We start from the raw sequence: 72,089 nt of genomic DNA on the forward strand, positions 1-72,089 counted from the left end.
GAATCTCAGACATGAATGCAAGGTTCACAAACATAATCAATGAGCTCAAGAGACTTGGAAAGATCTTCACTGAGGAAGAGCAAGTTAAGAAGATTCTTAGGAGTCTTCCTAAAAGCTGGCAAGCAAAGAAAACTGCTGTTGAGGAAGCTCAAGACTTAACCACCTACAAGTATGATGAACTCATTGGCTCACTGCTGACCTATGAGATCTCAATGAAGAATTTCGAGGTGAAGGAAAAGTCTGAAGACAGGAAGCAAAAGTCTCTTGTCATGAAAGCTGACTCCACTAATGGGAGCTCAACAGACGATGAAGAAATGGCTATGTTCACTAGAAAGATGAAAAGGCTGTTCAAAAAGAATGGCAAATATTCTAAGAAGCCTTACAAGAAGTTTGATAAGTACAAAGCTGACTCCAGCGACAGCAAGTACAAGAAGGACAGCTCAAAGCCCATTACATGCTTTGAATGTCACCAAACTGGCCATATCAAGTCAAGCTGTCCCACGCTGAGGAAAGAAAGGAAGAACGGCAAGAAGGCAATGGTGGCAACCTGGAGTGATAGTGATGATTCATCATCATCTGAAGCTGATGCCACTGAGTCATCAAAGATCTGCTTCATGGCAGATGAGCTTGCTGAGCCGTGTGTTTCTAAGCATGCTGACCCCTCCATTGCATCTGACGATGAGGAACACTCAACTGAGGTAATATCACTACCCTTGCTCAGAAATGAAATGGTTAATGCCCTGAGTGACCTCTACACACTTGTCAAAAAGTGTAATAAAAAGGTTAGAGCACTCAGCAGGCGATGTGACGAGGTTGAGGAGGTCAAACTGAGTGACCTTCGATATATTCTCCAGGACACTTCGATTTTGCATAGTAATGTAGAAATTATGCAAAAGTTTGTCACTGAGGTCCAATCAGATTCTAAGAAACTGAGAAATGACGTCACATCAATTCAGAACCAACTTAAGGTTCCGAATAAGAGAAATATTCCTCTGAACACTGAGTACCGAAGTACTAGTCAGCAGAGATGGAATCCTCAGCGGAATGTCCAGTGTGACTTCTATGGGAAGAAAGGACACACCACAAAGGTGTGCTGGCACGCTCAGCACTAGGGTGCTGACCAGTCAGTAAGACATCCTAAACGGAAGGTCAGCTGTGACTTCTGTGGAAAGAATGGACATACTGTCCAAGTATGTCGTCATAAAATGAAATATGATGCTTTACCTGTTGAACCTAACAAGCAATGACCTAAAAAGAATTGGGTACCTAAAAGCAACTAGCTATATTGCAGGTAAGCCTGAGGTGTGCTGAGAAGTCAAAGATGTGGTACATTGACAGCGCATGCTTGAGGCATATGACTGGTGATGAAACTCAGTTCATCACATTTGTGCGTAAACGAGGAGGAAGCGTAAGTTTTGGAGACAACAAAAAGGGTAAGATAGTAGGGCCAGGAACCGTTGGTGGTAATCCTACTATTGAGTCTGTCTCCCTAGTCAGCGGACTCAAATATAACTTACTCAGCGTAGCTCAGCTATGTGACAATGGGAGAAAAGTTATATTTGATGATACTGGATGTAAAATATTCGAGGGTAAAACAAACGAGTTGATTTTAACTGCCCCTCGTATTGATAATGTCTTTATGCTGAACTTAGAAAATAAGTTTTCAAAAACTGTATGCTTAGTGTCAAAGGAAGAAAATTCCTGGCTATGGCACAGGAGACTTGGTCATGTAAGCATGGACCTCCTGGCCAAATTAGCAAGAAAGCAATTGGTTGAGGGACTGCCTGAACTTAAGTTTGAAAAAGATCAATTATGCCACGCTTGCCAAGATGGAAAACAAACCAAACAATCTTTTCATAGTAAAAACATTGTCTCAACTAAGCGTCCATTAGAGTTGCTACACTTGGATCTCTTCGGTCCAGTCCAACCGCCGAGCTTGGGTGGAAGAAGATTTTCCTTGGTCATTGTAGATGACTTTTCTCGGTACACTTGGATCATCTTGCTGAGTAGCAAGGATGAAACCTTTGAGACATTTTCAAATTTGGTAAGAAAACTTGAAAATGATAAAGACCTTAAGTTAGCTCACATCCGAAGTGATAATGGTGGAGAATTCAAGAACCAACAGTTCGTTGAATTCTGTGAAACCAATGGCATTGACCATAATTTTTCTGCTCCTAGAACGCCTCAACAAAATGGGGTTGTTGAAAGGAAAAACAGAACCTTGGTTGAAATAGCCAGGACAATGCTGAGTGAGCATAGGCTTCCAAAGTACTTTTAACTCAAATTACTTTCACTGACCAATCTACACCTGCAGAGATTGTTGAAACACAACCAGCGCAAGACATCAATCTACCAAAGGAGATTAGGATACCAAGAGGTCACTCAGAGAGTTCCATTCTTGATGCCGCTGAGAATACCCTGATGACAAGAAATCAACTCAGGAGATACCTCAACAACGTAGCCTTCATCTCAGTTCAGGAACCAAAGAACTTCGCTGAAGCTGAGCACGATGAATTCTGGATGAGTGCAATGCAAGAAGAACTTGATCAATTCAGAAGGAATGAAGTATGGGACTTAGTGCCACATCCAAGAAGTCAGAAGACCATAGGAACAAGATGGGTCTTCCGCAACAAGCTGGATGAACAAGGGAACGTGGTCAGAAACAAAGCAAGACTCGTAGCTCAGGGCTACAGTCAGCAAGAAGGTATTGACTACGGTGAGACCTTTGCCCCAGTGGCAAGGCTAGAGGCTATTAGAATTTTATGTGCATATGCAAGTTATATGAACTTTAAATTGTTTCAAATGGATGTTAAGAGTGCATTCCTTAATGGAGTTATAAACGAGGAAGTTTATGTTAATCAGCCTCCAGGGTTTGAGGACCCCAAGTTCCCAAACCACGTTTATAAACTCAAAAAGGCTCTGTATGGCCTCAAGCAAGCACCACGTGCTTGGTATGAGAGGCTGACCAGTTTCCTGCTGACTAAAAATTATGTCAGAGGTAAAGCTGATACAACCTTATTCATTAAGAGGAAGGGTAAAGATACCCTGCTGGCTCAGATATATGTTGATGACATTATTTTTGGTGCCACTAACGAGTCAATGTGCAAGGAATTTAGGAAGCAGATGCAAACTGAGTTTGAAATGTCAATGATGGGAGAACTCAACTTCTTCCTTGGACTTCAAATCAAACAAGGGAAAAATGGCATCTTCATAAGTCAAACTAAGTATGCTAAGGAGATACTGAAGAAATATGAACTTGAAAATTGTAAGCCAATATCTACCCCAATGGGCACTGACACTGTCCTCTGCGCTGATGAGAATGGTAAGTCAGTAGACAGCAGATTGTACCGAGGTATGATTGGTTCTCTACTTTACTTAACTGCAAGTAGGCCGGACATTCAGTTCTCGGTATGTTATTGTGCTAGATATCAATCTAACCCTAAGGAATCTCATTACATAGCTGTAAAAAAGAATCCTTAGATATTTGTAAGGCTCAGTGAATGCAGGTTTGTGGTATCCCAATACTTCCGATTTCACACTTATTGGATACACTGACGCTGACTACGGAAGAGACAAGCTTGAACGAAAAAGCACCTCAGGAGGATCCCACTTCCTTGGGAGCTGTCTTGTGTCCTGGTTCAGCAAGAAGCAGGCGTCGGTAGCCCTGTCAACCATTGAAGCTGAGTACATTACTGCTGGAAGCTGTGTTGCTCAAGTCCTATGGATTAAGCAACAGCTTGAAGATTATGGCATTCAGACTAAAACAACTGAAGTCAAATGTGACAACAAAAGTGCAATTGATCTATCAAAGAACCCAATCCAGCACAGCAGGATGAAGCATGTCAGCATCAGACATCACTTCATTAGAGACCATGTACTCAAGGGTGAGATCAAGCTGACCTATGTCCCAACGGATGAGCAGCTTGCTGATATCTTCACAAAACCACTGGCTCGTGAGCAATTCAACATACTTAGAGAAGCCATTGGTATGTTTAATCCTCTTCAATAAATTCTAAGTATAGTATGCATTCTGAGTGAATTTGCATGCTGAATGACTTATGCTAAATCAATTACTATCACATGCTGAGTAAAATTACATGCTGAGTGTTTATCTTAAGCTGAGCAACTAAGCATAAGAATTATTCCCTTGCGTAACAACTGTCTAACTCAGAATCTTAAACGTTTGAGATCCCTCAAACTGAGTAAAGATCCGTTGGAACTTTAATGCAAAGCACACGAATTAAATAGCCACCTAGGATGACGTACAGGCTATAATTAGAGAATACACGCGTCGTATGTGTCATAAATGCCAAAATCTTTGTTGATTGAGAATCTCGAGGTAAAACGGACAACCAACGCCTTGGATTAACTCAACATCTCTATAAATAGTGGATGAATTCCCACTTTTTATTTCTTTACGCTTAGAAATCTTTGGCATTCATACTCTCTCTCGAAAAGTTCCCAAACTTTCTAAAAACTTCTCTGAGAAAATGACTAAAATTTCTCTGAACATCTCCGGTGCCGGTCTCTCCCATAACCGCTCCGATGACAATCCCACTTCTCCTACTCAGCGTGATCACGCTGGAGTTACTACGCCGAGCAAGAAAGCTCAAGCTGTCCAAGCCACCTCTTCCAAAGGGAAACAACAGCAAAAGGAAAGAAGGAAAGAAAGAGGAAAGCTGTGCAAAGCACCTCTAAAGGAGCTACCTCTACACAGAAGAAGCTCAAATTTGTATGCAGAGGAACTAAGTCTCAAACTGAGTAAGGTCAGGGTGGATCTAGGTCAGCAGAGAAAAGACCTAGGCAAGCTGAGCCTGAGGTAGAAGAAAGAGAGGATGTTGATGAGCAACCTCTAAGGAAGAAGAAGAAGCTCAATTTTGAGTTAAGGCCTATCGATGCACTTCCGACAGACATCGTCGTTCCTCCTAACTCACACTATACACAGAGTCAATGCATTGATGCTGAGCAACAGTTTGAGGAAGAACAAGACCAAGACCAATTGGGTGGTCAGTTTGACGAGGAAGAAATGGATGAACAGTTCGAAGAAGAAGAACTGGATGATGAGTTTGATGAAGAAGAAAGTGGTCAGGATGACACTGAGGAACCAGCAGATGATGAGCATCTTGAACCAATCAACACTGAGTTGGTTGATGAAGAAGAAACCGAGCACACAGTAAATGCTCCTGTTGTTCAAAGGGAAGCCTCACCTACTGACTCTATTGAGTCTATTCCTTGTGACCCCACTCCTCCAAAGCTTAAGCGACTGAGAAAGAAGAAAGCTTTTAGAGCACCCGTTATTGATCTTATGGGTGACTTCCCGCTGAGAGATGAGATCACTGACCTTACCGAGGTACATCTTAAATACTTCTCCAACCCACTTGTGCCTCAACCAGAGCTACCATAAAATCAAGCCTCTGTTTCTCAATCGAAGGAACATGCCGACTTAACCGCTTCTCCAAGCCATCTTAATTCCGAGCAAGTGCTTGAAGATTCCGCTCCTCAACATGTTGAGCAAGCCAAGGAATTACCTGCTCAGGTGAACACTGAACTTACTCAGCTTCCACAATCAAGTCAGCTTCTACCTGACCCTGAGCAAGTAACACTTTCTGCTGATCCTCCACTTCCCCAACTTAATGAGCAGAATCAAATTCAGTCAGTTTCTACTGACATTCCAAATTCCAGGACAGCCGCTGATAATGCTGGGCCCTCTAATGTTGAGCAGAACCAAACAACGCCTTTATTCGGTTCTACTCCTCCTCCGGCATCTGGGCCAACACAGGATGGATCCTTTAGCTACCTCAATGCCTCTGAGTCTGGTCGAAGAATCGTTGACTCAGCTCAAGCTCTTATCCAAGACCTCCATCAAACCAGTACCAATGTCGTTGGGTCTACTAATGTTGAGACAACTCCACTCTCGTCTGTCACTCAGCTTCTCACTGAGATCAAAGGTCTGAAGGATCTTCTGAGTGTCATGACCTCCTTACAATCTCAACAGCCCAGGTGATAGGGGTATTTTACCCCTATCTTTTAGCGTGATTTACGGGTTAATTTTAGAAGAAATAAATAAGTTTAATTACAAAAATAGAGTGTTTTAATAAAATAACGAAATAAAAATAAATTCCGTACTTTCGGTTAATTTTCCTTATGTTTGATTAATATTAGAAAATAAAACGTCAAGCTAACTCGGCTCTCGAGAATTGTATTTCAGGTACGAGCAATGAGTGGAAATCTACCAAAATACGCGGGGCGTATCACTCCTCACGCGGGGCGTGGAACACGTAGTCAGAAATAATTGCTTTATCCACAGACTCCACGTGAGATCCAACCATTGATACGCGGGGCGTACCCCAATCTACGCGGGGCGTAGATGCAATGATGAGCCTAATCATAAACATCAGACTGCATTGTCTCCTAAGTCAACCATCGGTACGCGAGGCGTGTTTCAGGATACGCAAGGCGTAAATGGCGTATTTCAAGCAATAAAACGCCAGGAGCTCAAACACGCGCGGCGTATATCACTATACGCGGGGCGTGGTTGAGACAACAAGACTCGGATTAAGTCCACATGCAAGAAATCATTGAAGGAATGGGAAATATGCAAAATAATGTTGCTCCATGCTTTGCTCCATGCTTGTAGGAATGGGAAATATGCAAAATAATGTTGCTCCATGCTTTGCTCCATGCTTGTACCTTGTGAAATTATGATTTTACCCCTAGCTTGATGTGTATAAATAAGAGTGACTAGCACTCATTTGATATACCTCTTTGTATAAACAAGTTTCATATTTTTAAGTTCTTGCTATTTTAGTTTTAGATTCAGATTTTAGTTTGCAAAACTCTCCCACCTTGAGAGCTTGTTCGTTTATTCCGGCATTCCGTCAAAGTTCCGTTCCACCTCCATCCACCAAGCTCAAGAGTTCCACCTCCAAGTCCTAAGAGACGGCCTTGAGTCCGGTTAGCTAGTTCCGAGGGTGAATTCTTCCCTTTTCACTTGCTAATTAGCTTGTACTCTTCCTATGTACTAGGCTTGGTTGTATTCTATATTTTCATTCTCCATATTTATAATTTATGATTCACAATCTCTATTTCTTATATGTGTTGATACTTGCTACTTGTTTTGATATTCGTAATTGATTATTGTGTAGGAGGACACGATTTCCGACGCCATTCGGGTTATCTTTAGAGGTTATATAGGTGTTGCCCTACCAGAAGTGACAAACCGGAAACTGTAGGAATTGACAAGCCACGGAACTTACGGGCCCTAATTTCTAATCCCAAGCATTAGACACGCCTTGACTAGGAACCACGTAGTCTAAGAACTTCACGGGTCGGTCACACTACACGTAGTCGTCATTGCAAGAGTAAATCATTAACCGTATATATTTAGAATCATTGTTTATCATATTTATATCTTATCACCATTCATATCACTTCGTAGAGTTTTTGTGACGTAAATCTGTCTCACCTATAGTTAGGAGTAGTTTGTAGTTGGTCACCACATCAACCCCAAAGTATTCACCGCTTAGATAACGTATAAAACCGAGTCGTCTAATACTTGTAGTTATAAATCCCGTGGATTCGATACCCGATCTTAACCGGATTATTACTTGATACGACGGGGTACACTTGCCCCTAAGTAGTCGTAGCGTCTAGTAGAGTTAAGAGCAATTTATAAAGACCACATCCATAGACATAGCACATTAACCGCAATACACATTTAATCTTCTTAAGAAGCTCTACCACTAGGCGCACGTCCACCAAGTTTTTGGCACCGTTGCCGGGGATTTATAATTTCTTGCAATATTAGACAAAAACGTTTTATTGTTAGTTTAAGCATTCCTTTTGTGCAAATTGTTTATATCGACTTCTTTTTCTCTTTTTGTGAATAATTTATTTTGTTGTTATTAATGATCTTTTTCATGGTATGATGCCTTATAGTCGTCATCTGTGGGATGACCACAAGGATGACGGATGTTCGCACCAACAATCACCCTCGCAACTCGATGTGGTAATCTCTATGCTTAAAGATATTCATGTGAGATTATCTAACACTGAGGTATTTTGTAGGGATTTGGGAAATCAAATCGCTAGATTGAAGTCTCGTATCGATTCAACCGCGGATGAATCAATTAGAGACATCAATCCGGGTGATCAAAATGTGGAGCTCGAGTTAATTGAGCTCTCTCAAGAGGAATCCCCAACTGATGTAGGTTGTCTCAACTGCGAGGAACCGGAGATCCTAATCGATGCACCGGTTGCGTGTGAACCCATGGAAAAGTATCCAAAGCTAGAAGAGTTTGAGGTTCATTCTAACTCGGAATATTTCACTCTTTTTGAACTACCAAAAGAGTCAAAAGGGGAGCAAACGAAACTCTTCAATAATTTCTGTAAATATAGTTTTTGGTTTTTGTTAAATTTTTTTGAAGCTAACAATTTGTTTTGTAGGTACGGATTGTTTATTCAAGAATTTACATTTCTAACGCGAATGGAAGCACACACCTAGGAGGAAATGCTAAGTCGAGCTCACCGACTATAACGTAGCGCTTCTTGGGAGGCAACCCAAGCTCGAATAAAGTTTAATTTTATGTCTTTAATTTACTTTTAAGTTTTTACATTTAAGTTATTATTGTGTGCTTAATTATTTTTATTTTTTTTTCTTTTTTTCTTACATTTTATTAGGTGTTTGTGTAATTTTGTGTCAATTCGGTGGGACGATTTGGAAGAGAATTGTAAGTATTGACCTTGGCAAAAATAAAACAAAAATGGAAAAAATGGAAAAAATGAAAAAATTATTTTATTTTATTTTTTATCTTATTTTATTTTTATTTTTTTATATATAATATATTTATGTTGATTTTATAAAATTAAAAAAAAAAGTGATGCTGGCCGCTGTGGCACGCGGGGCGCGCGCGGCAGCACGCCCCGCGCGCCAGCGCTGCCACGGCTCCAGGAGCTGTGGCACGCAGGGCGCGCGGCAGCACACCCCGCGCGCAGCGTTGCCACAGCTCCAGGAGCTGCGGCGCGCGAGGCAGCACGCCCCGCGCGCAACGCTGGGCACCGCCGCTGCGCGACTCCCGCCAGCCGCAACGGGTTGAAATGTTATTTTCTTTATTAATTTTTATTTTTAACACAAAAAAAAACATATTTATATATATAAATAAAAAAAATAAAAAAAATAAAAAAATAAAAATAAAAATAATAATAATAAAAATAATAATAATAAAAATATATATATATATATATATATATATATATATATATATATATACATACTTACATTAATAATCTTTCAATCCAATTTAAATTTTAAATTTTAAATTTTAATAAATGCCAACCGAGTTCGAGAATTGATACCTCGAACACCTCACACGTCATTACTATCGGGAGCGGAACATGTCATATCCACCACCATCGGAAGATGTTTGAGGGAGTCTTCTCTACCTTACTCTTTTTCTTTACACTTTGTGCTTCAAATTTATTTCGCAATGTTGGAACTTATTGCGTTTTTAAGTGTGAGGAGGGATAGGGTAGATACCCTTCTATCTTTCAATTTAAATTCTATCTTTCTTTTTGTTTTTGTTTTCTTTTCTTTTGCGACGTCCTTGGAATAGACGTCATTTTAATAACGCGGAGGGCCGTGCAACCCCGCACTCATCGTTTGTTTTGCACTAACAAAAACAAAAACAAAATAAACAACAAAATGATTAAACTAATTTATCGAGTCTTAAATTTTTCCCGACACACTCACCGCCCTCGGAATCAATTTAAATGTTCCGTTGTTTGTCCTTAAATGTAAATACCGTCGGAGCACAAAGGATCGGTTTTAATAAGAAATTTTAGTCTTAATTTTGAAGTTTTAGAATTTATGCAAAGCCTAGATTCGTACCAAACAAAAGCATTGAGTCCTAACCCACTTGTCATCTCCATAATGAAACTTGAAAAGGCAATAAAAACGGGATAGTTGAGAATTTAGCGAAGAATTGATAGTACACAATTTAAACCCGAATCTTTGTGAGGTATTTTTGAGCCTAAAAGAGTTCGTACGAGAACTCTAATTCTTTCACAATTTTTCGAGAGCTTTGACTTCACTCGACTCATAGAATTTGCATCCAATACCGGGTTAAGTACACTTATTTTTGGTAAAAAGGCAATAGATGATAAACCGAACCCACTTAGGCTAATTTTTCTTAATTTATTTTTCTCGTTTTCATTAAACATTAGGAAACTCCTTCAAGCCTATTAACCAACTTTTTTTGTTAATACCCTTTTAACATTTAACCCTTTTTCCTCTTGTTCAAATACCGACAAAATCAATTTGCACCCAAATCACTCGGAAAAAGTCACGGCCTTAACAAACAAGCACCATAAGCCTTCAAAATATTGTTTTTGTGCCTCTATCAAAACAAAGGATACAATAAAAATAAAAAGGCATTCTCAAGCTCCACCCGAGCAATTTTGAAGTATATTTTGTAAAATTCGCCAAGGCCGAAATAAACAAAAACACGGTGCAATCACAAAACAGTATTTTTTGAACTCGAGTTTCTTTAAACTAACCACTAAAAAGCCACCCACATTACAACCCCCCTCCGGGTTCATTTTTAATGTTGCCTAACCATATTTTAGGAGGAAAAACCCGGATGAAAATGCAAACTCAAAGTGACTTCGGGTAAGTGCAAAGAAGAGTGCTAAAACATCGACCCACCAAAGTTTGAGCGTAAGAGTGAAATCTCTTGGTGAGGTACTATCGGGTTCTCAAAAGATAATCGACCCCCGTTAATATTGCCTATTAATTTTGATCATGGAGGTTTCAAATAAGTTTTGGTCACTCGATTGTTTGCGTGGGTATTTACCGAAAACTTTGCATAAGACTTTAACTTTGAAATCACGCACTTGGTAAAACCGACCGACGGTTTGTTTCTTAATAATCTCAATCCCTTGTCTTTTGATTTCTTTTACTTGAGGACAAGTAAAACTTTAAAGTCCGAGGAGGTTTGATAGGGGTATTTTACCCCTATCTTTTAGCGTGATTTACGGGTTAATTTTAGAAGAAATAAATAAGTTTAATTACAAAAATAGAGTGTTTTAATAAAATAACGAAATAAAAATAAATTCCGTACTTTCGGTTAATTTTCCTTATATTTGATTAATATTAGAAAATAAAACGTCAAGCTAACTCGGCTCTCGAGAATTGTATTTCAGGTATGAGCAATGAGTGGAAATCTACCAAAATACGCGGGGCGTATCACTCCTCACGCGGGGCGTGGAACACTTAGTCAGAAATAATTGCCTTATCCGCAGACTCCACGTGGGATCCAACCATTGATACGCGGGGCGTACCCCAATCTACGCGGGGCGTAGATGCAATGATAAGCCTAATCATAAACGTCAGACTACATTGTCTCCTAAGTCAACCATCGGTACGCGAGGCGTGTTTCAGGATACGCAAGGCGTAAATGGCGTATTTCAAGCAATAAAACGCCAGGAGCTCAAACACGCACGGCGTATATCACTATACGCGGGGCGTGGTTGAGACAACAAGACCCGAATTAAGTCCACATGCAAGAAATCATTGAAGGAATGGGAAATATGCAAAATAATGTTGCTCCATGCTTTGCTCCATGCTTGTAGGAATGGGAAATATGCAAAATAATGTTGCTCCATGCTTTGCTCCATGCTTGTACCTTGTGAAATTATGATTTTACCCCTAGCTTGATGTGTATAAATAAGAGTGACTAGCACTCATTTGATATACCTCTTTGTATAAACAAGTTTCATATTTTTAAGTTCTTGCTATTTTAGTTTTAGATTCAGATTTTAGTTTGCAAAACTCTCCCACCTTGAGAGCTTGTTCGTTTATTCCGGCATTCCGTCAAAGTTCCGTTCCACCTCCATCCACCAAGCTCGAGAGTTCCACCTCCAAGTCCTAAGAGACGGCTTTGAGTCCGGTTAGCTAGTTCCGAGGGTGAATTCTTCCCTTTTCACTTGCTAATTAGCTTGTACTCTTCCTATGTACTAGGCTTGGTTGTATTCTATATTTTCATTCTCCATATTTATAATTTATGATTCACAATCTCTATTTCTTATATGTGTTTATACTTGCTACTTGTTTTGATATTCGTAATTGATTATTGTGTAGGAGGACACGATTTCCGACGCCATTCGGGCTATCTTTAGGGGTTATATAGGTGTTGCCCTACCGGAAGTGACAAACCGGAAACCGTAGGAATTAACAAGCCACGGAACTTATGGGCCCTAATTTCTAATCCCGAGCATTAGACACGCCTTGACTAGGAACCATGTAGTCTACGAACTTCACGGGTCGGTCACACTACACGTAGTCGTCATTGCAAGAGTAAATCATTAACCCTATATATTTAGAATCATTGTTTATTATATTTATATCTTATCACCATTCATATCACTTCGTAGAGTTTTTGTGACGTAAATCTGTCTCACCTATAGTTAGGAGTAGTTTCTAGTTGGTCACCACATCAACCCCAAAGTATTCACCGCTTAGATAACGTATAAAACCGAGTCGTCTAATACTTGTAGTTATAAATCCCGTGGATTCGATACCCGGTCTTAACCGGATTATTACTTGATACGACGGGGTACACTTGCCCCTAAGTAGTCGTAGCGTCTAGTAGAGTTAAGAGCAATTTATAAAGACCACATCCATAGACATAGCACATTCACCGCAATACACATTTAATCGTCTTAAGAAGCTCTACCACTAGGCGCACGTCCACCACCAGGCAGGACTCTATAACAAAGCTGGCCGAACTCCAGTTGACCATGGTAAACCACATGAACCAACTGCAAGGGCAGATTCATCAGTTGTCAGCTGCGAACTCGGCATATGTCACTTCTGCCGAAGTACAACATCTCTCCAGCCAGCTTCATACCGAGCAAGAGAAGACAAATCACCAACTCTCTTCCTACTCACAATGCTCCATTGAGCAACTCAGCGAAACTGTGTGCATGCTGAACTTGAGCAAACAAGAGATGGACACTGACCAGCTCAAGACAAACGAGATCTTGAAGTACTCTCGAGTCACTTTCAACCACCTTCGTCACTCCAACGCTCAACGTGAGTATTTTGATTCGTCTTTACTAAAGATGTTTCATCAAGCTTTTGCAATGGTATCTGAAACCTTATACTGGGTGGGAAAGTCTCAAGCATACGTGCTGAGTATGCTGAGTGTTGCATCTATCGGAATTCCTCGAGCCATTGTGGATGATGGTGTTCCAATCTTCGACGGAATGAGTGAAAGCACGAGAAAGCTAAAGGCATTTTCTAAACGCCTAACTCAAGCTGCCATTGAAGAAACCTTCATTCCCAAACGTGATGATGGCAAAACGGGGGAGAAAGAACAAGCCCCCAGAACTCAGCAAGCTTCAGTTAGTCAGTCGCAACACAAGGGCAAAGGCAAAGCTATAGATCATCCTGTTCAAATTAATTACTAGAAGAAGTAGCTTCACTTGTATTGATTAGGATAGCTAGCTTTTTGAACCTTTATATCTGTGTCTATTTTTGTGAACCCTGTTGTGCTGACTTTAAATTCAAAACAAATTATATGCATCTCCTTCATACTGACTACTCTTATGTGATGCTTACTTAAGTGATTATTATAATTTGTTAAAACGCATCTTCATTAAATCAATTGTGCTACACTGTCTATATTGATTTATGATATGTATGCTGTGTTGATCAAATATGTTGACCACTTCTTATATGTCCACTTAACTAAAACTCATTGAACAAAGTATACTCAGCGCTCTCTGATATTTAAACCTTCCGCGTAAAACTGAGTTAAATAGAATATGTTCCATGAGCTGACCTATCTCTGAAAACTGACCTTAGACTTACTCAATTAAACCTTGAAATGTTTAGAGTAAAACTAAGTCAGCAGCTCAACCCTTACGGGGGAGTTATTTGATAAAATAAGGTCAACTATCATGGGGGAGCTCAACACTGAGTTCTTCAACTGAATATTTTTGCCAACATCAAAATGGGGGAGTTTGTTGAAACACCTTTCCACATGATTTTGATTTGACAAAATTATTTATGTAATGATAAAAATATTCTAATACATTAAATTTAAATGCTTTGATTTAATTACACTAATGTGTTTGTTCAATGTTGAGTTTAATTGTGTATAAGACATTAAGATTAAAAAGCCCAAAGGCCCATGAGTAGAAGTCAACACATCAAGACCATTCAGCCCAAGAGTTCAAAATATTGCCGTATCAATCAAAACGACGACTCATCTTGAGAAGGATCCAGAAGCCTTCTAATCGAAAAGCTTCAAGAGGAAGCTGCTGAGTTGGACGACATCGCAGTCTGGACAGCGGCAGACAATGTTCAACTTCTAGACAAAGTATTTCTACTTTGGGAAAAGTTCAGAAGGCGCAGAAAGCTGTCCCGTGGACCTTTCCTTAAATGACGAAACATTCTGACAAAGACTGATGAAGACAGAAGATGCAAGAATTCTATTGGCCAACGACGCTGAGCACGCACAGAGTGACAACGACAGGAAGCTGTTTCCCTTCAACAGTTATTTCGAAATTCGAAATGACCAGGTGCCTCAAGTGTCACTATATAAAGGCCATCCATTTGCTTCAATCGATGCAGAACTTTAATTAGTCGATACGCTGACCAAATTCATACTCGTAGATTCTGTGAGAAAAGCAAAGCAAATACCTTACACCAATTTCCATATTATTGTGTAAAAGTCTAGAGTGATTTTCAATCGTCTAAAGTGTCTTAGCAATTGTTGTTTAGGGCAAACACTTTATCAATTCTAGAAGAATAGAAAGGAGAGGCTGAGTACTCGGTTATAGTACTCAGTGCTAGATATAGGAGTGAGTAGAGGTATAGAGGAAGGTACTCTTGTTATACTCAGCTTCTATTTGTAAAAGGTTTCGTGCTCTACCTTTAAAGAGCTCAGTAGAGAATTCAAAAAGCTCAGAACGAGTTCCGGGGACTGGACGTAGGCGGAGAGGCCGAACCAGGATAAGTTTGCTGAGTAATATCTTTCTAACCCTTAAACTCCTTTAATATATATTGCTTGCTATGAAAACTGACTAAGTAAAGAACTCACGCTGAGTTAAGTTTACTAAGAAGCTGAGTTCAGGAATAGACTCTAAGTGCTATTTCCTGACTCAAGTAAAGAAGCAGACTTAGTCACAAGTTGACTAAGCTTGTGTCTTGAATCTACTTAGTGACGTTGTGTAAAACTTTTCATAAGAAAAGAAGTCAGCCTCAACGGACAAAATTTTAAATAGTTCCTATCCCCCCTTGGAACTAACTTGTCACGTTATAAGGGACCAACATCATATTGTAGTGGTAGTAAATTGCAATGTTATGAAAACCGGACCAGATCGACTGGTTCGACCGCTTCAACCGTAAAATCGGTCAGGTCTCAGGTCCGATTGATGTTGGTTCTTAATATGTTCAACGAATCGGACTGAACCGCTTGAACTGGCCAGGTCAACCGTGAACCGGCCGGGTTGAGCGGTTTGGTCCGGTTAGCTAGTCACACATGTTTAACTTAAAAAATATATGTTGTAGGTGGAATTCGAACCTTGGCTCTTAGGGACCACTAAGCTAGCTTTCAACTTGTGAATAAAAACAACACTATATACTTATATATTATATTGATACTTAAAATTTAAAATTTTATTTAGTATTAATTTTTTATATATTTTGATAAATATTATTAAAAACTTAATTAATCTTTGAAATATAAACAAAGTAAATTTAGCATTTAAATTTTAAATATACATAAAATAAAATTTTAAACTCTTAATAAATTTTATAATTTAAATGAAATTAAAATATATATATATATTATTTATGATGTCATCCGGTCCGGTTTTTAAAACATTGGTAAATTGGGCTGCGGGGCTGATGTAGTGGCAATATTGCCATTACTTCTAGTATTGTTCAACTGTGTATTTATTGTGCAATTTGGGACAGACAGATCATAAGGGACAATTGCATTTGAGACAAACTGCTCACGTGGTGCAGATACATTATGAGGTTGAATTTGAGTTCCCAGAATCACTGTAATTGGGTCTTGGACTGTTGGAAAGATTATTGGGGACCCGAGCTAGACTGTGTGGTAATGGACTTGGACCGAGCTTCAGAATCTAATTGCTGATAAGGAAACACCTGTTCATTGAACACAACATGGCGTGAAATAAAAATCTTATTGGTAAGTAAATCAAAGCACTTATAACCTTTGTGGATTTTGCTATACCTAAGAAAAACACATTTTCTAGACCGAGGCAATAATTTATGAGAATTATAAGGGCGCAACAATGGATAGCATAAACAACCGAAGGGACGAAACATGGCATAATCAGGTGTGGATTAAACAACTTTTCATATGGTGTGCTGAAATTAATACTGGAAACAGGAAGACGATTAATGACATAAACAACACATTCAAAGGCATATGTCCAAAAGGAATTTGGTATGTTGGCTTGTTGTAAGAGTGAAAGACCCGTTTCAACCACATGTCGATGCTTCCATTCCGCACAACCATTTTGTTCTGGTGTATACGGACAAGAGACTCGATGATTTATACCATTAATAGACAATTATTCGATTAATGACTAAAATTCCCCACACCAATTAGATTGAAAGGTTTTTATAGGCCATTGAAAGTGCTTTTCCACCATTATTCTGAATTTCATGAATAAACTCTTAACTTCATATTTTTATTTAATAAAAAAACACCCATGTAAATTTGCTAAAGTGATCGTAGAAGAGAACATAGTATCGGTATTTATCATGTGAAGTGACAGGTGCAGGACCCCAAACATCTGAGCAAATTAAATCTAAGGGACCATCAATAATAAAATCAGATTTGGGGAAAGGTAATTTATGAGACTTGCTAACACAACATGAATCACATAATTTAGTATCTTTATTAGCAACAAACGAAATTTTATTCATTGATAAGACTTTCTTAACAATTTGCATATTTGAATGCCCTAATCTAGCATGCCATAAAGGGAGAGACACATGATGAGCTTGAACAGAGTGAGGCATGGACTTTGGAATTGACAATGTATATAGGCCATCCTTATTCGGTCCTCAATGAATTTCCCTCTTTGTCGCCAAATCCTTCAAAATAAAGTGATTAGCAAAAAATTCAATAGAAATAGGATTCGAATGGAGTTAGAGATGAAATTGATAAGAGATTATGAATAGTTTGAGGAACATGTAAAATATCAGAGAATTTAATTGGAGTATTAGAGACAGTGAAATTCGAATGGCCTGTATGAGAGATTGGGATAGTATTTCCATTACCTACTTTAACATTCTCAGGTTCGTCATATTCTGAATGAACAGACAAGTTTCCTACGTCAGCAGTAAGGTGATGAGTTGCTCTTGAGTCCATTAACCAGTTAGTTGAGCTCGAGTGAGAGGTCGTTGTGATATTGGATGCAGGTTTGAAATTGGTTCTGAAATTGCTATTCAATTTGGGTGAGGGACATTGCTTTGCTATATGACCAACCCCCTTACAGTTGTGGCGTGTCAATGTACTGATATCAACAGGAGCATTAGTTGAATAATTATTGTGATTGTAAGTAGGACCAGAAAAATTGCCCCGACCACGATTAGAGTAAAAACGTCCTCTCCCATTATAATTGTGTGATGCTAAATTGATTGATGGTATGAAAGATGGAAGGGGAACATCATGAGCAAGCTTTCTTTCTTCACTTAGCAAAAGTCCAGTGAGATCATCAAAATTAACAAACTCCATCCGAGCCTCCAAAGCGCGAATGAATGGTCTGTATGTGACACCAAGACCATCCAAAATTGATTCGACAAGATCGTCCGATGAGACGAGATTTTGAAGAGCAGTAAGTTGATCACCGATATGCTTTGGATTTTGGAGATAGGATGCAATTGAGTCATTTTCACGTTTTAAATTGTGAAGCCTATTGATGGGTGTCGAATCCACCAAAGATAATCTCGACTTTTCCTTAACAAAATAATTAGTAGATAGAGCAAGCAGAGGTCGTACCCAAGGGATTAATACTGATCTAATCACAAATATAACCAAGCAATTAACAAAAAGTAAATAGGGGGGATTGAAATTGTTGATTAATGAATAAATAAAAATTGCAGAGTCGAATTGAAATTGAATGTAAAATTATATGTTGGAATTTCAGTTAAGGGAGATTCCGTAGGCCAAACAATTATTTCCCATCAATCATTGACGGTGAGACATTATCTTAATTAACATGATCTGGATTGGTTATAGTCGTTCCTTATTCATTTCCAACCTAATCCTTCCTGAATTGTAAAGCAAATCCAAGTACTCCTAAAGATAAACCCCTATTCGATTAAACAGTTCTAACTTGGCGTTAGAATTTAATCTATCAAATGCATTATGAATTAGAAAGACCCAATCTAAATTAACCGAATTCTGAGCGACTCCAATTTAAACCAAATCACATGTTCATGCGCTTAATCGTTGTTAAGATATTCAGATGATTGCAAATCCTATTTTCTAACGTTGTTCAATGAATGAAAAAGCAAAACTCCGACCGAACCGTCACCTGAACCTCCAATGATGGTCTGATTTTATAGATTAACAAACATGCAAACAGCTCATATAAATTCATATTTCTAAATTAAAGAGCAACAATCTCACAATAGAAAATAATGCTCGCCTTTGATTAATCCTTTAACCGAATAAAGTGTTTAGCTACACATAGTCATGAATTCGACTATGATAACCATTAAAGACGATAAAAATAAATAAAGCTAACTAAGAACCCAAAAAGAAAAAAAAACTAAGAGAAGAAGTTTTGTTCCTCCCCCCCCCCCCACCCCAAAGTGTAAGTTCTCATCTATTTATAGAGAAAAACCCCTCCTAATTTTATGCCTTCTTTTTCGAGTAGGAAAAGGTCCTGGTCAATCTGAACATCAGTAGATTCGGAGGTCCTTAGTCTTAGGCAAGACTAACTCCATTCTCGTTTCAGCTCCTTTAATTCAGCACCAAATTCCTTTCTGGTCCAAAGTTTCTTCAATTAAGTCCAATTCTGCTCCTTTTAATCATTTGAGTCCTGTGGAGGCAAATCAAACCAAAACAAGCAATAATACCCAAAATAACACCAAATTAATTAAATAACCTAGCACTAAAGTGGACATTTGAATGTTGAATTGGAGACTTATCAAAATACCCCACACTTACCCAATGCTTGTCCCCAAGCATATTAGATCATGTCATCAGCTCTTTACTCTTATGATTTCGTGTTTACCGACCTTTCTCGACCCCCTCATAATGTAAAGATTATCAACTATCAATTCTCAAAGCCAAGGTATTAGTCATGTTTAAACACACAACGTAACTACTTGAAGAATCTCAGCAATTGAGCTTTTGACCATGTACATAAGGTATGAATTAAAATCAACAACACCCTCACGGAAGCCACTCATTGCACTCAAGTGTTTAGGCTATGATTAGTTTTCAAGGAATCACTCAAGTCGCAACCTAGAATGAAATTACCATAAGCTTGCCAATATATCAAATCTCCACCACTTAGTATGAATTTACGACACTAAATCAAAGGGACTTAAAATAGGGTGTAACATAGGCTAGGGTAAATGTTTGGAAAGGAAATGAGGAGAAAGGGAAACCGATGATAGTGGAAATGGCCAAAATGAAAACCAAAACACAATTATGTACAAAGAAACTTCAGAATGAATGAATGAGATGACCTTAATTAATTATAAAAAAAATTGAAATGAACAAACTAACCAGAATTTTTTCATTTTTTTTTTTTTTGCTCTGGTATATTTTTTTCTTTTCTGAGGCTCCCTTTTTTTTACTTGAAGAAGATAATACTAGAACAAGGAAGCTACGTTTTTTTTTTTTTTGCAAGCTAATATCCATTTAAACACCTTTGAAGCACAACCACATATATCTAAAGGATCATTAAGTTGAATCCTGGTACTTTGATGAACTTGTGGTTAATTTGAATATGGAAATTGCTCAAAGCAACAACTAAACATAGAAATAAATGAAAGAATGTACAGACTCTGATAGCTAGAACGTCCCTGGCCAAGGGACTCGAACAAAGGTGTGTCAAGAATAGGAAAAGACTCAAATATTATAAAAGTTAATTTCTTATTTTAAAACTCAAATAACTTAATTTCGAAATTAAATTTTAATTTATGAAAAATGTAAAATGTAAAACTAAAAATAGAAAAAATATAAAAATGTTATAATTTTTCAGATATTAGCGTCGAACGTGTATAAAATTAATTTTTTTGACATACACCAAAATGGTGATGTTTTAACGTGGTGGAGGCTAAAAAAAAAAAAATTCTCTAGCCCTTACGGGCTAGATTTTTTAAAATTACCTCCGATCGCACAATTAAATTTAGCCCCTTAAGTTTAAATTTCTGGCTCCACCACTATCTAGTGTTGATAAGTTGTATAATTTGAAGTTAGAAAACGAGGTCGAATCAACGACTCTCTCTGTTCTTGAAATTCCATCTACACATCTATGTATTAATTGACTGTGATTGATGGGTTCTGATTCGGATCTATTGATGTTAGCTTGATGTGCCCAGTGGAAATTGGACCAATTATTTTTTCTAAAATGATACCTCCTCTTAATGTTGATTCGTCACGTTGTTCCTTTTCTTTTATTGCCTTAGTGCTTCTTGTGTTTTTTCTTTCAGTGGCACTGTTGATAGCTGGTCTAGCTACATATTAGGAATGAAAATATTTCAAAACTTCATTTTATAACATAAAATCTATTAGCAGTAAAAGTTAAAAGGTAAAACTTTTAAAACTTAAAGATGTCATAACCTAAAAAGAGTTATTTGACTATAATTTATAGTAATATGGATTAAAAAATAGCCCTTGATATAATAAAATTTATCCAAGTTATCATTTTGTTAATTTTTTAAGCAATTTTTATTTGAATTTATTATTATTATTATTATTATTATTATGTTCAAGTACTGTTATGTCTACAATGAAATTTAGGAGTCATAATATCAGTAGTTATATGGCGGGGGCATAAATGCATTTTATCTAAAATTGATAAATTACTTTTTAGAGTTGTAAATGGGACGAGATAGGAATATTGATGGTCATTAATAAATTAGGAAAAAAAAATTCTCCATTCTTATCTCATGGAAGTCCCATGAGAGTCAGATTCTACACAAAATTCTTTATCTTTTAACTTTTGTTTTTAAATACTAAATAAAAATTACATAAAATCATATTTCAAATTAATAAAAGAGAATTAAAACAATTCAATATTTTAATCAAATGCAAGTAATATTATACATTTTTTAATTTGTATTATAATTATATTTATTAAATATAAAAATTAATATTAGTACTAAATAATAAATATATAATATTATTAATAATTTTTGAGGATCTTAATAAAGTCAACCATAGTATCTCTGCAGACTATATAGCGCATTTCCCCGCCCTATCTATATTCTAATTTATGAGACAAAAAATTCACTTGTCGGATTTTTTTTCTCGCATTCCTCTTCTCTATTGGGAGCGAGGATGGGAATCCCTACCCCGTTGACAATTTTAATTGCATTAATGGAAACTAAATATTCCACAATTGAACTTCCTAAAATTGTGCTTATAATTTGATTAATAAAATATGAGCATTGTGATTAGTAACTTAGGGGAGAACATGTCAAAGTTGGAACCACTAGCAACTTCAATATAGGTGCCAAACTAAGTAATCCCAACCATTTGAATAAGAGAAACCTCTTCGGAAAAATGTGAGATGACAAACATTGTATTTATTGGATTATCCGACATAGTTTGGCCAATCATGGGATATTCAATTACTACTGATATTTTATGGACATTTAGTTGATTTATTGGGCTTACTCCACTTAGCATTAGTAGTTGTGGGCTTCTTATTGCTCCTGCTAATATGACAATTTCATTTTTAGAACCTTTTTTTATATATAAATGCTGTATAATTCACCCCTGATCCATCTCTATATATGACTCCATAAGTTGTTGGCCTTGCTTTCCCTTTGATTCTAACAAGTACTTTAAGCACAGAAGCATGCAAAAAGACAATAAGGGCAGAAGGGTTAGCATAGCCTAAAATTTCAGCAGTAGTGTGTTTATGGCCTTTTTGATCAAACATAGTGCCACCAATTTTAGTCCCATAAATATGGTCATAGGTGAATCCATTATAGGGAGTTACCCCAACTTCCAGAAGTGCATCTCGTACTGCTGATTCCCATTGCCTCATTGTTGGCTCAAATGCAACTACATCCTCCACCCACTTATATGACTCATTCACTAATCATCCTTCCCATCCCACATTCATTTATTTTCCAACTTAATTATTAATAAGCTACACTTTATTCAACTTAATTATATTACGTACCTTGCATAATCAAGACTAGCTCGGGTATAAAATTCGGTACTAATGCAACTTCTTCCGCCAAGAACACGGGCATGGGCATTGATGACTGTGTCTTCCGAGATGAAGTGTTGAGAGGGAGAGGTAGGATAAGGATCTTCTAATGCAACACCAGCGTTGCCCAAGTTGGTAATGTTCGAATTGCCATAGGGTGACCCTCCATGTTCCAGCAGCAAAACGCTCGAGGTTGATTTATATAAACATCTTCATTTGTGAACTCATTGAGAAATGAACTTTTGAAATCAATTTAAAATAATTTAAAATTCATATGACTAGCAAAAGCACAAAGGATTTGTATAGCTTCTAACTTTGCTACCCGAGCAAATATTTCTCCGTAGTCAATACCTTCTTGTTGGTTGTACCCTTGGGCTACAAGCCTTGCTTTGTTTCCAATAAATTTTCATCCTTTATCTAATTTCTTTCGAAAAACCCATCTGGTTCCGACTGCCTTCTTGTCCTTTAGTTTGGTACCAAATCTCATACGTCATTTCTTCTGAATTGATTGAGCTCTTCTTGCATTATGATCATCCAGTATTCGTCATTTTCCACTTCCAGAAAATTCTTGGGTTCCAGAATAGTGATGAAGGCAACATTTCCTAGAAGTCTTCTTAATTGGCCTCTGGTCATTACATTGTTTTGGACAGTATCAATGATGTTTACCTTAGAGTGTCCTCTAGGTATTCGTACTTCTCTTGGAAGATCACTGTTTTCTGTCATGGGTGTTTCAACAATATTTGCAGATAGATGTTCATCAGCAAATATAATCTCAGATTCAGTTTTACCTTGGGAGGCTCCGACTGAACTTGGTTCAACAGCTTGAATGGTTTCAGTAGTTGTTGAGGCAGGTTCTTCATCTAAATCTTTACTAGACTTCTCGATAGGGTTAGTCTCATCGAACTCAACATATACTTATTCTTCAAGTGCAAGAGTTCATTTATTATAAACCTTATAAGCTTTGTTGTTTGTTGAATAACCAAGGAAAATGGCCTCATTAGCCTTTGAATCAAACTTGCTAAGATTGTCTATAATATTTAATAGAAAGCATTTACAGCCAAAGGCTTGGATGTAACCTATCTTAGGATTTCTTCCTTTCCATAGTTCATAGGGAGTCTTATTCAGAATAGGTCTAACTAGAGCCCTGTTGAGAATTTAGCATGCTGTGTTTTAGCAGCTTCTCTTTAGAAGTACTTCAGAAGCATATTTTCATTTAGCATTGTCCTGGCCACTTTAAACAGAGATCTATTCTTCCATTCAACTACCCCATTTTTTTGGGGAGTTCTCGGAGTAGAGAGGTTATTGTAAATGCCATTGGTTTTACAGAATTCATCAAATAGTTTGTTTCTGAGTTCTCCACCATTATCGCTTCTGACTTTAGCTATTTTTTAGTCATTTTCATTCTCAATCCTCTTACAGAGTGCTGAGAATGTCTGAATGTTTTGTCCTTACTATCATCTGGGCATCCTCCTAAGTTGTTGGTCCTTTGTGAGATTAGATTCGTTCCAATATGGGTGGATGAATAGTATAATTGGTTAATTTTAACCTTTTAATAATTTTTCTCACAATTTGTTCAATAGCAAGCACAGTAGCAAACTTCAGAATCAAAGGCAAGTTCCATCTAGAGAAATAGTCAGTTAATGGAGCTTGATTCATCTTCTAACTTATTCGCTCAAATGAAAATTCGCTTAGAGGAGCTTTTGTGTACACTTAAGGTTGATTATAATTTATGAGGTACACAAATAGAGCTTATATATGAAACTTAATATTTTAGAGCAATCAATATCAGAAGTAAATAAGGGCAGAGTTTAGAGAAAAAGTTACACCCATCGATTTATACTGGTTCGGCCTCCTGACTACGTCTAGTCCTCAAAATACCTTATTTTGAGTATTAATCCACTAACGAACTCTTTAACAATAGAGCACAAACCCTTACAATAGACATAGCTTCTCTAAAGTATCTTCCTTTACAAAAACACTCAGATATCTATTCTCTCTAACTAGTCTATTATAACCGAAGTAAAAGAGCTTCTGATATACAATAGAAGATTGGTTCTAATATAGAGCACAGATGAAGTACTATCTCTCTATTAATTTATATAAATATGAATATGAAAGTGTATAATGCTTTTTGCTCTATTTTTCACTTGAGAATTTTTTTTTTAATGTGTGTTGATGATAACTTGTAGAATGAGCAAAGTCTTGGCTTTTATAGTGAAGCTTTTAGAGAAGGATCTGTTTGAACTTCAAACTAGTCGTTTGGAGGAAACGGCTTATGTCACCATCGGCCTCAGTATTTTGTGCCAAAAAGGTTACCGTTTAACGCAGCATGGGCTTCTGTCTCTTGAGTCGCACGTCCTTCTGACTTTCGATGTGGCAGACTTGTAATCTTTCCATTTCTAGTAACAAGTAGAAAGATGTTTGGGGACAAGACTTCTGGCATCTGTCCTTTATGCCATTTTGGGAATGGCTTGATATTGACCAATATCAATGCCTTGTGGGTTGTTGCTTCTATTTTTCGCGCTTCTGGATTCTAGGCCATTTACAAGGCTTTAGGCCTTTAATTCATTTGAGGCCTTTTTAGTTGTTCTTCACTTTATGCTTCAACTTATAATCACACTTAACAAACATATTAGCATAAAACAATTTATTTAAATTTTATAATTGAATATTTTGAGGATGTAATCGTGTAATTGTTATTTTTGTCAGAATCATAACATTTATGGAAATTGTGTTTCAACACAAGTCACTATCTGCGCAGCAGTGAACTTGAGTGATACGAGACTAAGAAAGAGTAATACCATGGTCCAAAGTGCCTTGAATGTACCAAAGTACACATTTAGTACACATCCAATGCTCATCAGTGGGACTATAAAGAAATTGAGATAATATATTAATCGTAAACGTAATCTCTGGTTATGTAAGGGTGACATACTGCAGTGCACCAACAATGTTGTGGTGTTCATCACCAGATGGAAGTGGGTTGCCAGATTTCTTGGAAATTGTCGGTGTAGTTGCCAGAATTGAAGATGCATTTTAATTTCTTTTGGGACATTTTTCATAACATCTTTCAGTAAGTTTTTTCATCGACAATATGTAACTATTTTTGTTATTCCAGGTTACTAGGCATGCTCGGAGAGTGTACGTTGGAGGGCTTTCCCCTACAGCTAATGAACAGGTTAACTCCCGATATGTTTTTCTTTGGCTGTTCTGTAGATCTAGTTCTAAGATACCTTGTTCATTTTTCATGGCCTGATGTTTATATCAACCATGAAAAGAAGTTTGCATTTGTGGAGATGAGATCTGTTGAGGAGGCTAGTAATGCTATGGCCTTAGATGGGATTATATTTGAGGTATTTGTTTTTCGTAATATCTCTTCTGGCTTAGGACTATGATCTGTTCAAAATATGCATGCTGTTATGTGGTACTGAATATCTCATCTGAATCACATTTTCTCATTAAAAAAATTATTGCTTTCAGGGAGCACCTGTGAAGGTGAGGAGACCTAGTGACTATAACCCATCTCTTGCTGCTACACTTGGACCAAGCCAGCCCAATCCCAATCTTAACCTGGGTGCAGTTGGCTTAACTCCAGGCTCTGCTAGTGGGCTTGAGGGTCCAGACCGCATCTTTGTTAGTGAGCTTCCTTATTACTTCACTGAAGCACAAATCAAAGAGTTATTAGAGTCTTTTGGCCCTCTTTGAGGTTTTGATCTAGTCAAAGATAGAGAAACTGGGAACTCAAAAGGCTATGCCTTTTGTGTTTATCAAGATCTTGCAGTTACAGACATTGCTTGTGCTGCACTTAATGGAATTAAAATGGGTGATAAAACTCTCACTGTTAGGCGTGCTAACCAGGGTACTACCCAGCCTAAGCCTGAGCAAGAGAATGTGCTATTACATGCCCAACAGCAAATTGCATTGTAGGTGAAATCTTGTTTTGTTATCTGCTCAACTCCATTCAATCCCATCTGTAGTCCAATTATTTTGTTATCGCTATTTTTACTCTCTTTGATATCTCTCGTTTTTGTTTACGGGTTCCTTACTGAAGCCTTTTTTTTCATTGATTTTTTTGCAGAGGCTTATATTGCAACCTTGCCTAACTGAAGTAGTTAGTGCAGATGAGCTCAAAGATGATGAGTATGAAGATATCTTGGAAGACATGAGAATGGAGGGCGGGAAATTTGGTAAAATTCTGAACTGTCAATATGATTACTTGATTTCGGGTGGTTTTCGCCTATGGAAGGGAAATTTGAGAAGTCTTTTTCCAAAATTTGTATGGTACAACCTGCATGTTGTAAGTTGTGATATGATATTCATGAAGAACTATTGTAAAAAGCATTATTACTACATGTATTGAGCAAGATTATTTTATGTAAATATAGTCATATGTCCTTGTTGTGCTATTATCGTTCTATTTGGATTCCCATTCTGAAATAGCAAAGTTGCTTTGTCATTGAACAAGTTTTAGATAGTTGTGGACACATGTTGGTAGCATTGAGGTATGGATTATGGCCTTCTATAGTTCTTATCTCTGAAATTGTCTAGAAATTGTCCAGACTTTCATCTTAGCAAACTTCTGTTATTATTACATTAAGAGGTACTTATTATTTGAACCTCTTTCTTTTACCCAAGTACAAGATAGATGCATGGAATGGCATCTTCATGACAAGATTGTCAAATTAACTATGATTTTCTTTCTGGTTTTGCAGTGTATTTGGAGGGCTACTTGTTCTTCGTCTTCCTTCAAGAGTGGTGTAGTTGCAAGTCCTCTTCAGCTGTGGTCGTTGAGCAATATCACGAGTGAGTGGGAAAGGGGTGAAATGCTCCATGAATCAAGGAAAGTACTTTATAAGGGTCCTTATATGGTTATTGATCTAGGATTGTAATTTTGGAATATTTTTTCTTGCTAGCTTGATTGTCCTATCTTTTTGCTACATTAGGATTATGATTTTAGAATAGTTCATACCACTTTCAAAACTCTAGCCCTTAAAGCTCAAAAACTAGAACATTAAAGTAATTTTGGATATATTGTATGATTATTTTGGATATATTATCTTATTAGTTTGATGACTTGATTAGTATTTTTTATTATTTTGGTGTATGGGATATTATTTATTAGTTTTAAAATTATTTAAATATTATATAAATTTGATGATTTATTATTGCCAATGACAATATTACAAACGGCTTTCATATTATTGAATTTAGAAACCACATACAAACAATTTCCCGACAATACATGTTAGCAACGACATAGCAACACCTGAATTACCGACGACTTACAAACGATACATATATTTCTAAATTGGCGCCAAATATTATTTACCGACTATCCACGGACGACAAAGTTGTCCCTATTTTTCGCGCCAATTAATTTGGTGCCAAATTCACGTGAAGATTACCGACGACATATATATTAGCGACGACTTAACGATGACATGCGTCGTGTCCAATAACGACACCAGTTAATTCTTTTGGTTGGTCACTTACAACTTACCAATGACAATGTCGTCGCTAATGCAAACGACAATGATTTTGTCGTCGGTAACCATTTTCCCAACAAGCAATCTGACTACGACATGAGTTTTGTTTGTATGTCGTCGGTAACCGATATTACTTATGAGAATCTTGTCATTACCGACGATATTATGTCGTATGTAAACTGTTTTTTCTTGTAGTGATTGGTGTGAGAGTGGGTTTTGAACCAATCATATTGACTCTATCAAGTATAACATTAATGTACTTAGCTTGACAAAGATGAATCCCCTTTTAGCGTGTTCGTTAGGGATGGCAACAGGTAAGGTACCCGTGGGTAGTGCCAATCCCAAACCACTCTTTCCCTCCGATCTGGGGCTAGCAATAAGGAAGCAGATTTCAAGTGCTTGAGTTTCCCAGCCAACTTCTGCATACCATTACCCTCTACACCAATATTCCAAGCGGAACGGACCAAACTAGCCTTTAACAACCTGAAATTCATTTACAATCTTGCTTACTGAGCAATCTAGGTGAATCGACGTCCCGCCGATGAAAAAGGTGATTCATGTCCCCTCATCGTCTGATGTTAGTCTCACTCCATCGTCTTCGCTTACCTGTTTATTTTTTAATTATCCGTACTCGTCCCATTTAATTCGCGGGTACCCACATGTACCCTTACCCGTTAAGAATGAATGCATAAAACAAAAAATTGTTGAAACACCTTTCCACATAATTTTGATTTGACAAAATTGTTTAAGTATAATTAAAAACATATTCTAAACACACTAAGTTTAAATGCTTTGATTTATTCTACTAATGTGTTTGTTCAATGATGAGTTAAAAATTGCTTATAAGACATAAGGATTAAAAAGCCCAAGTTCAATACAAGAGTCAAAGCCCAAGTCAAACTGTTCAAGACAACTCGGCCCGTGAATGTCAAAATATTGTCGTTGTGGACAAAACGCAACTCAGCGGAAGAAGGATCTAGAAGACCTTCAGGGAACAACTTCGGAACGAAGCTGCTGAGTTGTTTCGACAAAGCGTACAAGACAGCAGCTGACTAAGGAAAACTTCCAGATAAAGTGTTTCCACTTTGGGTAAAGTTCAGACGACACAGTATGCTGTCTAGTTGACATTACCATAAATGGAGAGACACTCTACCGAGCTGACCAAAAGCTGACCGAGGACAGAAGATACTCAAATCTGATTAGCCGAGAGCTCTGAGCAAGTCAGGATGACAACGACAGGAAGCCGTTTCCCTCCAACGGTTATTTCGAAATTCGAAATGACCGATGCCTCAAGACGTCTCTATAAATAGTGCCATCAGAAACTTCATTCAACACAGAACTTGATCAAGCCATTACGCTGACCAAATTTCTACGCAAGTTCTGCAAGCAAAAAGCAAAGCAATCTTACACCATATTTCATATCTTTTGTGTAAAAGTCTAGAGTGATTATTCAATCATCTAAGGTGTCTTAGCAATCATTGTTTAGGACAAACACTTATCATTTCTAGAGATTAGAAAGGAGAGGCTGAGTACTCGGTTATAGTACTCAGCGAGAGATTAGGATTGAGTAGAGGTATAGAGGAAGGTACTCTTGTTATACTCAGTTGCTAAGATTGTAAAAGGTTTGAGGCTCTACCTTTAAAGAGCTCAGTAGAGGATTCAAAAGCTCGGAACGTGTTCCGGGGACAGGACGTAGGCTTAGAAGCCGAACCTGGATAAATCTGCTAAGTAACGTATTTCTTACCTTAAACTCCTTATATATATTGCTTGCTTAAATAACCAAAAACTGACCAAGTAAAGAGGTCAAGCTGAGTTGTGCGCATCAAACATCTGAGCTCAAGAATAGACTCTAAATGCTATCTCCTGACTTAAATCAAGAAACTGACCTAGTCACCAGTTGACTAAGCCAGTATCTTGCTGTTTACTCAGCGCCGCTGTTAAAACCTTTTCTCTTAAGAAAAGAAGTCTGCCCTAAGTTTTAAAAAGTTTAAATAGTTCCTAACCCCCTCTTGGAACTATACTTGTAACATTATAAGGGACCAACAAGTGGTATCAGAGCTTAAAAGCTCACTGTAAAAGGTTTAACAACCTTGAGCTGATCCCCACTATGGGCAAAAACAGTACTCGGTTTCTCCCAGGAAACCAAACAACTCAGATATTGCCTGAGGGGCTGTCCATCACTCGGCCTCCCCTATTCTTCGGGTCTAACTATACCTTCTGGAAGAATAGGATGAAAAATTTCATTCGGGCTACAAATATGAGTGCCTGGCTATCTATAGTGCAAGGCCCATTTGTACCTGTCGAAGTTGTGGCTGGCCAAACAGTTGTAAAAGCTGAGGCCAAATGGACAGAGGATGATCTCAAGAAGCTTCAAAATCACGCTTCGGCTATTAATATGCTTCACTGTGCGCTCGATGCTGCAGAATATAATAAAATTTCAGGTTGTGAGTCGGCGCAAGAGATCTGGAAGAAGCTGGAGGTCACCTACGAAGGAACCAACAAAGTAAGGGAGTCCAAGGTGAACCAGCAGATGAGATTGTACGAGCTGTTCGAGATGAACAATGATGAGGGCATATCTGACATGAATGCAAGATTTACCAACATCATAAATGAGCTCAAGAGACTTGGGAAGATCTTCACTGAGGAAGAACAAGTCAAAAAGATACTCAGGAGTCTTCCTAAAGACTGGCAAGCAAAGAAGACCGCTATTGAGGAAGCTCAGGACTTAACCACCTACAAATATGACGAACTCATTGGCTCGTTGCTGACCCATGAGATATCAATGAAAAACTTTGAGGTGAAGGAAAAGTCTGAAGACAAGAAGCAGAAATCTCTTGTCATGAAAGCTGACTCCACTGATGGGAGCTCAACAGATGATGAAGAGATGGTTATGTTCACAAGGAAAATGAAAAGGTTGTTCAGAAAAAATGACAAATACTCTAAGAAGCCTTACAGAAAGTTTGATAAGTATAAAGCTGAGTCCAGCGACAGCAAATACAAGAAAGACAACTCAAAGCCCATTACATGCTTTGAATGTCATCAAACTGGCCATATAAAGTCAAGCTGCCCCACGCTGAGGAAAGATAAGAAGAACGGCAAAAAGGCAATGGTGGCTACATGGAGCGACAGTGATGAGTCTTCATCAACAGAAGCTCAGGCCACCGAGTCAGCGAAGATATGCTTCATGGCTGACGAACTTACTGAGCCGTGCGTCTCTGAGCATACTGACCCCTCCATTGCATCTGATGATGAGGAGCAATCAAATGAGGTAATATCACTTTCCCAGCTCAGAAACGAAATGGGTAATGCCCTGAGTGATCTCTATACACTTGTCAAAAAGTGTAATAAGAAAATTAGAGCACTCAGCAGGCGTTGTGACGAGGTTGAAGAGGTCAAGCTAAGTGACCTCAGATTCCTTCTTCAGGACAACTCAACTTTGCATGATAACATGAAGATCATACATGAGTCTGTCTCTGAAGTCCAATCAGTTTCAAAGAAACTAAGAAAGGACGTCACAACTATCCAGAACCAATTAAAGGTTCCAAATAAAAGAAACATTCCTCTGAGAACTCAGTACCAAGGTACTCAGTAAAGATGGAATCCCCAGCGGAATGTCCAGTGTGACTTCTATGGGAAGAAAGGTCACACCACAAAGGTGTGCTGGCATGCTCAGCACTGGGGTGCTGACCAGTCAGTGAGACAACCCAAACAGAAGGTCAGCTGTGACTTCTGTGGAAAGAATGGCCATAATGTCCGTGTATGCCGCCATAAAATAAAAATATGATGCTATACCTGTTGAACCTAACAAGCAAGGACCCAAAAAGAATTGGGTACCTAAAAGTAACTAGTTACAATGCAGGTAAGCCTGAGGTGTGCTGAGAAGTCAAAGATGTGGTATATTGACAGCGCATGCTCGAGGCACATGACTGGTGATGAAACTCAGTTCATCACATTTGAGCGTAAACGAGGAGGAAGCGTAAGTTTTGGAGACAATAAAAAGGGTAAGATAGTAGGGTCAGGAACCATCGGAGGTAATCCTACTATTGAGTCAGTCTCCCTAATCAGCGGACTCAAATATAACTTACTCAGCGTAGCTCAGCTATGTGATAATGGGAGAAAAGTTATATTTGATGCTACTGGATGTAAAATATATGAGGGTAAAACAAATGAGTTAATTTTAACTGCCCCTCGCATAGATAATGTCTTTATGCTAAACTTAGAGAAAAAGTTTTCAAAAACTGTATACTTAGTATCAAAGGAAGAAAATTCCTGGCTATGGCACAGGAGACTTGGTCATGTAAGCATGGACCTCCTGGCCAAATTAGCAAGAAAGCAATTGGTTGAGGGACTGCCTGAACTTAAATTTGAAAAAGATCAATTATGCCACGCTTGCCAAGCTGGAAAACAAACCAAACAATCTTTTCATAGCAAAAACATTGTCTCAACTAAGCGTCCGTTAGAATTACTACACTTGGATCTCTTCGGTCCAGTCCAACCGCTGAGTCTGGGTGGAAGAAGATTTTCCTTGGTCATTGTAGATGACTTCTTGATGCGCCCTCACCTAACTTAGAGATGAGAACTCACTAAGGGATAAGTGTACCCCGTCGTTATCAAGTAATAAATTTCTGGTTTAAGCCTAGGTTATCGTCCACAGGATTTATTTCTGCAAGTACCGAGCTACTCGATCTCGGATTTTATCTAGGCTTAGGGGGTTTTGAGTTGGTTTGTTTGAATTAATCTACTCATAGGTTGAATTATACTAATCTTAGCTAAGTTATCTACGCCTAACTAAGTTACTCTACCCCTAGGTGATCTTTTACCAATTAAATTTACCGAAGGAACATGAAGGGATACGATGATAATGAAAATAGAATGTTTAAACAATTGATTTGAAACCTAAGTCACTTGTGTCCAAGGCGATTAACCCGACCTATCCTCCTAAAGTCCATAGTTCGTGATTCCCTTGTAAGGCCGAAACTAGCTCTAAGGCTCAGTAATTTGGGCTTAATCTTCTATAGGGTCGTCAATCCTATAGGCACTGACTAGGTCAGATTCAGCTCGCAATATGTGCCAACCTAATTTTGGGATTATCGAATGAGTTAAACCAATCAGACAAAGCGTAAGACAAAGATTAAAACATCAAAACAATTGAATAAACAAGAACTATAATATATATCAAAGATGGAAACATTGTCACGAAGTTACAATAAACCTAGAATTCATAGCATGTATCAGAGGCTAGACAGAATGTAAAAGAAGAAAAATCCCTTTTAGGGAACCTGTCTACCAATGCAGGCGTCTTTCTAGGATTTAAAGATGAAGCTTGAGCAATCCTCGGTGAATGGAGCTTCGGAGGTGTCTTCAATGGAGGTTTGAAGGATATGGAGGAGGTGGAGAGGATTTCTCAAGGTGAAAAGCTAAGAAAATTACAAAGGAAAAAAATATCTAATTTACATTGGAAAAACTCTATTTATAGACGCGGCTCGGGCCCTTTTCTTGACCTAATTCGTGTCCTTATTGATGTAGGAAGTCGTGGGGTCCATCGTGGCATCGTGGGGCGAAATTGGTCTTTTTGACCAATTCCCGCAGGTCTGCTCGTCGAGCAGGGCTACTCGCGACGAGCAGCCCCCTGCTCGCCGAGCAGGCGCCTGGCGGCCTGCTCGGCGAGCAGGCACAGTGCCTGGGCAGTGCCTGGGCGGTGCCTGGGCAGTGCCTGGGCAGTGCCTGGGCGGTGCCTGGGCAGTGCCTGGGCGGTGCCTGGGCGGTGCCTGGGCGGTGCCTGGGCAGTGCCTGGGCAGTGCCTGGGCTGCTCCCCGAGCAGCGCCCGGGCTGCGCGCCGATGCTCAATTCGCCGAGCGACTACCGGGGGTCCCCGAGACACGATTTTTGCCTGAAATTGATCATGTTTTAACCTGCACACGCACATAAACTCCAAACAACATTAGTCCAAGGGCTAAATTGACCCGCCAATCGCTTATTTGAGCAAACGCTTCGTTTGGTGCGACTTTTGACGGATCAATTAGCTTCAAAAGATAACGGAATTATAATATGCATGCCATTTTGGCCGTATTTGCCTAAATTGATCATAAAACGAGCCTAAACAACGAAAAGTAAATAAAACGTTTCCAATTTCTAACTAACTCACACAAAAGCATTTAAATGCGAGAATTGCTCGCTTATTAACAAAATAACGCTAAAACCCGTCCTAAAACCGTACCCAAAGATAGGGGTTTTTGACCCCTATCAAACCTCCTCGCACTTAAAACTTTACTTGTCCCCAAGTAAACTAAAAAAAACTAAACCCGCAATCACAAGCAAGCTAGAAAACCTCCCGGTTTGACTAGGTGTTTGACACAATTTCGAGCATCTGTAATTACATGTGATAACATCGAGATATTATCATGAGGACCAAAAGAGATATTTGCCTTTAAGTATGCCACGTAGCAAAGGAAGTCAGCTGGCGGATCTCCCTGGACTAGCTCTAGGAGATCCGCTGGTGGATCTCTAAGGCGAATCTCTCCATTCACCTTGGTAACGGCTGGCCGCCGGCTCGGCCATAAAAGATCATTAAATGGATCATTAACTGTCTTACCCGCCAGGTTAAGAGTAACTTGTAACCGTCATTAAATGAGCATTAATGGGGACTTTCTAGTTACCTAGAGGTTACGAACTTCTCAACTATATATAGCCTACCATTCTAGGCTATCAAGGTACTCAGACTTTTCTATATTCTCTAAGCTTTGTCAATACAGTTTATTCTTCATATTCTCTACTGACTTTGGCATCGGAGTTTCCCCCGTCGAACCCAACGACGCCCCCCATAGGGACGAGCTCCGATCAGAAGTTTCTCCCTTGTTATCAATTGGTGCGGTGAAGGTGGAATCCTTGATCAAATAAAGGGTTTTTCGTTCACACTGAAACATCATGACCGATGGAGGAAAAAATCCCTCCTCTGGGATTGAATCACCGATAATTACACCATCTAGTGCTGATCGCACTAACACAACTGCTCTTGTAACAAATATCGATGGAAACATGCCCACTGCTTCTTTCATCGATATGTGTGCTCGGGATATCGAGGCACGATATGGGCTTGAAATTGGGAACCGCCTCCGGGCGTTCATGACTCTTCCTCCTCGTTGGAGTACGGTATCTACGTCAGCTGTCTCATCTTTACCTCCATTAAACTTTGGTCTGGGACCAGGTGCCCATAGCTCTTCATTCCTTCAAGCTCACAACATTGATTCCATGATAACTACTACGGCATCGGGTGGCGGACGACCGGTTATCAGGGAGTTATTTCCTGGCGAGGGAAGTCAAAGGAATGATACGGTCCCTCCTGGCGGATTGGAGATTCCAAGGTTTAATCTTGATGGACCAAATGTACCTAGGCACCCGCGGACAAATTCGTCTCTTGGCGGATTTAAAGAGCCCATTCGTAAAAAGCATAAAAAGGATAAAAATAAGCAAGCAGGATCCCCACGCCGTGGCAGATCACCTCCATCTACTGGTCGTAGAAGAAGTAAAAGGCCAGAAAAAACATCTCATATAGGTGGACCACCGCCACATCCATCTTCAGGAACTGTTGGACGCACCTCGTCTGGAGGCCAGCAAGGAGGAAATGGTCCAACTCCCCCAGGCAGAGGAAGTGGTGGAGGAGATGGTGGAGGAAGAGGAGGGAGCGGACGTGGTAATGCAGGAAGACATTCGCCATCAGATCCATCGTCTGAGTCAAGTTCTTCCTCTTCTTCTTCTCCAAGCAGATCGCCACGAAGGGGTCGCCCCAGGGCGGATCCGGAGAATTTTGATGATAGAGTGAGGGCTGACAAGACCATTTTAGTCTTGCTACTTTCTATCTTATTCTATGCAATTTGGAAACATTTGGTGTTTAATTGATGTTTTTGTTTCATATTTTGTTTTGGGAGAAAGTTTAGATATTTGGTGAAAAATCTGTAAATTAGTGGCCTTTTGGAGCATTTTGGAGTATTTGCAAATCAGAGGCCAATTTCAGTTAAGGCGTGGGCACGTCCTGTCTCAGCTGTAATTGAGCAACAGCAGCCAACTTCAGTTAAGGCGTGGGCACGTGGCTGAACGAATTTGGAAGAGATAAGAAGATATTTTCAGATTTGATTTTGGGATATTATCTTATTTAATTGTATTCTATTTTAGTTAGGATTTGAATATTTCCTATTATCTCTATTTAATCATTAATTAATTAGAGATTTATTTTCTTTCCTTATCTCTTAAGGATATTTTAGTCTTTCTTCTTAGGGTTTTCCCCCTATAAATAGAGGCTTAACTTTCCTTAGAGAGGAGAACTAGGTTTTACAGATTTTCAATTGTATTGTTGAATTGTTTTCATTATGAGTAGCTAAGTTCCATTTTCTGATTCAAGAGGGATTTCATTAGGTTGAAAGTTGTGAGGTTTCATGTATTAATTTCTTCAAGTATTAATTCAAGTTCTGATTTTCTTCTTCAATTCTTTTTATGATTATTGAATCGTATTCGATCTTCTATTGCTAAGTATTTATTCTTGATCCGTAATTGTCTTGAATGAATTACAACAAGTAGCAAAAATCGATCTTGAGTAATTGAGTTTTTGCTTGAGATTGATTGGGAAGAAAATTCAGCCAATTGCTATTGTTTGTCGACGTTCCTCTCAATAGGAATTGATTTGATAAACTTTCTTGATCCTAATGCGGTTATTGAGAAATTGGATATGCTTCATTCCCTTTTCTTAATAACTAGGTTGATTTAGATGCTTCATTTAAATTAATAAATTAAGAGAAAGTGAAAGAGTGAATTAGGTAATCCTTATACTCTTTAATCAAAAATTTGAATTCTAATTTGTTTATCATTTAAACCAAGGATCAACGAACACCCAATGAACCCAATCTCTTGAATCAGGCTTTCTCATTATTGAATTCCCATTTACTTTACTTGTTTAATTTGATTTAATCATCCATTAAAATCAAAACCCCCCTTTTATTTTATTTGCTAATTTGAATTAAGAGGTTAATTGTTCTCTTGGGATTCGACCTGGTCTTACTATTACTACAAATCAAATTGTAGTCCAATAGAGAAATCAGTAAAATTATAAATCTATTTTGTCGGGCTTCGACAAACCCGCCAAAATTTGGCGCCGTTGCCGGGGAACAATTTAGTCTATTGATTCATTTTCCTTTGTTTTTGATACTTTTTATGACCCGCACCTCCCGTGAAAGTGAACAAATATTTATTTTAGAAATAGAAAAAGAAATACGGAGGTTAAGAAAAGAAACAAAACAAAGGAGTGTTTGTTCATCGTCTTTAGAAAATTTTGAAGAAATCAGAGAAAATTTTGTTTTTCAAAGTGAGGAAGAGACGATGGCTGGAAATAGAACATTAAGGGATTTTGCAGCACCCAATTTAAATCGCCAATCATTTTGCATTGAGTTCCCAAATCCAGAGGTACCTTTTGAACTTAAATCTGGATTAATTCACTTACTCCCTTCTTTTCATGGTCTTACAGGTGAAGATCCTCATAAACATTTGAAGGAATTTCATGTCGTTTGTTCCGGTTTGAAACCCGAACGAGTAACCGAAGAGCAAGTTAAACTATGAGCCTTTCCTTTTTCTTTAAAAGATAAGGCTAAGGATTGGTTGTACTATCTTCCATCGGGATCTATCACGACATGGACAGAAATGCAAAGGTTATTTCTTGAGAAATTCTTTCCATCTTCACGTGCGGCGAATATTAGAAAGGAGATATGTGGAATTAGACAAGCTTGTGGAGAAACCTTATATGAATATTGGGAAAGGTTCAAGCAACTTTGCACAAGTTGCCAACATCATCAAATACCCGAACAACTCCTTATCCAATATTTTTATGAAGGATTGGCTCCAATTGATAGAAGCATGATTGATGCAACTAGTGGAGGAGCGTTAGTGAATAAGACACCCGATGAGGCAAGACAATTAATCTCCACTATGGCTGAAAACTCCCAACAATTTGGAACAAGATCAAATAGCACCACCAAGCAAGTTAATGAGGTAAATAATTCTAACATTGAAAATAAATTTGCTGAATTAGTTTCTTTGGTGCATCAAATTGCAGCAGACAAAGTACAGCCTGAAAAGGTATGTGGAGTATGCTCAATTGTGGGACATTACACTGATGAGTGCCCAACAATACAAGAAGATTTCCAACAAGCAAATGCTATTGGAGGATTTCCAGGACAACCACAACGCAATTATGATCCTTATTCTAACAATTACAATTCGGGATGGAGGGATCATCCAAATTTTAATTATGGAAATCAAGGAGGACAGCCAAGGTTGCAAAACCAGTCATATAATCGACCACCTCAAGTGCAAGGACCATCCAGACCTTCAACTTCTAACTCAGGTATGCTTTTGGAAGACATTGTTAAAAGCCTTGCTGAAAGTACTTTTAAATTTCAACAGAAAATGGAGGCAGAAATTCAGAATTTGGGAAGCCAAGTGGCTCAATTAGCTACATCAGTTCACAAATTGGAGGCACAAAATTCTGGAAAATTACCTTCCCAAATTATGGTGAACCCAAAGGAAAATGCTTGTGCAATCACATTAATAAGTGGGGAGGAAGTTCAATCAAGTCGACCTCCAACAAGAGAAGAGAAGCAAAAAGAACCACTCTCTGTACCTCAGAATGATCCTAAGGTAAACTCTAATCCTATTCCATTAATTCCATCTAAATTGGCTCCGTTTCCTTCAAGATTGGCAAAATCAAAGGACGAATATGAGAAAGAGGTATTGGAAACCTTTCGAAAGGTAGAGGTAAACATTCCACTACTTGATGCAATAAAGAAAATTCCAATGTATGCTAAACTTTTGAAGGAATTTTGCACAAATAAGAGAAAATTGAAAATTGATGAAAGAGTAATGGTGGGCAAAAATGTTTCAGCTGTGATTAAAAAGAGTCTACCCACTAAATGTAAGGACCCAGGCATGTTTACAATGCCTTGTGTGATTGGAAATAAACGAATTGAACATGCCATGCTAGATTTAGGGGCATCAATAAATGTAATGTCTTATTCTATTTATAATGCTCTTAATTTGGGACCTTTGAAAGAAACTAGGGTAGTGATTCAATTAGCTGATCGTTCTAACTCTTATCCGGAAGGAGTTGTGGAAGATGTTTTGGTGCAGGTGAATGAATTGATTTTTCCGGTGGATTTCTATATTTCGAAAATGGAGAATGATGCATCTGGAAATTCAGCACCTTTGCTACTTGGAAGGCCATTTATGAAAACAGCAAGAACAAAGATTGATGTTCATGAGGGTACTCTCTCCGTAGAATTTGACAGAGAGATTGTAAAATTTAATATTTTTGATGCCACGAAGTACCCCAAAAATTCAGATGTTGTTTATCATGTTGATGTCGTTAACTCACTTGTGCAGGAAAATTTTCAAGAAAAAGAGAGTCTATGTGAGTTGGAAGAAGGTGAACAAGCAAGTGATGATTCATCGAATAAGATGCAAAAAGGTGTAGAAAAATCTGAAATTGAAATGCCCAATACTTACAAGAAAATTCTACCTTCTATTTTGCAGGCTCTAACAGTCGAATTGAATATTTTGCCGGATCATGTGAAGTATGTCTATTTGGGAGAAGATGAGACACTTCCGGTGATAATTGCAAAAGGCTTAACTATAGAGCAAGAAGAAAGTTTGATCAAAGTTCTTCAAGAGCACAAAATGGCAATTGGTTGGAATTTACTCAACATTAAAGGCATTAGCCCATCCACTTGCATGCATCGAATATTTTTGGAGGAAGCTGATTTAAATCGAAAATTGCAAGTGCAAGAACTTGAGGAGCTACATTTGGAAGCTTGTGAGAATTCGAAAATTTACAAGGAGAATATGAAGTTGTTTCATGATAGTATGACTTGAGAGAACAATTTCAAATTGAAAAAAAAGTTTTATTATATAGTTCTCGATTGAAACTCATTCCCGGTAAGTTATGTTCTCATTTGATTGGTCCTTTTATTTTTATTAATATTATTCCTTATGGTGTAGTTGAGATTAAGAGCGTTGAGATGGATAAAGTTTTCAAAGTAAATGAGCATCACTTGAAAGTGTTCCATGAAGGCTTCAAAGAGGAACGAGAGTCGGAGATGAGTGTGGGAATTCTACATTATGAGAACGATTAGAAAAGGGAGTTCGTCGAGCATAGCGACGTTAAATAATTGCGCTATTGGGAGGCAACCCGTTAAATAACCTTTTTTTTAATAGTGTTAATTTTTAGTTTAAATTTCAGGAGCTAATTTCATTTAAGCCGTGACCACATGTCAAATTATAACCTTTGTCAAAATAGAAGCAGGAACCAATTTTGTTTAAACCTTGTCCACGGCTTATGAAAAACTGGTTACAACTTTTATTGTATTTGTGCGTTGACGATTGACGTGCCCACGACTTAAACAAATTTAGTCTCTGTTCTTTTTTTTTCACTAACAATTTTTTTTTATTTTGTTTTATTTAAATTATTAGTTTTCTTTATTTTATTTATATCATTATTATAAAAAAATTGTTGGAAAAAGAAAAAAAAACATGATTTACATTGGTTAGTTAGTTTTATTTTTTTTCTTTCTTTTTAGTATTAGTTGTATTGTATTTTATTTATTTATATTATTTTTTTTTAAAAAAAGTTAAAAAAAATGAGAAAACCCACTTCCTAATTCTTAGGTGTGCGTTAGTTTTGGATTTTTTTTTCATTCAAAAAAAAGAATTAAAAATTAAAAATTAAAAGATAAAAGAGATAAGTACTATACCCAAATTCTAAACAACCTAACTTACTTCTCTTTCTTTCAATTTCTTTTGCAGCGACGTCTACCAGGTCTTATGCCCTTTCCGTTTCATCTCCGATCACCGGAGTGTAAGGGTTTGGCTGTCAAATTTTTTCTTTCTCCTCCTTCCACTTGTTCATTTCTTACAGTCATGGGAAGGAAGCGGGCTGCTAGAAAAACGAAAGTCGATGTTCCACTCGTCCTTTCACCAAAAAAATCAGCAATATCGGAGGACCCATCAGAGGACGTGATCGGATCAGTCATTTCTTCCAGTCTCAAGCAGAAAACCAAAGCAAAAGTTTCTAAAATTCCTCCTACGAGCAGATCCAAAATACAAAAAGGATGGGTTTAGTTTCTTCTACGCAGGAACAATCTGTTTTCTTCCCATCTGGGGATTATAGGGAACCTAAGAAAATTGCCAAGCGGAAGCGAATGGATGAAAGTGACAATGTTTTTGAGGATGGTGAGCCTTCTTCGTCTTCGGGTTCGGATATTCAGAAATTATTGACTCAAAATCAAGAACGGAAGGATGAAGTCAGGAAACTAACTCACATTGTGGATCAGCTTTGTAATTTTTTTTTGGGTTTCGCTCCACCTCCTCCACCAACTCTTTGATCTATTATCGGCATCGGCTCAGTTAAGGGACGTTTTCTATATCTCTGTCTTTATCTTTTTGAGCCGTTTGCTTGTGCATACATTGGGACAATGTAGATTTTAAGTGTGGGGAGGGAAATCAGTGATTGTAACCAACATCTGCATCAATTGCCTAAATGTTTCCCAAAAAAAAAAAATTCAAAACAAGCTTTGGAACTCCATTTCTCTTTTATACAACTGTTTTGCATTGATTTTTAACGTGATATGCATTCTTCAAATCTAAGTTTTGATGAATGATGAAGGCAAGTATCAAAGTAGTTTTTCTTCAAAAATTTGGGCATTTGTGCTAATTTTGACATTGGAATTGGATGAAAAAGTGCAACATTTAACTCTATTTAACATATGTGAGCTTTTGAGCCTTTTGAGCAATTCATCACTTGTTGCTCCATATTTCTTGTTGAGTGTTTAATCAAACATAACTTGTTCATTCTAGAATTTGCTCTTTGATGCATTTCAAGACCACATAGATGATTGTGTGCTTTCAAAATGATTTGGGCATTTAGGTATAGCCACTTTTGAATTCTTAAATAGCCTGCCCTACTCTTGTCCATTAGTTAGCCCTTTTGAGCCTCTAGCCTTTTTCTTTCATTAACACACCTTATTTCATCCCTTTTCCCTTTCACTTTTATCCTTCTAAATTACCCCATTTTTTTAAGAATTAGTAAGTCGAGTCTTTTCTCTGCAATTATCAATATTTTCAGTCAACTATTAGCATAGGTGGGGTAAACTTCTCACCACCCCCTTCTTTTAATGTTATGTTTAAAAAAAAGAAAAAAAAACAAATAAATAAACAAAGTTCATCCTACAAGAACTTGTTTCATTTTACTCTTCCTATATGAAGTGTCAAGCATTCAAACGCCATTCCAATATCCTCATTATGCTTGAACACTTATTATCAGTAGCTTTCTTAAAGCTATCTCCTTATTTTAGTTGTGTCTTGTTACCTTAAAAAAAAGAAAAAAAAAAGAAGAAAAAAAAGAAAAAAAGGGACTGAATTGTCATTTTCGTTAATTGCAGACCCACGTTATTTACTTTGGCTTACTATTCTTATTTTCGCCCAAAATTTCCTTTCTCTTCACACCCTTACCTAAGCCCCGTTACAACCTTGAACAAAGACCCGTTGATTGATTGCATACTTTCATTCCAAGTGGTGGCGATTTGATCTTTGAGCAAACTTATGGTAATAACATGTTTATGTTTTGATTCGAGTGCTTATTGATTACCCTAAACACTTTGAGTGAATAGAGTGAATTCCCCTTGTGAGAGAGTTAAATTGTGTGCTTTGATTCTAAGGAAAGTGTTGAAAGAAGTTAAATGCTTGTTTTTCTCTATTAAAACAAAATGCTTAGATTACTTGCCTATGACTCATTCTTCTTAATGGAAATTCTTGATGCATACTCACTAGTGAGATCATGTAGATAGTTCTTAATTGAGTTTTGGATGTTCTATATGCTTGAGGACAAGCATAGTTTAAGTGTGGGGAAGTTTGACAAGACCATTTTAGTCTTGCTACTTTCTATCTTATTCTATGCAATTTGGAAACATTTGGTGTTTAATTGATGTTTTTGTTTCATATTTTGTTTTGGGAGAAAGTTTAGATGTTTGGTGAAAAATCTGTAAATTAGTGGCCTTTTGGAGCATTTTGGAGTATTTGCAAATCAGAGGCCAATTTCAGTTAAGGCGTGGGCACGTCCTGTCTCAGCTGTAATTGAGCAACAGCAGCCAACTTCAGTTAAGGCGTGGGCACGTGGCTGAACGAATTTGGAAGAGATAAGAAGATATTTTCAGATTTGATTTTGGGATATTATCTTATTTAATTGTATTCTATTTTAGTTAGGATTTGAATATTTCCTATTATCTCTATTTAATCATTAATTAATTAGAGATTTATTTTCTTTCCTTATCTCTTAAGGATATTTTAGTCTTTCTTCTTAGGGTTTTCCCCCTATAAATAGAGGCTTAACTTTCCTTAGAGAGGAGAACTAGGTTTTACAGATTTTCAATTGTATTGTTGAATTGTTTTCATTATGAGTAGCTAAGTTCCATTTTCTGATTCAAGAGGGATTTCATTAGGTTGAAAGTTGTGAGGTTTCATGTATTAATTTCTTCAAGTATTAATTCAAGTTCTGATTTTCTTCTTCAATTCTTTTTATGATTATTGAATCGTATTCGATCTTCTATTGCTAAGTATTTATTCTTGATCCGTAATTGTCTTGAATGAATTACAACAAGTAGCAAAAATCGATTTTGAGTAATTGAGTTTTTGCTTGAGATTGATTGGGAAGAAAATTCAGCCAATTGCTATTGTTTGTCGACGTTCCTCTCAATAGGAATTGATTTGATAAACTTTCTTGATCCTAATGCGGTTATTGAGAAATTGGATATGCTTCATTCCCTTTTCTTAATAACTAGGTTGATTTAGATGCTTCATTTAAATTAATAAATTAAGAGAAAGTGAAAGAGTGAATTAGGTAATCCTTATACTCTTTAATCAAAAATTTGAATTCTAATTTGTTTATCATTTAAACCAATGATCAACGAACACCCAATGAACCCAATCTCTTGAATCAGGCTTTCTCATTATTGAATTCCCATTTACTTTACTTGTTTAATTTGATTTAATCATCCATTAAAATCAAAACCCCCCCTTTTTATTTTATTTGCTAATTTGAATTAAGAGGTTAATTGTTCTCTTGGGATTCGACCTGGTCTTACTATTACTACAAATCAAATTGTAGTCCAATAGAGAAATCAGTAAAATTATAAATCTATTTTGTCGGGCCAGCATTGAAAAAGGCGAAGACGACCGCCCTTGATAGGACATCATTAAATCGCCCTTTCTCAGACGCAGGTCCTGAGATTCCACCCCATGCGGATGCACTGGTCGTCACCATGATGGTTGAAGGTTGGGAAATGAAGAGGGTAATGATTGATACGGGAAGTTCATGTAATGTCATTACCCGAGGAGCATTCGCCAGACTCCGGATTGATCCTGTCCAGGTGGAGCCGACGGTGGTTGACATTTTGGGAGTGACAGGTCATACCATTCAGACGAAAGGCCAAGTTACTTTGGATTGTGAGCTTGTTGATAATGATCAAGTTTGGAGAGGAGATTTGGAGTTCTCGATCTTGGATGGACAATTAGCTTATAACATTATCCTCGGACGACCTTTTATCTCCGAAGTTGCAGCTTTTATCTCTATTCGCCATTTGACACTTTACATTCCCACGGTCAAGGGAGGTGTGATGGTCAAAGGTTGTCAAAAGGTGGCCCAAGAAACATATCCGGCATCCTTAATGATTCGCCCTCAATCTAAAGAAGAAGATGAAGAGGAGCGTGTCACAATGGCCTTAGGCGAAACCGAAATGTACTTTATGGCAGAGGAGAAGCAGGTGCGAATAGCTAAGGGGCTACAAGGCAAGATCAGAGATGCAATCACCAAAGTACTTTGTGAAGCTGAAGATGTCTTTGCATGGAAGGACGAAGTTCTCCCAGGAATTAACCCAGATGTGATCACCCATAAGCTCAACATCGATAAAGATGCAGTTCCTGTGGCTCAGAAGCGGAGAAACCATGGTCCGGAAAGGCAAAAGGTGATAGAGGAAGAGATCGCCAAGCTCCAGAAGGCGGATGCCATCGAGGAGGTACTCTACACACAGTGGTTGGCGAACGTCGTGCTAGTCAAGAAAGCTGGCGGATCTTACCGCATGTGCATTGACTTTACAGATCTCAATAAAGCTTGCCCCAAGGATAATTATCCTTTGCCATGCATAGACATGCTTGTAGATGGAACTGCCGGTCACGCAATGTACTCCTTTACTGACGTGAAATCAAGCTATCATCAAATCCCCATGGAGCCCTCAGATAGAATTAAGACCTCGTTCGTGACACATCAAGCTACTTATTGTTTTAAAGTCATGCCCTTCGGGCTTAAGAACGCAGGTGCTACCTATCAGAGGATGATGAACAAGATATTTGCGGACAATAAGAGCGGTAATTATTCTGTCTATGTAGACGATATGATCATTAAAAGCACAACTGTAGAAAGGCATGCAGAAGATATAAAGGAGGTATTGGGCGTACTTCGGCACCACAACATCAAGTTGAATCCAGAGAAATGCACTTTCGGGGCAACATATGGGAAGTTTTTAGGATTCATGATCAGCGAAAAAGGAGTCAGCCCAAATCCTGACAAGGTCAAAGCAGTCCTAAAAATGCAAGCGCCCCAGAATATCAGAGAAGTACAGCACCTCAACGGACGTATCATAGCCTTGGGCAGGTTTATCTCTTGCTCAGCTCGTAGATGTCAGCCTTTTTTCGAAGTCATCAAGAAACAAAAAGCATTCGAGTGGAATGAGGATTGTCAAAATGCCTTTGAAGGAATCAAGCGGTTCCTCACAGAGCCACCCATGATGAGCCGACCTTTGAAAGGGGAGGATCTTTACATGTACGTATCGGTCACGGATAAAGCCGTATGCACAGTCATGATACGAGAAGAAGATGGCCAACAATTCCCAATTTATTACGTGAGTAAAGTTTTGAAAGACGCTGAAACCAGATATTCAAAGCTGGATAAAATGGCGCTGGCTGTTGTAACCACGGCAGTTCGCCTTAGGCCATATTTTCAGGCGCATACTATAATAGTTCGAACCAATATACCAATGAGAAAGGTATTGCAGAAGCCGGACACTTCAGGAAGGTTGATGGAATGGGCGATTCGCCTGGGCGAATTTGATGTAAGATATGAAAGCAGATCATCTTTGAAAAGTCAGGTCCTGGCGGACTTCGTGAATGAATTCACTGATGAAGGGATATCTCATCCCAAGCCTCCGTTAGAAGAATGGTCGATGTACACTGATGGAGCTTCTTCGGCGGATGGAGCAGGTGTGGGAGTTGTGATCAAAGGTCCCCACTACATAAGATTGCGATACGCAGCAAAATTAAATTTCCATGCCACTAATAATGCTGCTGAGTACGAAGCTCTGATACTGGGATTACGTCTACTTCAAGAAATCACCCCAGAGCGGATCGTGATATATAGCGATTCAAAACTAATGGTCAACCAAGTAATCAAGAATTACGAGGTGAAAGACGAGGTTCTGGCCAAATATGTAGCAGAAGTCAAAAAGTTGCTGGATCACCTTGAAGTTAAAGAAACTAAGTGGGAATTGATTCACATACCAAGGGAATCCAATACAGAGGCTGATCAATTAGCCAAAATGGCTTCTTGTGAGGAAAAATGGGCGGACCCGGATTGTCCCTTTGAAGTAAAAATGGCTCCAGCATTTGCCTCTGAAGAAGTGTCCTTACTCACAACGGTGGAGGGTGATTGGAGATCGGTCATCCGCCAATATCTGCTGAATGGATCATTACCTGAAGACAAGGAGGAGGCACGGAGGATAGTTAGGAGATCAGCCTATTTCTCCTTGATCAATGATGGTCTTTACAGAAAATCCTTTAGTCATCCTTGGCTGAAATGCATTCTACCAGAAGAAGGGCAGCAGATCCTCAAGGAGCTACACGAGGGATCCTGTGGGTCACATGAAGCTTCCGCCACGATCTTGAAGAAATCCAGGTTAGCAGGTTTCTACTGGCCCACAGCTGAATTAGATGCCCAGAGTTTGGTAGAATCTTATCACAATTGTCAGATTCACGCAAATGAGTCACATACTATCAAACATATCCAAAAGCCAATCATTGAGGGACGTCCATTCGCCCTCTGGGGAATAGACATCGTTGGCCCATTTCCCCCAACTCGCCGGCAAAAGAGGTACATAATAGTGGCAGTAGACCATTTCACCAAATGGGTAGAAGCCGAGGCTGTTTCCTCTATTACAGCAGAACAGATGGTGGAGTTTGTCAAGGACAACATCGTGGGAAGATATGGCATTCCACATACCATCATCACTGACAACGGAACACAGTTTAACTGTGGCAAATTCAAGGCTTTCTGTGAGGGGTTGGGCATCCTGAATAGATTCGCCTCCGTTTATTATCCTCAGTCCAATGGAATGACCGAAGTTACCAATCGGACAATTGTTAAGGGGATAAAGAAGAGGTTGGGAGAGCATGACAAGAAGTGGGCGGATCAGCTTACAAGTGTTTTATGGGCTTATCGTACCACCCCAAGAACAGCTACTGGGGAAACACCATTCGCCCTTTCTCATGGAGTGGAGGTCGTGATCCCAGTTGAGATACAAGTCCCCAGTGATCGGGTAGCCTTTTATTGTGAAGAGGACAACAACAAACGACTAAGGGAGCGTTTGGATCAGGTTGAGGATCGCAGGAACCAATCCTATGTACGCATGGCAGCATACAAACAACGGATCGCGGCTTACCATGATAAAAATGCCAAGCTTGTAGATCTAAAGATAGGAGATCTTGTGCTTCACAAAACTGACAAAGTCCAATCTCGAGAAGGCAAGGGCAAGTTGGGGCTCAACTGGACAGGTCCATACCAGATAGTAGACAAGGTTGGACCGGCCACATTCAAAATACAAGATATGGAGGGCAATACACTGCCACGCACGTGGAATCTCCAAAACCTCCGCAAATACTTTGTTAAAAAATGAATTTACTGCTGCAATATCAATATTCCCGTCTTAAAAAGAAGGGGGCATCCAACGTTCTCCACATTCAATGTAGATCCGCCACTTGGCGGATCCTGATCACCGATAGAGTTAAAACGATCCTTGGACGCAAGGTCTTTACACTCTCTTATCCCTCCCAGAGAAGGATTCACAAGTCCTGCGGGCGGATCATTTCACCTCAAAGATAGGTAGCAAATTGAACCACTGGGCAGCTTTACTTCCTCCAAGAAGGAATAAAACAGCTTCAAACCTTCACAAAGGTTCATACCATGGAGTATGGCTGGCCACCTACTCCAAACATAAATCCTAAACATGCTTATGTTCAAAATACTTCTTTACGTAAATGTAAGAGTAAAATAAATAGATAACAGTGTAAAGGATTAACCAGATTGTACTTAGAAGATTTTTTACAAAAAGATCTTTAAACAAAAACTAAATAATAATAGGGGCATCCTCTTTTGTGCTTCCTTCGCCTATGATGCTTGCTTGAGGATCCTTCTTCTCCACAGTCACAGATCCGCCACCAGGAGATACCTCCTTATCCTTCGAAGAAGTAAGACCCGGTGGAATGACAGAATCAAGAATAGGCTCTGTACCTACCTTGGGCAGCATCTCTTCGAAATTGTCCGCCACAACTGTGGTAGAAGGTTTGGTTTCCTGCGGGGGTCCTTTCATCCATTTCCGTACATAATTGCGGAGGTATTCCCTGACATCTGGCATTTTGTTGAACCTCGCCACGTCTTCTGGTTTGGGGACGGCGAGCAGAGGATCTGTGAAGTCAACTTCGGGATGGGCCAGGGAGAAGTACGCCATAAGCATCTCGCCATAGTAAAACGCCTGTACACCCGCCGTGTATTCAGCTTCTCCGAGAGCATCCTCATGGCTTTTGGCATCAGAAGCCATCGTTGCCTTTAAACTTTTAATCTCTTCATCCCGAAGAACTAAAGCAGCTGTGGCGGAAGCAAGATCCGCGTTTGCAGAGGCAATGGTGGAATTGGCATTCGCTGTCTCTTTTTCTAACCTTTCAATGGTTGCCCTGTCCGCCACGTTCTGAAGAAGCCCATTTTCCAAAGTACGCAGACGGGCATACAACTATAAAAGACAAAATGATTTAGTCCAAGGGCGAAAAAGAGGTGAAGGAATTACCATTATCTACATTCTTTTTGAACTCACCGAAAGAAGCTCTGATTTCCCCTTCTGGACGTGAGTTGGCCCAGGGATTTGGTTATAGTTCCTTTGTACCTCTCCCACCTGACCCAAGGCCTCATCCAGATCATTCAGAAGGGATTCATTCTCAAAAGAACCTTGGGCCCCCAATTTGGCGGACCAGTATCCTCCAATATCGGGCTTCGCCATCTGCACAAACAGAGAAGAGTCATACATCGCTTTAGAATCGGATGAGCAACAGAGGAAATCAAAAGATGGATTACCTGAACAATCTTCTCAGCAGGTTTGGCGGATCGTATCGCGTCCGCCATAATCTTGGTACTACCCATAGTGTTGGGCCGCCTCTTCTTCAGTGGCGGATCAACACCTATCTCTGCAGGATGTTTGCCCGTATCGGCTTGAGGATTAGCCGCTTGACTTTTCTTGCGCGCTTCATCTTCCAAAAGCTTCCTGCGCGTCTCTGCAAGAGCGTGATTGGCCTTAGATACACCCCTGCCAAAGAAGACATCAAGATAATCAAGACTTCAGAAGTAACAGAAAGGTACCTTGATCAAACTGAGTAATTTTCGAATAAATAAATTGATCCCCTTCTCGGTGAATCAATGGAATGTCACTCATCATGAAGGCTGAGGCATCTGCATAAGTCCATGAATCCGCCTTGATCTGCTTCATGAGATCCGCCACCTCTTCATCACTGCTTGTTAAGATCCGCATGTTACCCGCCATATGTAGCGGACGAGAATTCCAAACTGAAGGGAAACCTAACGGTTCATCCTCCTTTATCTTCACATAGAAGAAACTCTCATCCCAGCTATGAACGTTGGACATTTTGTCGTAAAAGGGCGAATAGACACCAAATTTGGCAAATGTAAGATAGGATTCTGACTTCCTCTTGAAAGGTTTATGAAAGGCCCTAAAAATACGGCCCGTATAAACAACGCCTAAATTTGAAGCAAGATAGCAGTCTAGGGCCATGTCGAGCCAGCCATTAGGATGTAGCTGACTGACGGCAATGTCAAAGTATGAGAGGATATCCGCCATCATCTTGGGAAGAGGAAGGCGAAACCCTCTCTCTACATGACTACAGAATACACTAAAGAAGCCGTTAGGCGGATTGGAGGGGCGTTGATGAGAAGCAGCAAGTTGGGTTTCGTAATTTTTGATCCACGGAAAGCGATCCGCCAGATTCGCCAGATCCGCGGCATTCATACGGGATGGAGTGGACTCCGCTCGAGGATTCTTTTTCTTAGCAGGGAAGGAAGAAGTGGCCATTGAACCCAGAAACCGGTTACGAGCAACGGCCGGAACGGCACCGGAAACAGAAAAAAAGAAAGAGGGATTTCTGGTTGAACGAGTCTGGTAATGGTTACGCGCCGAGTTATTGGACTCAGCTAAACCGGAATTAATCGCACCTACAGAAGATTGGGAGTCCTCCGACGATGAAGTGGTCCAACTAAAATCTACTTCAATCTTAGGAGGAGATGTCGAGTTAAAAAGTTCAGAAGTCGACCCAGAAGACGAGGATGAACTTCTAAACATTCAAGATAAAAGGAAAGGGCACTTACATGGAAATGTAGAAGTTTGAAGAAGAACTCTGAAAACCTCTAGGAAAAGCTTCGAAGACGGAGAGAGATGAAGAAACGAAGAAGAAAAAGAAATTAGAAGGAGAAAAAGGTTTCTTTTGAACTTGCCTAGGACAGTGTGCCACCACACGTGTCAACCATCAAATGGCGTTGAACAGAGCGCACATTAATGATGGAGCATATGACGGCGCGCGAAAGTTTAAAAGCCCTAAAGGACTTTAAAGGCATTTTAGGGGGGCTTCTGATAACATCGAGATATTATCATGAGGACCAAAAGAGATATTTGCCTTTAAGTATGCCACGTAGCAAAGGAAGTCAGCTGGCGGATCTCCCTGGACTAGCTCTAGGAGATCCGCTGGCGGATCTCTAAGGCGAATCTCTCCATTCACCTTGGTAACGGCTGGCCGCCGGCTCGGCCATAAAGGATCATTAAATGGATCATTAACTGTCTTACCCGCCAGGTTAAAAGTAACTTGTAACCGCCATTAAATGAGCATTAATGGGGACTTTCTAGTTACCTAGAGGTTACGAACTTCTCAACTATATATAGCCTACCATTCTAGGCTATCAAGGTACTCAGACTTTTCTATATTCTCTAAGCTTTGTCAATACAGTTTATTCTTCATATTCTCTACTGACTTTGGCATCGGAGTTTCCCCCGTCGAACCCAACGACGCCCCCCACAGGGACGAGCTCCGATTAGAAGTTTCTCCCTTGTTATCAACATGCATTCGGAAATACAAAGTAGAGACACGATATCAAAAAGCCGCATTTCAATTATCATAGGTCATAGTTTTAAGCAAAAGGACACATGTTCAATTAAACGAGCTTGAGGGGATCGCTAAGTAAAACACCTCACCATAGGTAGTTCACTCATTTCACACAATTTTGGTGGCTAAAGTGTTTACTCTCGGCTTATGTTCTTGCTTAGGATTCCGTTGATTTTGCACGTTCATCCGCGTTCCTCTACTATGCTATATGATTCCGATGATATCAAAAACAGCCTCTAATCGGGGTTGTAATGTGGTTAGAGGGTTAAAGGTACAACAAGGGTTAATAGTTCTAGCGCTACAAAAACTAAGTTTAAATGGCTTTAGCAAATATGAAGTGACTGAGCTTTTTATTCATCCCTTATTATTTTCTTTTTGGGATGTTTTCTTGAGACGTTTTTTATTTTTAAGAACTGGGGAATGAAGTTCTTCCCTTTTGTTCGTCTCTTATCTTTTCTTTTTCTTTCTTTTTTTTTTCTGTTTTTCTCTTTTTTTTTCTTTTTGGGATAGTGATGCTCATTCACTTCTTAGCCTTTTGGCTTGCTACTGTAATGCCATAAACAAAGATAAAGCGCTAGAAGAAAACAAAGGCTCTATTTGAGCTTTGCACAAGAAATTGGGTTAAGTAGTAAACCAAGTTGTGGTTTGCAAAAACAGGTTAGAACGAAAGAAAAATCTATAAACTACAAAAATATAGGCTCAAAGGGGCTTCCTAGAGTGGATGAAAAAGAAAAAATAAGGTAAAGAAAATGGTTAATTCTAATGAGGCTGATTCATCGTTTATCATCTCAAACCATCGCATGTAGGTTCAACACAGTATTAGGTGCAAAATCTGTAATCTTCCACAAGTCAAAGTTTTCACACAAAAATGTCAAGAAAAAGAGCTTATTGATGTTCGCTCTTAGGCTCAAATTCAACTCACAATTCTTTGGGTTTCAATTTTGTGTTTACTAGTTTTCCCCAAACTCAAGTTTAATGTCACATGCCTTCGATTCTTAAGTTATCTACCTAAGTAATGATTTTAGCATTTCTTCAAAAGTAGGGTCTAAATGCAAACCTTAGCTCATGCTTTTACAGATACAAGAGTTGTGTCCCACACCTAAACTAGTTGTCATGCAATTTTAGATTCGGTTCTCAGCCCTCAAAGACAAATAACGAAGTTTAGATTCGAAGGAGGTTCACGGTTTTAGGTCCTAAACATGCAAAACCTAAATAAAACCTGGAAAACGCAAAACTAAACTAGACACGACGCAACAAAAATTTAAAAAGTATACAATTTTTGTAAGTTTGTCTACCCCTCCTCCTCACACTAAAAATATGGAATAAGTTCCAACATTGCATCACAAACCATAGAGTACAAGTGCAAAAAGTTAGGGTGGAGAAGACAAATTACTGATTTTAGCGCAATCGCCAAAAGCTTGACGATTTGCGGTGGCAAATTTTTTTTTTTATTATTATTATTTATTTATTTATTTCAGCTTCGTTCGGGAAAAAATCCCGAACCGCTGCTTATCTCGGCCGAGCAGCGGGCTGGGCGCAGTGTCCAGCGGCGGGCTGCACGCAGTGCCCAGCGGCGGGCTGCGCGCAGTGCCCAGTGGCGTGCTGGGCGCCAGCGCCCAGCGGCGGGCTGGGCGCAGTGCCCAGCTCGCGGCGAGCAGGGCCCTGCTCAACGAGCTGGGCCTCCTGGGGCCAAAAAAAAAATTTTTTTCTTTTTTTTTTTAATTTTATTTTAAACCTGAAAACTTTAAAATAAAAAATAAAAATAAAATAAAAGAAAAGAAAACTAAACAAATAAAAAAAATATTTATTTATTTATTATTATTTTTTTTAAACGAACACTTTTAAAAAAAACGTAAAAGAAAACTAAAAAGACTAAACTAAAAGATCAATGTATAATCTAAATAAAACAAACCTGAAAAGTTTTATTAAAACTTGGGTTGCCTCCCAAGAAGCGCTACGTTATAGTCGGTGAGCTCGACATAGAATTCCCGCCTAGGTGTATGCTTCTACTCGCGTTAGGAATTCAAATTCCTGAATAAATAATCCGTACCTGCAAAACGGATTATCAGTTTCAAAGAATTTTAATAAAAACAACGGATAAAATTTAAATAAGTTATGAAAAAATTTAGTTTGCTCCCTTTTTTATTCTCTTGGTAAATCAAAGAGAATGGAAATTTCTGGACTTGGAGCAAAACCGAACTCTTCTATTTTTGGATTCTTCTCTAGAGGCTCAATTTCAACTGATTCCTCAATTAATATTGAAACTTTCGGTTTCTCATAATTAGGGATCAGTTCTTCATTGTTAATGGGAAAAGATATTACCTTATCAACTTGACCTACCAAATTGGGTTCTTTAATTGATTCGTCCGCGGTTGAATCAACTAGGATCCCTTTTTGTATGCATAAATTTTTAATTGAGGCATACAAATCGTCAGTTTGATCTTCGTGAGTAGATAGAAAGTTAAGCAAATGCGTAATAGACTCCTTATTTCCATTGTTTCTAGCCATTTTCTCAAAAAAGAAGAATCATTAGAAATAACAATAAAAATTAGAAACAAATATTCACAAAAAGAAAAGTATAAAGGATTATATATAAACAAGTATAAACGATTATAAACAAAGGATATTCACAATGAATGCCTAAACTAACAAATCGACCTTTGGTTCGATATTGTAGAAGAAATAAATCCCCGGCAACGGCGCCAAAAACTTGATGCGCCCTCACCTAACTTAGAGATGAGAACTCACTAAGGGATAAGTGTACCCCGTCGTTATCAAGTAATAAATTTCTGGTTTAAGTCCAGGTTATCGTCCACAGGATTTATTTCTGCAAGTACCGAGCTACTCGATCTCGGATGTTATCTAGGCTTAGGGGGTTTTGAGTTGGTTTGTTTGAATTAATCTACTCCTAGGTTGAATTATACTAATCCTAGCTAAGTTATCTACGCCTAACTAAGTTACTCTACCCCTAGGTGATCTTTTACCAATGCAATTAACCGAAGGAACATGAAGGGATACGATGATAATGAAAATAGAATGTTTAAACAATTGATTTGAAACCTAAGTCACTTGTGTCCAAGGCGATTAACCTGACCTATCCTCCTAAAGTCCCTAGTTCGTGATTCCCTTGTAAGGCCGAAACTAGCTCTAAGGCTCAGTAATTTGGGCTTAATCTTCTATAGGGTCGTCAATCCTATAGGCACTGACTAGGTCAGATTCAGCTCGCAATATGTGCCAACCTAATTTTGGGATTATCGAATGAGTTAAACCAATCAGACAAAGCGTAAGACAAAGATTAAAACATCAAAACAATTGAATAAACAAGAACTATAATATATATCAAAGATGGAAACATTGTCACGAAGTTACAATAAACCTAGAATTCATAGCATGTATCAGAGGCTAGACAGAATGTAAAAGAAGAAAAATCCCTTTTAGGGAACCTGTCTACCAATGCAGGCGTCTTTCTAGGATTTAAGGATGAAGCTTGAGCAATCCTCGGTGAATGGAGCTTCGGAGGTGTCTTCAATGGAGGTTTGAAGGATATGGAGGAGGTGGAGAGGATTTCTCAAGGTGAAAAGCTAAGAAAATTACAAAGGAAAAAGATATCTCATTTACATTGGAAAAACTCTATTTATAGACGCGGCTCGGGCCCTTTTCTTGACCTAATTCGTGTCCTTATTGATGTAGAAAGTCGTGGGGTCCATCGTGGCATCGTGGGGGCGAAATTGGTCTTTTTGACCAATTCCCGCAGGTCTGCTCGTCGAGCAGGGCGAGCTGCTCGGCGAGCAGGGCTACTCGCGATGAGCAGCCCCCTGCTCGCCGAGCAGGCCTCTGGTGGCCTGCTCGGCGAGCACGCACAGTGCCTGGGCAGTGCCTGGGCGGTGCCTAGGCAGTGCCTGGGCTGCTCGCCGAGCAGCGCCCGGGCTGCGCGCCGATGCTCAATTCGCCGAGCGACTGCCGGGGGTCCCCGAGACACGATTTTTGCCTGAAATTGATCATGTTTTAACCTGCACACGCACATAAACTCCAAACAACATTAGTCCAAGGGCTAAATTGACCCGCCAATCGCTTATTTGAGCAAACGCTTCGTTTGGTGCGACTTTTGACGAATCAATTAGCTTCAAAAGATAACGGAATTATAATATGCATGCCATTTTGGCAGTATTTGCCTAAATTGATCATAAAACGAGCCTAAACAATGAAAAGTAAATAAAACGTTTCCAATTTCTAACTAACTCACACAAAAGCATTTAAATGCGAGAATTGCTCGCTTATTAACAAAATAACGCTAAACCCCGTCCTAAAACCGTACCCAAAGATAGGGGGTTTTGACCCCTATCACTTCTCTCGATACACTTGGGTCATCTTGCTGAGTAGCAAGGATGAGACCTTTGAGACATTTTCAAATTTGGTTAGAAAAATTGAAAATGATAAAGACCTAAAATTGGCTCACATCCGAAGTGATAATGGTGGAGAATTCAAAAACCAAAAGTTTGTTGAATTCTGTGAATCCAGCGGCATTGACCACAATTTTTCTGCTCCTAGAACACCTCAACAAAATGGGGTTGTTGAAAGGAAGAACAGAACTCTGGTTGAAATAGCCAGGACAATGCTGGATGAGCATAGGCTTCCAAAGTATTTTTGGGGAGAGGCTGTTAACACAGCGTGCTATATTCTTAATAGGGCTCTAGTTAGACCTATATTAAAGAAAATCCCCTATGAACTTTGGAAAGGACGAAAGCCCAACATTGGATACTTTCGTGCCTTTGGCTGTAAATGTTTTATTTTGAATACCAAAGATAGCTTAGGAAAGTTTGACTCAAAAGCTGATGAAGCTATCTTTCTAGGCTACTCAACAAACAGCAAAGCATACAGAGTTTTCAATAAACGAACTCAAACTTTAGAAGAGTCAGTACATGTTGAGTTCGACGAGACTAACCCTGCAGGTAGATACCAGCCACTGACCGAGGATGATCCACACTCAGTAACCGCTGACCAAGAACCAGTTGCTGAGTCATTCACTAAAAGGGTGACCAAGAGTAAGAGTGAACCTAAAATTACTTTCACTAACCAGTCTACTTCTGCAGAGATTGTTGAAACACAGACAGCACAAGACATCAATCTACCTAAAGAGATAAGGATTCCAAGAGGGCACTCAGAGAGTGCAATCCTTGATTCTGCTGGGAATACCCTGATGACGAGGAATCAACTCAGGAGGTACCTCAGCAATGTAGCCATCGTCTCAGTTCAGGAACCTAAGAACTTCGCTGATGCTGAGGAAGATGAATTTTGGATGAGCGCAATGAAAGAGGAACTTGACCAATTCAGAAGAAACGATGTATGGGAGCTAGTGCCACATCCAAAGAGTCAGAAGACCATATTCATGAAAGAATAACTTTCGATAATTCAGGTGTTACCATAAGACCCCGAGCTTGAGTTTGCTCAACAACCCAAAGGCCCCCAGTACTGCCGGCTGAATTATAATATTAGGGAGGGGCAACCGATTTTAATAACTTGCTTATTTACTTAACTTTTTAACGAGGGATTTTATTTAGGTCTCATAATCTAACTTAGTCTTGATTTTCTTTAGCATACATCAGACATACATACATTCACATACATTGGCGTTATGGACATATCATCTAAATTATTCCGTCGAGCCAGAGACGGAATAAAAGGCCAAACCTAAGGAAATACTAACTATTACATATTTCTCTTTAGGTCCTCCGTCTTCTCCATGGCGCCTTGAAATTACATATTAATTTCTATACTACTATAAGAAAACTTCAATTGAATTGAAGGGAATCAGATGAGAGGAGAAATTACAATAGATAGTAGAAAGGCAGGACGCGCAGGCCCTATTTCAAAAATACCAAAAGACTAAAAGAGGGTCCAAATATGTCCATAACTCCAAACATGCATAGACTCAATTAAATAAATTTAATTGGTTGATTACATAACCGACTTATGTAATATTTAGGTTAATCACATTAACTCGTCAAATTAACTTTCATCCAATTTTACTTCTAATCGTTTTGTATCTTTATATTAATCCTTAGATTAATATAACCATATAAAACGTCGATTATGCATGTCCCAATTATTTTGATTTCAATTCATTTAACACTTTGATTTACAACTTGGTAAAAACAAACTTTTAAACGAATTTTTATTCGATAATCAAAACAGAAAACTATTAATTTCCGAAATATATATATATATAAATTATATTCAAGCAAATTTTAACAATTAAAATCAAGTGGGATTCGGGCCGGGGCCCGAAACTGGGCTGCTGCCGTTTGGCAGCAGCCCCGCGGCTGCGCAAGCGGCTGCTGCTGCGAGGCAGCAGCCGCGCGACAGCGGCTGGTCGCGCCGTGAGGCGCGACCCGAGCCGCTGTCGTATTTATTTTTTTATATATATAAAATATATACATATATATATCAGATTTAAAAATGATTTTCAGAAATAGGAAAAACTACAATAGATTTCCGTTTTATCATTTAGAATTAATAAAACTAATTTTATTAACCTAACTATAAAACTAATAGATTTTGTTATAATGATTATCAACCGAAATAATTAGGAACATACGCATAATCTATTTTAATTAACAATTAACTAAAATTTATTTATCTTTAGAATTAATTAATCAAACTATTTGTTAATTAATCCTAACCATAAATATTTATTCAATCCTATTGAAAAACTTCTAAATTTTCATATATGAAATAACGGATTTAACGATGGCTCTGATACCACTGAAGGAAATTAAGGCTAAGGTATAGCAGCGGAAATATAAAAATTTTAGCCTACTTCCTTTTAACCATAGGATCCGTTAATCGTTATTTCATATAAAGAGGGATAAGAAGGAATACCTTTCGATGAACAATCTACCGTTGTTAAAGAAGCGCCCACAAATCTTCTCCGAGATTCCAACCACAAAGTATAACACGGTGAGGTTAAGATGGAATCAACCCTTATGAGATGCAACCAAATTAGATTGCCTCTAATTAACCAACACAAGATCAAAGAGAAAAAGGGATGGATGAGATTAATCAATTGACGGAAGCCGTATGAATTCTTGTCCACGAACTAGGGGATGCGAATTCACTCTCTCTTACTTAATGTAGGTTTCGAAAATCACAATAAGGGGAGGGGATTAGCTTGGTCGAAATTCTCATAGGGAGGGGGTATATATAGTCGCTTGTATCTAAACCCTAGTTAGATAGGAATAGGTTACTTAATAGGAATTCCATTCGAAATAGGATTCCTAATTATTATCTTATAATATATCAAATACATTTAGGATAATAATAAATAACCTAATTGGATAATAATAGGAGCATATTAATCTAATTAAAACTCCTAAGTTAATTATCTCTTAATTAATTTAATTCACAAACCTAATCAAATTAGGATTAATGGAATTAAAATAATTCCTTATTTACTATATATAAATTTCGGCCCCCTCTATATAAATGGGCCTTACTGGGCTCAATTGGGCTTCCATCTATTAATCATATCCATCTCTCTTTTGGTTCCAAGTCTTATGTGTGATCCATTAGGTTCTTACTACTTCTGGCTGTATGCAACTATTAAATTAATTTCTTCAAGAATTATATTTAATCCTTGCATAACGGAATGATGTACTGAGTATGTTATAGGCAAGTCTGTAATCATTCCCCCAGAGTCCGTTAAGAAGACAGGTTGATTCTATCGTTAACCCTTCCGTATTAGTTACAGTATAATTCGATCCTTTATCAACTATATCCTTGAACTGAATCTTATGACTATGGGTGATGTCAAGTCACATATAGCGAGACGTTCGTTTTACTTGTACAGGCCGAGTCAACTCAAATAGATAGGTTAAGTGAAATCTATATTTCTACTCTTAAGCTATCACCTTGCAAGGATTTAGAGTCGAGTCTTCCACAAGCGATCCTTGGATATATCTCCCATTAATCGGGAGTGATAAATGCTCAATCCAATGTATAACTACCCTGACATTACTTCCTGTGACACCCAACCTTTGCAGTTCACACCCCAGAGTCATCTCTATTAAGGATCGTGGGACCACAGGATCAAAGTCTCACATTCAGTAATTCAGGATGACCAATTAACATTCCTTTGAGTCTGAGGATTACTTATACCTATTAATACCAATGAGATGAACAGGTGACAAGGATGAATCTACCCATCCTGTTATCTCAAATCGGATCCCCAATCCTAATGAACGACGTTTCATCGGATCTATGTAACTGTCCAGATATCTATATATATGAAGCTTGTGAAATCAGCTTTCTGTCGGACAGAAGACATTGTTACATACAAGTCTCAACAGTGATATATCAATCCTAAACATATCACTTGACTTGGGGTGGTTTTAAGTTTATTAGTTTATTATAAAGTTTTGTCTCACTTCATGCTTGTATGAACACTTTATAATCACTTTAAACAAACTTACGGATTTCCTTTTATTAGACTTTATATAGTGCTTAAAAGGGATTGCCTTTATATAGTTATAAAACATATATCTCATTAAAACAAATGATATAAAGAACAATTCATTTACATTAAGTTTGTATCCTGCAACAATTGACTATAGGACACCAAAACCCCAACATTAGGATCTTATGTGCATATGCATCTTACATGAACTTTAAATTATTCCAAATGGATGTTAAGAGTGCATTTCTTAATGGAGTTATAAACGAGGAGGTTTATGTTAATCAACCTCCAGGGTTTGAGGATCCTAAATTCCCAAACCACGTTTATAAGCTCAAAAAGGCTCTGTATGGCCTCAAGCAAGCACCACGTGCTTGGTATGAGAGGCTGACCAGTTTCCTGCTGACTAGAAACTATGTCAGGGGCAAAGCTGATACAACCTTATTCATTAAGAGAAAGGGTAAAGATACCCTGCTGGCTCAAATTTATGTTGATGATATAATATTTGGTGCAACTAACGAATCAATGTGCAAGGAATTTAGCAAACAAATGCAGACTGAGTTTGAAATGTCGATGATGGGAGAACTCAACTTCTTCCTCGGACTTCAAATAAAACAAGGAAAGAATGGCATCTTCATCAGTCAAGCCAAATATGCCAAGGAGATATTAAAGAAATATGACTTGGAAAATTGCAAGCCAATATCCACTCCTATGGGCACTGACACTGTCCTCTGCGCTGACGAGAATGGTAAGTCAGTAGACAGCAAATTGTATCGAGGTATGATAGGCTCTCTACTTTACTTAACAGCCAGTAGACCGGACATTCAGTTCTCAGTATGCTACTGTGCTAGATATCAATCTAACCCTAAGGAATCTCATTACATAGCTGTAAAAAGAATCCTTAGATACTTGCAAAGCTCAGTGAACGCAGGTTTATGGTATCCCAACACTCATGGCTTTACACTCGTTGGATACACTGACGCTGACTATGGTCAAGACAAGCTAGAATGAAAAAGCACCTCTGGAGGATGTCATTTCTTAGGAAGCTGTTTTGTATCTTGGTTCAGCAAGAAGCAGGCGTCAGTAGCCTTGTCTACCACTGAAGCTGAGTACATTGCTACTGGTCATTGTGTTGCTCAAGTCCTATGGATTAAGCAACAGCTTGAAGACTATGGTGTTCAAACAAAGACAATTGAGGTCAAATGCGACAACAAAAGTGCAATTGATTTATCAAAGAACCCAATTCAACACAGCAGAATGAAGGATGTCAGCATAAGGCATCACTTCATTAGAGACCATGTACTCAAAGGTGAGATAAAGCTGACATACGTCCCAACGGATGAGCAGCTTGCGGATATCTTCACAAAGCCACTGGCTCGTGAACAGTTCAGCATACTGAGAGAAGCCATTGGTATGTTTAATCCTCTTCAGTAAATTCATGTTCTAAAATGTAAATTTATGCTGAGTGAATTACTATGCTGAATGATTTATGCAAATGCATGCTGAGTGATTGTTATGTTGAGTACTTAACACAAAATACACATCAATACTGAGTCAATATGCACACCGAGTAGTTATCTTAAACTGAGAAATCATCCTTTCATATACTACTGACCACTCAGAATCCAAAACGCTTAGTATTCTAAACGCTGAGTGTTAGATCCGTTGCATTAAATGCAAAAGCACGCGTATAGCCACCTAGGATGACGTATGCGCCGAATGTGTCATAAAATCCAAGATCCTTGTCGATTGACAATCCCAAAGCAAAACTGACACATGGATTCGATAAGATCCACTCTTCACCGCTATAAATAATGGGTAAATCCCCATTCTTTATTTTCTTTACACCTATCGAATTCTAAAGCAAGGCTTTCTCTCTAAAAACTCTCAAAGCTTCCCAAACTTGTTCTGAAACTATGACTAAAGTTTCCATCAACATCTCCGGTGCCGGTCACCCTAAGACCAGCTCCGATGAACCCTCCAGGCAAACTTTTGTGCCTGAAACTACCAAGGTCACTACGCCGAGTAAAGGAAAAACTGGGCAAGCTACCTCCTCCAAAGGAAAACCGACCAAAATCAGAACCTATACCAAGGTTTTCGGTAATATTAGCGAATGGAAAGTGGACTTCTCTCGATGGGTCTCTGAGTCCTTCGTGACTTCCGAGCAACCCTTCTGCGAATGGATATCGCAAAATGGATGGACCGAGCTGTTCTCTATTAGGGATCACACATATCCTGACCTAGTAAGGGAATTCTACAAGAACCTCCAAGTCGCTGATGATAACCAGGACTATCTGGCAACAGCAGCAAGGGGGAAAACGATTTTCATCAATCCCTCATATTTGGCGAATTTGCTGAAGTTGAAAAATGAAGGAGCCAAGCTGAGAAGATTTGGAGATCATGACAGTACTGGGTACGATGTCACCTTCTGTAAACCTGAAGGCCACTCAGGAGAAGTCTCCAGTTCCTCTATGGGTCAGCACCAAAAGATGGCTCACTATCTGCTGTCCTACTTCATTTATCCAAAGATCAACTGCACAACCTCAGCAACGAACTTTGAGCAATGCTTCATATGGCATATGCTGACATATAAGCCGATCAACATGCTAGTATTCCTAATTGCTGGGTTCCTGAGGAGCACTGGAACTCTCAGGCTGGGCTCACTCATCACCAGGATCCTCATTGATCATCAAATAGACCTAACTGATGAAGTTAAAGCTAGAGGATCTGAAATCACAGCAGCTTCGCTGAGGGCTTTGAAGTTCAATCAGCCTCTGAAGAAAGGAAAAATTGTTGCTGCTGGTGAACAACAAGCTAAGGAAACAGCTGTCCCAAAGAAAGGGAGAAGAACTAAGGCTCCAGCTGCCCACAAGAGGAAAGCTGTTGAGACCACTTCAAAGAAAGCTGAGCCTAAGGCAAAGAAGCCTAAGTCAGTTGCTGAACCAGGTCAAGAGAGACCTAAGTCAGCTGAGAAAAGGAGCAGGCAAGATGAGCCTGAAATCGAGGAAAGACAAGATGCTGATGTGCAGCCTCAAAAGAAGCAGAAGTCTTCTTCACTGACTCCAATTGATGCAATCCCTACTGACGTCATTATTCCTGGTGACTCTCACTACACACAGTGTCTAGGAACTGTAGCTGAGCATCAAGAAGATGAGGTGCATTTGGACGATCAGTTCATTGCACAAGTTGAGGAAGAATTAAATGGTGACACTTCAGAAGATGAAGAAGAAGAAGAGGCCAGCGGTTAGGATGACGCTGAGGACAATGAGGAAACAACCAGTGAGGTTGAAGCTGAGCAAGCCCATACTGAGTTGGCTGCTGGAGAAGAACAAGAACATGACCAACACAATGTTGATCAGGTACAAGAACAAGCTGACCAGCTTAATGCTGATCAAGAAGCTGATCAAGAAGAAACTTCTCCATCTCACTCAGGAGAGTCTATTCAAGTTGACCCTCCTCCTCCTCACAGAAGAAGATTGGTTAAGGCAAGTCAGAAGACAGTCAGTGACATTCCTGTTCAACCACCAACCCTTCCTGACTTTGTTATTCAGAAGCCAACCCAAGACCCTTCTAAACTCAAGCTGAAATTTTTCAAAAGACAACCAACTTCTACTACATCGGCTTCCATTGAAAAGCAAGCCTCTGTTTCTTCACCAAAGGAACACGCCGAATTGAATGCTTCCGCAAACTCAACAAGTCAAGTTGAGCCGATTCCTGTTAATGCTGTTACCACAAGCATTACACTGACTCAGGACATTCCTGCTCCAGTCAGCACTGACAGCATAAGAATTACCTCTTCTCCACTCAACATATCTGCTGATCAATCAGTTCTACCAGAACCTCAAGTGCAGATTGGAACCACACTTCCAGTCACTGACCACGTCATTCCCTTGACTCCTCTTCCAACATGTCATACTGATGTCACTGGACAACTTAATGAAGGCTCTCGAACCTACTTAAATGCCACTGAGTCTGGCAAAAGAATAATCGACTCAGTGCAAGCATTGATCAACGATCTTCAACAAACTACTCCTCCTGCTGCTGGATCTTCCACTATTGAGACAACTCAGCTTTCCCAAGTCACTCAGCTTCTCAACGAAGTTAAGGGATTCAAGGATTTGCTGAATGTCATCATTACCTTTCAAGCACATCAAGCTAAGCAGGATTCCATTGCAAAGCTGGCTGAGATCCAGCTGACAACAGTTCAACATCTCAATGCTCTTCACGAACAAGTTCAGACCTTGTCAGCTGCGAACACACGCTATGCTACTTCTGATGAAGTTAAAATGCTCTTTGCTCAGCTTCACACCGAGCAAATCAAAACCAACGAGCAAATGGTCTCCTATTCTCAGTGCTCAGTGGAGCAAATTGGTGAGGTCGTTCGATTGCTGAATCTGAACAAGCAAGAGATGGATACTGACGCTATGAAGAAAAATGAAATGATGTCTATCACTAGACAAACCTTCAATCACATACGTCACACAAATATTCAGCATCAATACTATGACACCTACTTACTCAAAACATTCCATCAAGTCATTGCTGGTCTGACCGATGCACTTACATGGATAGGCAAATCTTCAGCCTTCACAGTCAGCATGATCAGCGCTGCTGAGCTTAAAATACCCACCGAGGTCTCAGATAATGGAGTGGCTATTTTTTATGGTGTCAATGAAAGCGCCGATAGACTTAAAGCGCTGTCCACAGAACTGACCAGAGCCGTCCTTACCGACGCCTTTAGGATACCTCCTCCCGATGCTGACAAAACGGGGGAGAAAGAACAAGCGAGAACACAACATGAGTCTAGTCAGTCCAAACAGAAGAGAAAGAAATAGATATAGGCTAGATCAGTATAGGCTAAGGATGTAGTCTCTGTGCCTGTCTTCAACTTTTGTTTGTAAACGCTGACTACCTATATTAATTATCACTACTTGCATCTTTTGTTCAAACCATGAGTTATGAATTGTTTTTATACGATGCTGTGTATTATGTCATTATTATGTCATTATGTATCTTCAATTGAATCAGCTATGATTAATGCTTATAAAATTCAATGATTGAACCCAATGCTGATAACATGTTTGACATTGACTTATATGCTTATATAATATTGTCTTATAAAACTCATTGAACAACAAATTACTCAGCGCCCTCTGAATGATAAAACCTTCCGCTTAAACACTGAGTAAAATAGAATATGTTCCATGAGCTGACCTATATCTGAAACTGTCCTTAGACTTACTCGACTAAACCTTCAATTGTTTAGAGTAAAACTAAGTCAGTGGCTCAACCCTTACGGGGGAGTTTGCTAAGTTATATTAGGTCAACTATCATGGGTGAGCTCAATACTGAGTTCCTCGCTGAATAGTTTTGCCAACATCAAAATGGGGGAGTTTGTTGAAACACCTTTCCACATAATTTTGATTTGACAAAATTGTTTAAGTATAATTAAAAACATATTCTAAACACACTAAGTTTAAATGCTTTGATTTATTCTACTAATGTGTTTGTTCAATGTTGAGTTAAAAATTGCTTATAAGACATAAGGATTAAAAGGCCCAAGCTCAATACAAGAGTCAAAGCCCAAGTCAAACTGTTCAAGACAACTCGGCCCGTGAATGTCAAAACGTTGTCGTTGTGGACAAAACGCAACTCAGCGGAAGAAGGATCTAGAAGACCTTCAGGGAACAACTTCGGAACGAAGCTGCTGAGTTGTTTCGACAAAGCGTACAAGACAGCAGCTGACTAAGGAAAACTTCCAGACAAAGTGTTTCCACTTTGGGTAAAGTTCAGACGACACAGTATGCTGTCTAGTTGACATTACCATAAATGGAGAGACACTCTGCCGAGCTGACCAAAAGCTGACCGAGGACAGAAGATACTCAAATCTGATTGGCCGAGAGCTCTGAGCAAGTCAGGATGACAACGATAGGAAGCCGTTTCCCTCCAACGGTTATTTCGAAATTCGAAATGACCGATGCCTCAAGACGTCTCTATAAATAGTGCCATCAGAAACTTCATTCAACACAGAACTTGATCAAGCCATTACGCTGACCAAATTTCTACGCAAGTTCTGCAAGCAAAAAGCAAAGCAATCTTACACCATATTTCATATCTTTTGTGTAAAAGTCTAGAGTGATTATTCAATCATCTAAGGTGTCTTAGCAATCATTGTTTAGGACAAACACTTATCATTTCTAGAGATTAGAAAGGAGAGGCTGAGTACTCGGTTATAGTACTCAGCGAGAGATTAGGATTGAGTAGAGGTATAGAGGAAGGTACTCTTGTTATACTCAGTTGCTAAGATTGTAAAAGGTTTGAGGCTCTACCTTTAAAGAGCTCAGTAGAGGATTCAAAAGCTCAGAACGTGTTCCGGGGACAGGACGTAGGCTTACAAGCCGAACCTGGATAAATCTGCTGAGTAGCGTATTTCTTACCTTAAACTCCTTATATATATTGCTTGCTTAAATAACCAAAAACTGACCAAGTAAAGAGGTCAAGCTGAGTTGTGCGCATCAAACATCTGAGCTCAGGAATAGACTCTAAGTGTTATCTCCTGATTCAAGTCAAGAAACTGACCTAGTCACCAGTTGACTAAGCCAGTATCTTGCTGTTTACTCAGCGCCGCTGTTAAAACCTTTTCTCTTAAGAAAAGAAGTCTGCCCTAAGTTTTAAAAAGTTTAAATAGTTCCTAACCCCCCCTTGGAACTATACTTGTAACGTTATAAGGGACCAACAAAAATATTACAAATTTAACAAAGCATAAATTTAATAACTCATTCATCAATCATCCATTTAAAAATTGAATAAATATGTTGCGTAATATGATAATAATGATTTAGGGTTTCTTTTATATGTTGATTGAAATTAATAGTCAATTATGTATGTTAAGTTATATATGTTTTAACCTTAATCAATAAGAATAAAATAACTTAGTGGTATCACTTAATGGTTGAAGAACAAAAGGTTGTGGGTTTGAATCCCACATTTTACATCTAAAAAATAATAATATTTTTTAATATATAAAGGAGTTATACCAGGTATCTAGGGGGTATTCTCATACCCATCACATGTAATGTTTTGATCCTATACCCGTCCCATACCCTTTATACAGGGTACGGGTAGTCTCATTAGGGTCGGGTAGTGTTAAGTACTCACGGGTACAGTATCCATTACCATCCCTAATGTACGTGATTTCGATACCTAGAAAATACGATGCACGACCCAAATTACGAATAGGGAACTCATGTTCAGTGTTGCAATTATGTCACGAATACGTGCAGGGGTAGTCCTAATGACTAGAATGTGATCAACATAGCACAAGATATACGTCTTTTCCACACCATCATGTTGAATGAATATGGAGTGATCAACCTGAGACATCTGGAATCCAACTTTAACCAAGAACGTCTGAAGGCAAGTGAACCATTCCTGCGGGGGCTTGTTTGAGACCATACAACCATTTTTTTAGCAGACAGACGTGATATGGTTTGTCTTTATTTATGAAGCCCTATGGTTGTTCGATGTATATGCACTCGGTGAGATTCCCATGAAGAAACACATTGGACACATCTAATTGATTCACAAACCAGCCATGGAAAGCAGCAAGCGAAAGAACCATACGAATTATGGTTGCCTTGACAACCGGACCGAACGTGTCCCTGTAGTCAATTCTTGACTATTGTGTGAAACCACGTGCCACCAGACGCACTTTGCAACATTCTACAAATCCATCAGACTTTCGCTTGATGTGATACAACCAATGTGAAGTGATGATGTTGTGATTGGGTGGGTAAGGAACCAATTCCTAAGTAGTGCTTTGACCTTATCTGACATAGCCAAACGTCATTCTTGCATTTTCTTCACCCTTGAATTAAGTAAATAAAATACTATTATTAGAAAAACAATCGAACCATGTTTCTTCATGCGCATGTTAATGAATATTATAATCGAGTTTGTTCATGAACTTATTCATAAATCTATAATCCAATTTATTGATGGGTTTTTTGGTCGAGTTTTGTCATGCTAAAACTCGACTCGTTTGTAAATCGAGTCGAACACGACCGAGTTTTTATCAAGCTGAAATCTGAGCGCTCATAAAAATCTCGTCTCACTTAGAGCCCTGCCCTTAACTATTTCAGCCTTGCAGTAGTTAAACATCACATGGATTTGGCTTGAAAGTTAAATTTTTCAAGTCCATTTGTGCCCAGCTTGATTCTAGTTATCATTGAATCGGCAATCCAGCTCACCAAAAAGTGATCATTTACTACTTGCTTCACTTTTGCAATTTAGTGTCTTTTTCAGCTCAGTTTCATACCAACAAATGTTTATATTAATTATTAACCTTTTATTTAATGCAAATAAATATGAATACACACAAAAAAACCAAATCTTAAAACTTTTGAGTTCATTATAATTCCTGCGTTGCCGTTGCCATTGCCATTGCCAGCCTTTCACGCAATATGCTCACTCCCATATACCTGTACCATAGAAAACCCAAATTGCTTATTCAATCACTTTATAAAATAAAATTACACCCATTTTGTATAAAGTAACTCACCCTCAAACTGATTAATCAAATAAATTATGGAGAATATATATATTACCTTCCAAGCATCATAACAGTGGCTTGAGGATTAGTACCAGGAGAAGCATTAAAAGTAGAACCATCAATAACCCTTAAAGCATCAACTCCAACAACCTTGTACTCACGATCAACAACACTTCCCACTTGACAACCTCCATGATAATGCCATATTGTCATCACTGTGTCCTTACAAAACTGTTCTGGTGATTTTGATGTATTCGAATGTCTTGGTAATAAATTTACTGGTGAATTTGCTGTCATGTTCAGTAACTCTGGTGTGGATAAGTTATCTAATCTGAAGTTAGAAAACGAGGTGGAATCGATAACTCTTTCTATTATTGAAATCCCATCTATACATCTTTGCAAGTCTTGTGGTTCTTTGAAGTAATTGAATGTAATTAATGGGTTCTGATTTGGGTCTTTTGATGTTAGTTCTATGTGGCCTGTTGAAATAGGACCCATTATTTTTTCTAAAATGAAACCTCCTCTGAATGCAGATTCATCAAGTTGTTCCATTGCCTCTATTGCCTTGGCTAGTGCTTCTGGTGTTCTTTGTTTAGGAGGCACTGTTGATAGCTGGCCTATCTGCACATTAAGAATGTAAATACTTTGAAATTTGGTTCTAAATTTGTTGATTTAGTTTTTCAATTTTATTTTAAAATATTAATTTTTGGACTAAATTGATACTTAGAATCCACTTTTATCTTATAAACTAAATTTAGGGGTTAATTGGATCCACTAAATGTCAATTTAGGGTTGTGATTTTTAAAGGAAAAATTACACAGAAATTCATCTTTTAAAAACTATTTACAACTATGTCAACTCATAATTTTGGATTATGTCTAACTAGTAAAATCAGTACTTTTAATATATTTTAAGAATTAAAATTTATAAATTAGAAGTCTAGAATATATTTTCTAGGGTTTATGATTTATGAATTGAAATCTAGAATTTTTAAATTATGGTGTAAAATCATAATATATAGAAAATAATGATATATTAAGAATTAAATTTGTTGATATGACTTAGTTGTAACTTTGTACTTAATTATGATATTTATGTATTTGACCCATTTTTAAAATAGATAACTTTGGAGAAAAAAATTTGTTTCATAATATATAACGCTTGGTTTTTACCAAATAAATTCTTATTTAAATTACTTATATATATAAGATGTGTGATACAATTAATATAAATATAACAAAGTCTTTTAATTAAAATATTAAACAAATTGATTCTTAATTGTAGTACATCTTTTTAAAAAGTCATCTATTTTAAAATATATGGAGTGTAATACTATTAGAAGTAACGAAAAGTGATAGATAAATGCATCTGTGATTCCTAAACTAAACAATATTAATTTTACAATTCGTGAACTTCATTTTATGATATAAAAGTGTTTTAATTTTATATTTGAGAAAAGCTCAAAAATAAATTTTATGGTTTAACTAATTTGTAAAGATAGTCTATGTGGTTTAAAAGTTTGCAAACAGTGGTTATGTGTTTTGTGCAGTTTACGAACTCAGACATTCCATTAAAAATTGTTGTCGTGATTATTTACCTCAAAAGAGAGTGATTTGGACCTAAAAAGATTGACTTTGCAAATTACTCATTGTCCTTACAAACTAACTAAACTACATGTATTGTTTGGTCAATTGACTCACATATTTTTTAACTGCAAGTTTCACAAAGCACATAACACGTGTTTGCTAACTTTTAAACCATTAAAACTATACAAATCAATCGAATCACAAGATTTATTTTATACATTGAAAAAGCCCATTAATGTTTGGTAAATATATTAAAAAGCTCTAAAATTCAAGAAATAAAAAATATAAAATATAAACATTATATTATATATAATATTGAAAGTTATGGTTATTTTATATAAACTTTCGTGATAAGTTGTAAAAGTTACTTTTCAAAAAAAACTGCAAATTATAACTTTCTCATCATCTTCTAAAGAAAAAATAGTTTGGCTTTACCAAACACTGGTTTTTTAGCCTGAAAAAAATAAATGTATAAGTTCCTCAAATTTATTGATTCAATTCAGTAACTAACCCATAATCGGTTTGGAATTTATTATATTAGGGGCAAGAAGAAAAAATTTATAATAAATATGTAATAAAAAAATAGTAAACATATTAAATACTAAATAGAATTATAAAAATATAGAATAAATATTATATATATACATATAATAATAATATATTATTATATTATATACTTAATTCGGTTGAAAATCACACCGATTTTTTTTTGAATTAATAATCGATAACTGATTATCTCAATCTTCAAAACTAAACTGGACCAGATTAAATAAATAAGCAAATCAAATTTTTTTTTCGGCTTCAGATGAATTATAGGTTCTTTTCATACTTTGCTCACCTCTACCATGGTAATTATAATTGATTAATGAGAGATTAGTGCGGTAATTACCTTCGGGGAAAACATGCCAAAGTCTCTAGATGTGGTACCACCAGCAAAGTTGGCACCACTAGCAGCTTCAATATAGGTCCCAAACTGAGTAATCCCAACCACTTGAATAAGAGAAACCTCTACCGGGACTGGTGAGGGGACGAACACTGCATTCATCGGGTTATCCGACATCGTTTGGCCAACCACGGGTTGTTCCATTAATACTGATATATTATGGGCCTTTAGTTGGTTTATTGGGCCTATTCCACTTAGCATTAGTAGTTGTGGGCTTCCTATTGCTCCTGCTGATATGATAATTTCGTTTTTGGACCCTCTTCTTATATATGCCCTGTGTTTACCCCCTGACCCATCTCTATATATAACTCCATGGGCCAATGGTCTTGCTCTCCCTTTAGTTCTAAAAAGTATTCTACGCACGGAAGCATGTAAAAAGACAGTAAGAGAAGAAGGGTTAGCATAGCCTAAAAGGTCAGCAGCGGTATGTCTATGGCCTTGTTGATCAAATATAGTGCCCCCAATTTTAGTCCCGGAAATATGGTCATAGGTGAATCCGTTGTAGGGAGATACCCCAACTTCGAGAAGTGCATCTCGTACTGCTGATTGCCATTGCCTCATTGTTGGCTCAAATGCAACTACATCCTCCACCCATTTGTATGACTCGTTCACTAGCCGTCCTTCCCATCCCACATTCCTACCATAACTTAATTATTAGCATCACTAATTAGCTACATTAACACTTTATTCAACTTAATTATTTTTATATGTACTTACCTTACATAATCAGGACTAGCTCGAGTGTAAAATCCGGCATTGAGGCAACTTCCACCGCCAAGAACACGGGCACGGGCATTGATGACACCGTCTTCCGAGATGAAGCGTTGAGATGGAGAGCTAGGAGAAGGATCTGCTAATGCGGCACCAAAGCTGCTCAAGTTGGTTATGTTTGAATTTCCATAGGGTGACCCTCCACGTTCTAGCAGCAAAACGCTCGCGTTTTCTGATAGTGTGGCTGCTAACGGACACCCCGCGGTGCCGCCACCAATGATGATGTAGTCATAATATGATACTTCTGGGGCTGAGTTTGCATTGTGCACGAAAGAGAAGTGTGGAG

The 72,089-nt window shown here is 38.4% G+C and overlaps 1 protein-coding gene, 1 non-coding gene and 2 pseudogenes across 2 annotated transcripts in view; 1 reads left to right on the forward strand and 3 right to left on the reverse strand.

Moving 5' to 3' along the window:
• Positions 1 to 20,412: 20,412 nt before the first annotated feature.
• LOC136219178 (protein HOTHEAD-like) lies at positions 20,413 to 23,172 on the reverse strand (annotated as a pseudogene).
• A 103-nt stretch (positions 23,173 to 23,275) lies between these two features.
• Positions 23,276 to 27,338, forward strand: LOC136219189 (splicing factor U2af large subunit B-like; annotated as a pseudogene).
• Positions 27,339 to 37,667: 10,329 nt separating this feature from the next.
• On the reverse strand, positions 37,668 to 37,774 carry LOC136216249 (small nucleolar RNA R71). The gene has a single exon (XR_010683244.1). It is a non-coding gene; the product is annotated as a small nucleolar RNA R71 (small nucleolar RNA).
• A 30,437-nt stretch (positions 37,775 to 68,211) lies between these two features.
• LOC136210705 (protein HOTHEAD) overlaps positions 68,212 to 72,089 on the reverse strand; it is a 4,953-nt gene continuing 1,075 nt past the window's right edge. Inside the window, exons 2-5 of the mRNA XM_066002080.1 lie at positions 71,750 to 72,089; positions 70,979 to 71,669; positions 68,559 to 69,124; positions 68,212 to 68,432 (exon numbers count right to left, since the gene is read on the reverse strand). Coding sequence (XP_065858152.1) covers positions 68,363 to 68,432; positions 68,559 to 69,124; positions 70,979 to 71,669; positions 71,750 to 72,089 — 1,667 coding nt within the window. The 3' untranslated portion in view covers positions 68,212 to 68,362. The remainder of the gene's footprint in view (positions 68,433 to 68,558; positions 69,125 to 70,978; positions 71,670 to 71,749) is intronic.

Source organism: Euphorbia lathyris, chromosome 1 (genome assembly GCF_963576675.1).
Source record: "Euphorbia lathyris chromosome 1, ddEupLath1.1, whole genome shotgun sequence".
Classification (NCBI taxonomy): domain Eukaryota; kingdom Viridiplantae; phylum Streptophyta; class Magnoliopsida; order Malpighiales; family Euphorbiaceae; genus Euphorbia; species Euphorbia lathyris.